General features: G+C 42.3%; 6 protein-coding genes, 2 long non-coding RNA genes and 1 pseudogene across 12 annotated transcripts in view; 3 read left to right on the top strand and 6 right to left on the bottom strand.

The window, feature by feature from the left end:
- The window catches only part of gnas.S (GNAS complex locus S homeolog), an 81,455-nt gene extending 74,179 nt beyond the window's left edge, over window positions 1-7,276 (top strand). For 4 of the 5 annotated variants that reach the window (XM_018237290.2, XM_018237291.2, XM_018237292.2 and 1 more), the window contains 7 exons: window positions 573-627; window positions 1,050-1,123; window positions 2,246-2,304; window positions 3,804-3,924; window positions 4,344-4,474; window positions 4,808-4,875; window positions 5,675-7,276. In XM_018237290.2, coding sequence (XP_018092779.1) covers window positions 573-627; window positions 1,050-1,123; window positions 2,246-2,304; window positions 3,804-3,924; window positions 4,344-4,474; window positions 4,808-4,875; window positions 5,675-5,821 — 655 coding nt within the window. In that variant the 3' untranslated portion in view covers window positions 5,822-7,276. 5 annotated transcript variants of the gene reach the window in all.
- Window positions 7,277-9,887: 2,611 nt separating this feature from the next.
- On the bottom strand, window positions 9,888-12,428 carry LOC108702190 (annotated as a pseudogene).
- A 2,172-nt stretch (window positions 12,429-14,600) lies between these two features.
- On the bottom strand, window positions 14,601-18,340 carry LOC108702642 (E3 ubiquitin/ISG15 ligase TRIM25). Its single transcript, XM_041578900.1, has 3 exons — window positions 17,916-18,340; window positions 17,321-17,821; window positions 14,601-17,005 (listed from the first exon to the last, which is right to left on the bottom strand). Exons 2-3 carry the CDS (start codon window positions 17,817-17,819, stop codon window positions 15,906-15,908), a joined length of 1,599 nt encoding a protein of 532 aa, XP_041434834.1. The 5' UTR covers window positions 17,820-17,821; window positions 17,916-18,340; the 3' UTR covers window positions 14,601-15,905.
- Window positions 18,341-20,875: 2,535 nt separating this feature from the next.
- Window positions 20,876-29,505, bottom strand: ctsz.S (cathepsin Z S homeolog). Its single transcript, NM_001094632.2, is given in 6 exon segments — window positions 20,876-21,948; window positions 23,349-23,514; window positions 23,684-23,834; window positions 24,060-24,239; window positions 25,028-25,191; window positions 29,366-29,505. Coding segments are annotated over 6 exon segments (891 nt in total). The 5' UTR covers window positions 29,482-29,505; the 3' UTR covers window positions 20,876-21,834.
- Window positions 29,506-30,760: 1,255 nt separating this feature from the next.
- On the top strand, window positions 30,761-36,881 carry LOC108702641 (tubulin beta-6 chain). Its single transcript, XM_018238247.2, has 4 exons — window positions 30,761-30,879; window positions 33,170-33,278; window positions 33,552-33,662; window positions 34,734-36,881. The coding sequence occupies exons 1-4, from the start codon at window positions 30,823-30,825 to the stop codon at window positions 35,828-35,830; spliced, it is 1,374 nt and encodes a 457-aa protein (XP_018093736.1). The 5' UTR covers window positions 30,761-30,822; the 3' UTR covers window positions 35,831-36,881.
- A 2,786-nt stretch (window positions 36,882-39,667) lies between these two features.
- On the bottom strand, window positions 39,668-42,800 carry LOC398702 (H+ transporting F1 ATP synthase epsilon subunit). The gene is given in 3 exon segments (NM_001089280.2): window positions 39,668-39,809; window positions 40,504-40,663; window positions 42,699-42,800. Coding segments are annotated over 2 exon segments (156 nt in total). The 5' UTR covers window positions 42,731-42,800; the 3' UTR covers window positions 39,668-39,809; window positions 40,504-40,539.
- Window positions 42,801-43,008: 208 nt separating this feature from the next.
- On the top strand, window positions 43,009-66,619 carry LOC108702640. The gene is made up of 6 exons (XR_005964600.1): window positions 43,009-43,244; window positions 44,087-44,329; window positions 47,458-47,567; window positions 49,465-49,542; window positions 64,858-64,926; window positions 66,556-66,619. It is a non-coding gene; the product is annotated as an uncharacterized LOC108702640 (long non-coding RNA).
- On the bottom strand, window positions 56,782-59,282 carry LOC121398892 (serine/threonine-protein kinase 4-like). Its single transcript, XM_041578450.1, has 5 exons — window positions 59,132-59,282; window positions 58,582-58,636; window positions 58,325-58,397; window positions 57,253-57,428; window positions 56,782-56,990 (listed from the first exon to the last, which is right to left on the bottom strand). The coding sequence occupies exons 1-5, from the start codon at window positions 59,183-59,185 to the stop codon at window positions 56,875-56,877; spliced, it is 474 nt and encodes a 157-aa protein (XP_041434384.1). The 5' UTR covers window positions 59,186-59,282; the 3' UTR covers window positions 56,782-56,874.
- Window positions 59,563-61,030, bottom strand: LOC121398904. Its single transcript, XR_005964607.1, has 2 exons — window positions 60,039-61,030; window positions 59,563-59,945 (listed from the first exon to the last, which is right to left on the bottom strand). It is a non-coding gene; the product is annotated as an uncharacterized LOC121398904 (long non-coding RNA).
- Window positions 66,620-70,815: the final 4,196 nt, after the last annotated feature.

Raw genomic sequence — 70,815 nt, 5'->3', positions numbered from 1 at the left:
GGCCTTTAAAGAACAAGTATTCCTCATTGGTGGCGGTAAATAGTCGGCATAAACAGACTCTTATTATTAGGAACTAGTATTTATAAGGCACCAACATATTCCGCAGTGCTGTACAATACAAGATATATTTCTCCTCCTGTATCCTCCGTGTATCTGAGATCTCACCTGCTTATTGTAGTACATGTTCTTTCCTCCTTTCTTTATGTCTGAGAGCAAAGGCAACTTATCAGGAAGGTGCTCCCTGTATATTTTATTCCCCCTGGTTATATTAAAAAAAAAAGTGCATGGGCATCAAATTCAGGTTTCTTTCTGAGTATTAACTCTGTAAACCTAGTTAGTTCCTATTAAAGGGAATATAAACCCCAAATTAAAATGTTGCCTAATGAAAGAAAAATGTGGGAGCTTCCGAATACCCATTCATCCCTCATTCTCACTGTGTAATTGTCATTGAGAGCAGTGTCTGTCCCTTTCAATTTCCTTGGATTAGACCCCTGGACAGACTGAAGCACTGACTTGCAATGATAAAGCTCTGGCTGCTGGAAAATCTGAAATTAATGTTTTGCTTTTTTCAGTTTTCTAGACAAAATTGACATTGTGAAACAGAACGACTACACGCCTAGTGATCAGGTCAGTTCAATCGGGGAATAGCACCAGCTAGTGGTCCGGTCTCAACTGCCAGCTTCACGTGCTTAGAACCACATGATTGGATAATACTGGGGTCTGTGTGAGCATAGGGTGCGTCTGGGGTGGTGGGGCTGGGGGTGTCCATGTCAAGAATTTAGGCTTGTATATTAATCTGCTGGTCACCATAATATGATTGGTTATGATTAGCGACACAAGGACATTCATTATAGCTATTTCATCCATAGGGTTGGTAAGTCATGTAAGGAAGCAGTAACAGGTAGTGGGTGCAGGCAACTCCCTCCCAGCAGAAGCAGTTAGGACTGGAGCAAGAGTGAAGTGAATGCCTGGGGCTGCCTGTAGAAGCAGTTGGGTGTGTGACCCCAGGGAACGCTATAAAGGCCTAACTCTGTGCTCTCTCTTCCCAGGACTTGCTGCGATGCAGAGTTCTCACGTCGGGAATATTCGAAACCAAGTTTCAGGTGGACAAAGTCAATTTCCAGTAAGCGCTCCTATTCCTTGCTGTTCATTCCCATTCAGGTGACACTTTGGGGCCCCTGTGATGTATTTGGGGGACTTGTGACTATTATCTTTTCATTGTAAGTCTGTGTTATTGGCAAATAACTTAACATGTGCACATTTTTCAGCTTTAATAATACAGGCGCTTCCTCTCACATGAAATGTTCATACTCCATCTATTTATGTATGTTAAATCCCTTAAAATCGCTACGTTTTTATTAAGAAATAACTTGGCAAAACTCCGCTTGCGCTCCACTTCACAAAAGGCGATCCATCGTGCGGCGCTCCATTTCTCCTTATAGGAAATCGCCAGGGAGGAGAAATAGAGCGCCGCACGATGGATCGACGCCCTGTCAACGTTTCTGAAGAGGAGCGCAAGCGGCGTTTCACCAAGTTATTTCTTAATAAAGACTTAGCAATTTTAAAGTTTAATATGTGTTGGCGTCTTTTTTTCATAGCTTACTTAATAATTATTTTAGAAAATGTTTGCTGTTACTGGTCCTTTAATTAAAAAAACCCTAACCCCCCCTACCCTACATAACCCCCCGCCTAGCTTTTACCCCTAGTAAATTCCCCTAACTCTTTTCTTGCAGATTCAGGGCATCGGAGTTCACGGGCACCATCTTCTTCTCTTCTGTAATCTTCGGGAAGTAAGTGCCGTATTGGCGCATGCACAGTTGGAGCAGTCTTCGGGTTTTTGACAACCGCACAACCGAAGAGAAAAAAAATGTCGCCCGTGAACTATGATGCCCTGAATCTGCACAGAGGGGTAAGTAAAGAGTTAGGGGCATTTACCAGGGGTAACAGCTAGGCTGGGGGGGGAAGCAGGGAGGGTGGTCTATGTAGGGTAGGGGATAAGGTTTTTTTTAATTAAGGGTTTAATTCTCCTTTAAGTCTAATTGATGTGGTGTGAGACACTAGCTCTGATCCCTGGCTCTGGCCCAGTGTCAAAACTTGTAATTGTTTAGCTGTCTGCATCTCTACATTCCACAGACACCTGGCACTCTAACCAGCCTTTGGGGGTTCCTAGTATGTGCTGTGTATTGCCCTAGGTGCACCTCTATGAATGAGTTCCAGTTTACAGCATCTCCATTTTCCTTTACAGCATGTTCGATGTTGGAGGCCAGCGAGATGAGCGCAGGAAGTGGATCCAGTGCTTTAACGGTAAAAAAAAAAGGAGCCTCTCTCTCTGTCTTTTAGTGCAAATCTTTTCAGATTGTTCACTAGAAAAAGACTTATCAATTGCTTTCCATTTTGTTCTGTTTTTCCAAGAGCAAATATTAATAATGTTCCTGTCTCTGCTGTGTCATAACTAGATATTAATGGGCCCAACAGCAAATTACTTTTCATGCCCCCAAAATGTCTAAAGGTTTTACTAATATTTATTGAAACTCTATATGAATAATGGCCTTATGGGGCCCCTATACCTTCTGCCCCCCCCCCTGCAGACGCAGGGTCTGCTTCCTCTGTAGTCGCACCCATGTGTCTCTGGTATTTCAGCCTGGCAAGTCTGTAATTCACACTCTGGCTCTGAACTTTACAATTTGCTCCATAAGTTGATACATTTCTCAGCAGCATCTGTGGGATATTAGCAACTATTGTATCAATTCTAACAGCTGCCTCTAAGGATTCTCCCCTCGATCTGCTTCAGAAGGTGAAGAATGAAACTTAAATTTGTGACTGACGGACAGTCACAAATAGAAAGTATTTGAAGAGTCTCTTTTGGTGAACTATCTAAAAAAACAACTGAACTGAAAAAAAGTGTTGGAAGGTGAACAACCCCTTTAAGTTGGCACATCCTTAGACTCACTCTCCAATTTGCTTCTGGAACTCCTAGTGGGATTGTTCACCTTTTAGTTAACTGTTAGTATGATGCAGAGCAGTGATCCCCAACCAGTAGCTCGTGAGCAACATGTTGCTCTCCAATCCCTTGGATGTTGCTCCCAGTCTCCTCAAAGCAGGTGATTATCTTTGAATTCCAGGCTTGGAGGCAAGTTTTGGTTGTATAAAAACCAGGTGTACTGCCAAACAGAGCCTCAATGTAGGTTGATAATCCACATAGGGGCTACCAAATGGCCAATCACAGCCCTTATTTGGCAGCCGAAGAACATGTTTCATGCATGTGGTGTTCCCCAACTCCTTTTGCTTCTGAATGTTGCTCAAGGGTTCCAAAGGTTGGGGATCCCTGATTGTGATATTCTGAGATAATTTGCATTTGATTTTCATTCTTTATTATTTGAGCTTTTTGAGTTTTTTGGCTTTTTATTCAGCAGCTCTCCACTTCACAATTTCAGCACCAAATTCCCCTAGCAACCATGCATTGATTTGAATAAGAGACTGGAATATGAATAGGAGAGGGTCTGCAAAGAAAAAGGAGCAATAATAAGTAGCAATAACAAAAAAAATGTATAGCCGTTCTAAATGGGGTCAGGACCCCTATTTGAAAGCTGGAAAGAGTCAGAAGAACAAGGGAAATAATTAAATAAATAATGAATAATGAACAATTAAATAGTTGCAATTGGCCACTCTAATATGGTAAAAGCTAACTTAGGGTGCTGGGATGTGCCATACCCCACAATATCTCCTGTAGGTTATACCAAAGGTAAAAAGTCCTGCCCTCCATGTTTAAAGCTGTTTAATGGTTTCATTTTCCCCTCTCCTAGATGTCACAGCTATAATCTTCGTTGTAGCCAGCAGCAGCTACAACATGGTGATCCGGGAGGACAATCACACCAACAGACTCCAGGAAGCATTAAACCTCTTCAAGAGTATCTGGAACAATAGGTACAAATAACTTTCCTTTTTCCCCCCAAACGGTACCTCTACTGTTCTTTCGGGCAGCCTTATAGGCGAATCAGTTCTGTGGCCCTTCCTGGGATGCAGCAGTTAATTGCTCTGTGGCTCTGCATATAGAGCTTTGGTCTTTAATGAATTGTCTTGTGTGCTCACACACAGGCTGCCTATAAACAATCAGACAACATCTGGCTAATTCAGACAGGAGTTGGGCTTGTGAATGCAGCTGGAAACAGAATGGGAATATCCAGTTAATCTAGTACCATTGTGGCCAAGGGGGGGAACTGCAGTTACTCGGCGGCTGTGATGCAGTTTAGCTATGGAGAATGGAGCAGCTCTGGTGCCTGGGCTTTCCCTTCTCTATCCTTGTGTAACACAATATACTGCCCCCCTCTCTATCTCTCATACAGGTGGCTACGGACCATTTCAGTCATTCTCTTCCTCAATAAACAAGATCTGCTCGCTGAAAAGGTTAATGCTGGGAAATCTAAAATAGAGGACTACTTCCCTGAGTTTGCCCGATACACCACCCCAGATGATGGTAAGTTCTGACCAACTATGGTGCTTTAACAGACCAGTCCTGTCTCTTGGTTGGATGCATTGTTCTCTTCCAGTAGAATCCCCCCAAAGTAATATATTCGTTAATGGGTTGCTGGTTCCATTCTCATTAAGGAACTGAGCTCAACTTCAAATACTTGAGAAAGGGGAAAACCCCCGAAACATGTCTTGTATGATGGCACAATAAACCTGAGCAGCAGAGAAGATTTGGTTTTTTTTATTCATTTTCTTCATACTGGGCTCTAGATATACAATAGTGTTAAGGGGGCCCTCTCCTATCATGGCCTGAGAATATCATCATTTCTGTTCCCTACAGCAACTCCAGAAGTCGGCGAGGATCCTCGAGTCACAAGGGCCAAGTATTTTATTAGAGATGAGTTTCTTGTAAGTATCAATGTGTAATTTGTGCAATATTATCACTCGTGTATTATAAGGGATAATGTGCCCCCTACTGTAAATGATAAGGATATTAGAAGTCACTGAGGGGTTTTTCTGTGACCATATAAAGGCACAAGGCTGCAGGCTGAGTTATACAGGGAACTCTGAGTATCACTCATGTATTATAAGGGATAATGTACCCCCTACTGTAAATGATAAGGATATTAGAAGTCACTGAGGGGTTGTTCTGTGACCATATAAAGGCACAAGGCTGCAGGCTGAGTTATACAGGGAACTCTGAGTATCACTCATGTATTATAAGGGATAATGTACGCCTTACTGTAAATGATAAGGATATTAGAAGTCACTGAGGGGTTGTTCTGTGACCATATAAAGGCACAAGGCTGCAGGCTCTGTTATACAGGGAACTTTGAGCATCACTCATGCATTATAAGATATAATGTACCCCCACTGTAAATGATAAGGATATTAGAAGTCACTGAGGGGTTGTTCTGTGACCATATAAAGGCACAAGGCTGCAGGCTGAGTTATACAGGGAACTCTGAGTATCACTTGTATATTATAAGGGATAATATAGTAATTACAGTTACCTATAACGATAAATGAGGAATTGATAGATATTGGGCCGTTGATTGGAATTACGTTTTTATCACATCTCCATGGGTTTTGGGTGGAGCCTTTTTGAAAGTTAATTGTATTTAGACCTTTCCCTTCAATGATAAAGTCTGAAAATGGAATGAAAAGTGTTGCCGTTGCTGATAGCTTATGACTTTCCCTTTTGCAGAGAATCAGCACAGCGAGTGGGGACGGCCGCCATTATTGCTACCCTCATTTCACATGTGCAGTGGATACAGAAAACATCCGAAGGGTTTTTAATGATTGTCGGGACATTATCCAAAGGATGCACCTGCGCCAATATGAGCTGTTGTGATGGAGAGCACTTTTTGTTTTTGGTTCCCCCCCCCCTCCTTGTGTTCCGGACTACAAATTCCTCATTTAAAGAAAAAAACCTAAATAAAAAGAAAAAAAATTAACAAAACAAGAAAAAAATCCAACAAAAAAGTATCTAAAAAATGGAAAATATATATTATATATATTCGGGAGAAACAGTCACCCAACTTTGGGGTTTGGGGGGGGGATACTGGGTGCAGCCTCACACGCTCTCTCTCTCTCCAGTTAGCGGCCCTTTTGCTTCTCTCTCTCTCTCCTTGCTGCCGGACAATTGCCAAACTGTCAGCTTGCTTCCCCTCACCCACCACCCTTCGAATAAATCAAAAATGCGTGGGCTAGCACCAAATCCAGCCATGAGTTTCCCTTTAAAACGCCAGCCAGAAGATAAGTGTGATGTGAAGGATTGTTGGTGCCCTGCTGTGCCAGGAAGAGGGTGTTGTGAGCATTAGGGGGTAGGAGGCAAGTCTCATTTCTTACTATTATTCTTCCGTCCCGTTATTGGTAACAGCATGGGCAGAAATCAAGCCCTTCCCCATTTTATCCATTTCATATCCAATCACCAAAGGTATCGGATCCATCGTTGAGCGAGCGGCTAAGAAGCTCCGACACAAAACTGTCAGACTGTAGGGCGTCTTATGGTATTTACAGAACGATGGGAGGAGCCAACGGCAGTATGGAGGCACACGGGTGCCATTTTTTTTTAAACAATAAATACTTGGATATGAATTCCAGCATATCAACGTATTTATTTCTATAGGTCTCGGACGTTTGCCTATAATCTGAGTTCTCCACAGTTTTTTTTTTTTTTTTTTTTAATTCCTATTGGTCCTTAGACGCCGACCTTGTGTGATTTATTTCAATCATGTGCATAATAATGTTATTATACCTCTCGCCTCACAGATCTGATCACTCCTCTTTCTTATAACAACCTTCACTTTTTTGGCTTTTGGTTTTTTTTTTGTTCCCCCCCCTCCCCATTTTGTTTTTATTTTACTGCTGGGTTATTATTCTTGTACAGACTGTAAAATGTATTATTTTGTACAACTTTATTGAAAAAAACTTGTAGAAGATCTTTGTGCCTTGATTTCAGCTTTGCCCTGTACAATGAGCTAAGATGTAAGTATGTCTAATTTCTCTGTACAGCATTGTCATTCTGCCTCCTGCGTTCGCTCACCACGGGGGCAAATTTATCTGTAGTTAATAGGGATTTTTTTTTTCTTCTGGTTTACAAAAGGAAAAGGCTGTTTAGTTAAAAAAGAAAAAAAATCAAAAATGTACAAATGTTGCAACCTTAACCACTTTTAAAGTGAGGTATTCATGAAGTGACCCAATGTGGCTTCATCGTGCTTTTTAATTTTTAGCTTTAACTCATTTAAATATCTATCCAAATGCAAAAACATGGCTTGTTTCTACATAAACCAAATTTTGCTACAAATAAGTGCTAGTCTTCTTATCCTTTTCCTGGCATCTTATTGACCGTACGCCAAAGGGATGTTGGAGGAGCTCTGTTAGATCTATAGTCGGCCAAACTAATCCAAAAAGTTGTCAAATAAGCGTTCAGATTCTTTTCAAGAGTTGGCCATTTTTGTTTTCCTGGTGGATTTGGCCCAATAATATTACTGTGGTTATTCGTTTCAACAGGCCTGTCACGTGCAGATACCCCTTGCGAGTAGGTGAGTGCCTATTGGCCAAGAAGCCACAGTAGCCATCTGTTTAGTTTGGGTGCCATGAAGGTTGTCCAGGGTATGGCCACTTTAATCATTCCTGTAGGGCAGAGTTTTTAAAGCATTTTAGGGTCAAGCCCTTACCTCACTTTCTGAAATTTTCTTTGCCTCCCCTTTGTTTTTAGAAAGATTCAGGTCTTACCAGAACAGCCAATCATCTTGTACCCCTAGAGAAGGGGCAGAGCCACCATTTAGGAACCCCTTCTGGGAATAGTAGTTGGTAACAGCTGAAATGTAAATCAATGTGGGGTGCTGGTATGTTAGCCCTCTTTCCCTGTCCATTTTCCTGTTTAAAGGAAAGTTAAACTAAAAATTTAGGTAGAAATGTTGTACATTATGTTTTAGGGCTTCTGTACCAGCCCAAGGCAACCACAGCCCTTTAGCAGTAAAGATCTGTGTCTTCAAAGATGCCCCAGTAGCTCCCCATCTTCTTTTCTGCCAATTCACTGCACATGATCTGTGCTGCTGTCACTTACTGAGCTTAGGGACCCACTCACAATATACAGTACACATAGAATAGAAATGTCACAATATAAGGCTGATTAGTAATTAATACAGATAATTACTACATGGCAGCACAGATAAGATAAGGCAAGATCCATTATCCAGAAAACACCAGGCCCCGAGCATTCTGGATAACAGGTCCCATACCTGTACCATTTTTCCTTTCCTCGTCACTCATGGTAGTTCCCATTGGTGAATGCTTTGGGGGATGAGGAAATTGTTTTTACTTCTGTTTTATTCTGTTTCCTGGTCACCTTGCATTGTAGCATTCACCAGGGAATTACAGACTCCCAAGGGGACGAGCTTTCAAAGAAGACACAGTAGGGGGAGGGTCTTTCCATTGACCTGGAGGGAGGGTGTAGCCCATTTGGTGAATGCTACCATGGAAGGTGACCAGGAAACAGAAATTACGGTAAGTAAAAACTATTTTCCTGGGTTGTTTTTTTCTGGTCCCCTGAAAAATCCAAACTGGTATATGTTATTTTTAGCTCTAATTAAGAATTACAAGCATAAAGTTCCTTTTAGTTTGAGAGAAATGCATTAATCTGCCTTAAATCAGACTGGCGGTGTGTGGAGCAGAAATAGCTTTTTGATTGGTCGGCAGCTCGCCTTGGCTGCAGGAATTTCTTGCACTGGGAATGGAATTTCTTTTTAATGACCTCTCCGTAGACTATAGAGGATCCTTCCCAGCAGCTTTTTGATTGTTCTTCGTGTTTTAATTTAAATTATCTTCCTATTCTTTTTTCAGCTTACAGTTTAAAGTGCTTTCTGGTTGACAGAAAAAAAAGTGTTCGTTTTCTGGGGACCTACTTCTGGGGAAATGCCCCTAACTTTTTAACTCACCCCTCAGTGCAGATTCAGGTATCGCAGTTCACCGCAGCCATCTTCCAGGTCTTCGGTAATCTTCGGCACATGCGCAGTTGGAGCAATTTACCGGTTTGCAACAAATGCGCATGCGCCAAAATGGACAGAAATTGCCAAAGCGCCGGAAGAAGACCCGAAATATGGCTGCTGTGAACAGTCTACACTGAGGAGTAAGTAAAAAGGTAGGCCATTTCGCTTTTGTAGAGGGGTAGGGGTTTTTTTGGGGTTTTTTGGTAAAGGGTTTGTTTCTCCTTTAAGGAGAGATGTTGGCTGGATGACAGGTGTCCCAGTCCATCGAGAGTTGCTGTAGCCAATGTATGACATACTATTTAAGAAATATCCCAAAGGTAGAAGTGAGCTGATTTATTTTGGTTGAGTAGGGGGAGCGTCAGAAGAAAATAAAATATAACCATAAGAGACAGGTCCATTTCTGAAGGAAGGAACAGTAACATCAACAATTTTTACAAAAAAATTCGTTAGAATACAACGAAATAAAAACACCAAGACAAATTAAAATTTAGAATAGCAAAGCCTTTATTAAGAAATAACTTACAGGAACTCCACTTCCTGTCCTCTTCAGAAATGGCGACCATCGATCCTGTGGCGCTCGATTTCTCCTTCCTGGCTATTCACTGACAGCGTGTAGATCTCCTTCTCCAGCTCTTCTTCATCCTCCTCCCAGGATCAGCAGTAGGAAGGCGATGTTCGGCGGGCTCCCCCTCCCTCAGTGCAGGGAAGAAGGTCTCAGCAACTTCTGTGTTGTATTCGTTTTCCTCTCTGTGTAAAATGTCGCTGCAACTGCGTGACACTGATTTTTGATGCAATAAGTGATATTATTTATTCAGCCCATATACATACAAGAAAAGGGCAACGTTTCGGACCCCACTGGGTCCTTTGTCAAGCCTGGCAAGAGGCTTGACAAAGGACCCAGTGGGGTCCGAAACGTTGCCCTTTTCTTGTATGTATATGGGCTGAATAAATAATATCACTTATTGCATCAAAAATCAGTGTGCTGCTGGATTACTTTCTACATTGTATGCTGGACCCTGTGGGCAGGAAAGGGTCAACCAGAGCAAGCACCTGACACCCTGCATAGGGTTATCGTGAAGGGTCGAGCACTCTGAATTTTGCAAATGCTGCAACTGCGTGAGACGCCTCCCGGCTGCTTTGTAGGACACACAGTGAAATCAGGAAGGGAGCCTGGGAAGATGCGCAATCCCACTGTATGGAGCAGTAAAGGGAGCCATGTTTCTCTGCAGAACCTGCCTACGGGGAAGTGAACCAGCTGGGCGGTGTGTTTGTGAATGGCAGGCCCTGCGGATTGCTTAAGAGAAACACGGCTATCCTGGCACCGAGCAGGGGGCGTCCCAGTCAGTGGCCCGGATAGTCATCACCTCGTAGCCCACCTTTATGTTCTCTCTGATGTTCTCCCGGTACTTAGACTGCTCGAACACCGGCAAGTAGTCATTAGTGTCACTGATTTTCATGGTCAGGTAGGTGGTGGCGGATCTGCGGGGGGAACCAAAGTTGGTGGTTATTTTGAGCACATGGGTGTCCTTGGTCTCCTGGTCCTGTGGCTGGCTGGTGCTCACGTGCCCGTCTCTGAATCGATCTCAAAGTAATCATTGGAGCGGCTATCGAACAGCGCCTCCATGAAGTACTCCAGCCGGGCCCACCTCCCCCGTGTCCGGATCCACTGCCCGCAGAGAAGTCACCCGGGTCCCCGCCGGCTCGATCTCCAGCACCGATGCCTGGTTGTTATGAAGTTGGAACTGGGGGCTGCTATTAGTGCTCCTCTTTATTCTCCTGCCCCGAAGCTTCCTCCTCACCAGCACCTGCTCCGGGGAGCTCCTTCACATCATGGGCAAAGCTGCCCCCAAGTTCCCCCACACAGTCCGCCGGACAACGGAGGCATTAGACAGTCTACACCCGCCCCCCCCCCAGTAGAGTGGCCAGAAGTGCCTGAGTCCTATGCAGCAGTTCTGGGGGGACGTGTACTCCGCTCTGTACTCAATGTCCACATCGGGGAGACTCTTGTAGGGCCCCGCACTCTCCCCCCGGCTTTCGGTGAGGCTTTGCTATTTTAAATTTTAATTTGTCTTGGTGTTTTTATTTAATTGTATTCTAACAAATTTTTTTTGTAAAAATTTTTTGATGTTACTGTTCCTTTAAATTGTATATTTATAGGCAAGGTAACTAGAAGTCAGTAATATTTCCTTGTTTAAAATGGCACACAGTGTTTGTGTCATGTTAAGTATAGGTTCATAACGGCTATCCCACGGATAGTCCACGTGTAGCCAAGCCACAGACTGGCATAATGCAGTCCTTAATCTTGATTTTCCTTTAAATTGCACAAATCCAGTGGGGGTGATGGTATGATAAGGGCATTCATCAGAAGATGTTGGTCTCTGGGGTTCCCTGCAGTAGGGAGATGGTTCCATGATTGGTTTGTAAAGCTGGCCAAACACTATAAGATCCGCTTGTTTGAAATGAGCGGATATTTCCCCGATGTGCCCACCAACAGCAGGGCTATATTGGGTTATAATCCGAACTTTCCGCCCCTAGGGACGAACGATCGGATTACAACGAGGAGCAATGGGCTCCGACGTGTCAATAGCTGGAAAAATTAAACCTTTCAGATCGGTAAGACCCGTTGGCCCCTATACACAGGCAGAAAAGCTGCCGCTTTGGTCTAAAGCAGCGATCCCCAACCAGTAGCTTGTGTGCAACATGTTGCTCACCAACCCCTTGGATGTTGCTCCCAGTGGCCTCAAAGCAGTTGCTTATTTTTGAATTCCAGGCTTGGAGGCAAGTTTTGGTTGCATAAAAACCAGGTGCACTGCTAAACAGAGCCTCAATGTAGGTTGACAATGCACATAGGGGCTACTAAATGGCCAATCACAGCCCTTATTTGGCACCTTAGGAACATTTTCATGCTAGTCTTGCTCCCCAACTCATTTTACTTCTGAATGTTGCTCACGGATTCACAAGGTTGGGGATCCCTGGTCTAAAGGATCAATATCGTCTTTAATCTGCATGTGTATGGCCACCTTAAGACTCATTGTTCCAGTAGATCCCTAGGCCCTGTCTTCTAAGTTACTTATATTCACACCGCTCTTAGAACATACTCTCTAATTTATCCACTGTATTTTCACATTGCCCCTCTCCAAGGGAGCTGACAAGAAGGCTTTAAGATTAGGAGAGAAAAGAGATGTTGGCGTATCAGTAGCATTGTTGTGGTATTGGAATTGGGTTGGTAAACTGGCCAAGGCAGAAAGTTTACGGACAAAATAGTGTCTTAGCACAGCGTCTCGATAAACCCCTAACAGAAGGGGCAGGGGGCATGAGTTAATCTCCGTTTTAGGATACATAAAAATAACTATTTCAAAGCTAAGATGAATGCCAGGATAAGGTTGTGTAATGAAGACCAGGAGCTACATTACCAAAAGCACTGGACTATGCAGAACCTAATTTCCAAACCAGATGTTGGATCATTGTTGCGAGGAGTTGCTTCCATTCAGCTACAAGAGCATTGGTGAGGTTGGGCACTGATGTTGGGGATCAGACTAATAGTCAGGGTTTCAGTTCATCCCACAGGGTTGGGTTGAGGTCAAGGTTCTGTGCAGTCGGCTTCTTTCCATTTCAGCAAATGTGTTCTGCACAGACCTGGCTTTGTGCGTGTGGACAATATTGTGCTGAACCAGGATCAGTTCCACACAGAAGAAAGAATGGAATTGTCAAGAATGTCATTGTATCTAGTAGATATAAGACTTTACTGGATCCCAAACCATGGAAACCTCTCCAGCCCACTATTCCTCCTCCAGCAAAGTTACTGTTCGCATTGTGCATAAAAGCAGAAAGTGTTCTCGCATCTGCCCAGCAGTTTCTATCAGACTATCTGAGAGTAATCAAAAGCTTTCCAAAGTAATATGGCAGCTTTATACTACAAACAAAACACTGCTACTTTTACTGTATGTCCCTGGGGATAATTATATATCCTGAATAAATAAGCTTAAAAAATTAACAGAGATCCAAACTTTTAGACAGCCTGTTTCAAACATCTTTCTACACAAAATTTGTCATACACAAATAGCTCCAGAAGCTTAGAGAAAAGCAAAGACATGGAAAGGGATGTGGCACAATAGTTTTGCAGTTTACTGGGTTATAAATGGGGCATGCCCAATTTGCGTTAGATCTGATACTATTTGTGTTGCAACTGAATGGAGCCTCATCAGTAGAAGCAATGCAATTCCAACATCATCCAATCATAAACAGCTTAAACCAGCAAAGAAATATCTTGCAGTCAAGGCTGTGGCCTTGTCTTAAGGCCCCCCCAATCACGGCCTGATAAAAGCTGGTGACAGACCAAGTCGGCAGCTTATTGGCCTGTGTGTGGGGCCATCCGACAGGCTTTCCCGATCGATATATCTCTTGTTCGGGTAGGTTAAAAAATCCTGCCCATATCAGATGCATTATGATTCGATCATTGGGCACACGATCGGATCAGCCCAATATCACCCACCTCTATGTGGACACATCGGGGAGAGATCCGCTCGTCTATGGTCACCTTTAGTCTGAAATGGCCGGAGACTACACCTTCATTGCTTTAAAAGGTTTTCATTTTATTCCTGAAGGATTTACTGCCAAATAAAATGAAAAACTTTTAAAGCAATGAAGGTGTGTTCTCCGGCTATTCTCTTCTTTACTTGGAACTTTTGCATTCTGGCACGGGGTCTGCGGCTCGTTGAGAAGCACTGAATACACAGACGACTATTTTAAGGACAACTTCATATCCAATTTAGTCTGAAATGAACGAGGCATAAAATCGGTAATTCTATACACTGCATAATGGGTCTGTTTAAAGGGGTGGTTCACCTTTATGTTAACTCTTATTAATTTATAGAATGGTTAATTCTAAGCAACTTTTGAATTGGTCCTCGTTATTTATTTTTATATTATTTGCCTTCTGGCTCTCTCTAGCTTTTAAATGGGGGTCACTGACCCCATCTTAAAACAAATGTTCTGTAAGGCTAAACATTTGTTATTGCTACATTTTATTATTCATCTTTCTGTGCAGGGTCTTTCTTAGTCATATTCCAGTCTCTTATTAGGTATAATTTGGACCCTAACAACCAGATTGCTGACATTGCAAACTGGAGAGCTGCTGAAGAAAAAGCGAGATAACTCAAAAACCACAAAGAATGAAAACCATTTGCAAACTGGCTCCAAATTTCACTCTGCGTTATACTAAAACTCCAAGGTGAGTTTTTGTTTTTTTCCCTCCGCACTGCTGTGCATCCCACTAACTGGTTAAAGGAATGTGTGTATAAACGTTAGTGGAGAGAACTGAGGGATAAACATTATTATGGGGCAGATTTATTAAGGGTCGAATTTCGAAGTAGAAAAAACGTAGAAATTCGACCATCGAATAGAATCCTCCGACATTCGAAGTCGGAGGATTTTATACATCGTACGATCATATTACGATCGTAGTACAATCGTACTTCAAATTGAACGATTTTATCCTACAATCGTACCATTTTCCCAAAAAATCCTTCGACTTGAAAAAACTTAGCAAAGCACACAGGAGGTCCCACATAGGCTAAACAGCAATTCGGCAGGTTTAAGTGACTTCGATTTGAAGTAAAAATCTTCAACTTCAATACTTCGCCAAAAGTAAATTCGAAGTCATAGTATCCTATTCGATGGTCGAAGTATCCAAAAAAAAATTTTTACTCAGAAAACTCCCTCGAATTCACGACCCTTGATAAAACTGCCCCTATGTGTAAGAAGCAGAATTAAAACATCTTTTGAGTTGGATGCTTAAAAAAAGGGAACCGTTTAGAATTACCTATCGTTTATTCATAAACTGTATGCTACATAAGCACTAGGGGGAGCCATACTTCTCTATATACTTCTCTTTTCTGTCCTTCGGATAATAGCAGAGACTTTAACACTGGTGCATTGTAAAATCATTGAGCTGAGCTCCATGTGAGATTTTGCAAAGTGAAAGTAAAAAAAGCAGAGTTGTAAATATAAGGATATGAAATCTGGATTTTTGTCTTCTAAGCAATCTCAGTCCTTGGGATATCATTAAACAAGTGATAGTATCTCTGTGACTGTTGCATAGTTCTATGGGAAGGCACGACTGCCTTCTGGGCCGAAATAGGCCTGTGTGGCACTTTGTTGGGCCCATAATCTAAATTCACAGAGCTGAAGACTGTAGGGTGTTCCTTATTTTTGTGTTTCTAATAACAGGGCTACTCCAAGCCTTTTAGCGGTTGAGAGATGGATGTGATTGGAAATCTCTGCATTGTAATTTGGATATAAAAAAAGGCATCATAAAAATCACGACACAATCCCTTTAATCTTCACCATAAACATTATTATTGTCAATAATCATATTTAGTACAATTATTTGTGTTTACAAGTCGGGACTTATCTCCATAGAAAATCAAAAGGTCCTAAAGCTACATGATCATTTCAGGGCTTTAGCAGCAATTACTGCCCTGCACTTCAGGACATCCTCAAATATAAAATATAATATGAATTATTAACATTAACCCGTCTGCTGCTGGGTGCGCTGGCTGCAAAAAAAAAGAAGGTAATTGAAAATCACGGATAATTATTTGTTTTGAAGATGCACTAAAAGCCAAGTGATCAGAATGGAAATACAGAGATTATACTGGGAATATCCCAGAGCTGAAATATTAAACCTGGTTTACAGGCGCTACTAATTCCTTGAGATGAATCCATCAATTTATGTTATTACGTTAGGTACACAATGTGCCCAACCTGTGACTCTCATTTTCTCTAAAAAATGATTTATATGAGTATTTAAGGAATTATTCCAGGGGCAAAGAGTTAATTAATTAAAATTGAAGCCATGTCTTTGCCCAACATAAATAAGGCCCCATCACTTCCTGGCATCAAAGGGCAGATTTTGGAACAGGTTTGGCAGTGGGCCGTGCCCTAACTAATGATTCTCACCCATGAACTAATCCCCCACAAAAAGAATGCAGCATGAAGGGGCTCCGTGAAGGAGGCAGTGAAGGTGTGTAAGTGTCTGACTGGTTCACTCAGCTCATAAAAGGACAGACGTCCGGCCTCATAGTCCAGTGAGATTCTGATTCTTCTGCAGGAAGGGGAATGGGGTAAATTTGTTGTTTTACCTTCATGTTTCACTGTATAGTTATAATTACTAAAGCCACACAAACACCAGGACTTCTTATTATTTCCAATGCATGATTGATCCCCTCCCTTATCTGTACTGGGATAAGCCACCCCTACCCTCCACTGACCCAATTCACTGACCTCCACTTCCCAGTAATGTCGCCCTGAGCGAAAACTCCTGGTGCTTAAAACCTGAGGATACTGAAACCTCTCTGAGGATTGTGGGTGACACTGGCCTGTATGTGAGCAAGATGCAGATTTCCTGTCCCCTGATATAGATACATGATTCCCCGCAGTGTTTGTATCCAATAATAGGTCTGTAGCCTCCTGTCCAGGGATCAGTTTTGCCTTTACCCCAGTCACTATCCCAGATAAGCCTGTGAGTAATGTCTCTGAGATCAGATCCACATCCAGATCCCCTACAACAGGGTCGTTTATATCATCTCTCTCTCTGTCCTCGTTATCTGCCCCCTCAGCCCCACAAAAGGCAGTTCCATCTGATTCCCTTTCCTGTAGGACCGTGAGTGGATCTGCCATGTTGCACAACTCCTCAATGTGACGGATCTTCCTGGACAGCTCATTCTTCTTTATTTCCAGCTGCTGGATTAGTTCCCAAAGTTGGAGGGAAAGCTCCTCGTTCTGCCTGGAGATGTCACTCAGGAGTCGCTTCTCTAGGGCTTCCAGCTGTTCCCTAATGTCTCTAAATAGGGCACTGATTCTCTCTGTCTCATCTACTGCCTTTTCTGACACTTCTCTCCTGTGTTCCTGCAGCCTCTGAGCTCTTCTCTCAGTCTCCTTTCTCTCTGGGCCCAGTTTCTCCAAAACATTCCTCAGTTTCTCTTTCTTCTTCTCAGAGGCCTCATTCAGCAGCTCCACCCTGTGGCCCCTGTGTTCTCCAGAAAAAGAAAGCAATGGCACTCACAGCATATTCAAGCAGGATAAACCTTGCGTATGTTTATTTGCACACGATGCAACGTTTCGGGGTGGTCCCCTTTGTCAAGCAATGATGCTTGACAAAGGGGACCACCCCGAAATGTTGCATCGTGTGCAAATAAACATACGCAAGGTTTATCCTGCTTGAATATGCTGTGAGTGCCATTGCTTTCTTTTTCTATTGATTGAGGAGGGTGCCGATCCTTCCAAGCAACTGAGCACCTGGCGGAGCTTTTAAGGCCTGGGTGTGCGAGTTTTGCCATTATCCCTGTGTTCTCCAGCCAGGCAGCAGGACACACAGATACAGGCACCATCTTCACAGCAGTAATACTTTAGGAGCTCATTGTGTGCAGAGCATTTTCTGTTCCCCAGAGATGCAGTTGGTTCAGTTAAGACGTGTTCTGCTGACTTGCTATGCACTCTCACATGGGCATCACACATGGAGACCTCACACTGCAGACAGGATTTAGCAGCAGGTACAGGGGAATGGACACAGTAAGTGCAGAAGATCCCAGTTCCATCCTGCTCTGGGTGAGTAGAAAGGAATTGCTCCACTATGCCGCGCAGCTTCCAGTCTGTTGTCAGTCCAGATCTCCCTTTAAATCTCCTTCTACATTCAGGACAAGAAGGTGTTTCAAGAAAAGTATCCTCCTGGATGTCCCATGTTCTCCCAATGCAGTTCCGGCAGAAGTTATGGCCACACGGCAGGGATACAGGATCAGTATAAATGCTCAGGCAGATGGAGCAGTTCAGTTCATCTCTTAGATTAGCAGCCGCCATTGCTGAACGAATGAACAGGGAAAGAAAAGTTAATGTTTTCAGTTGAGCTTAATCTACTGCCCGTTTCACAGGGGAGTATCACAATGAATCTCTCACCTTACTGTAATCACACTGCAGCAGGGTTATACAAGGAATAAAGAGGTTCTTCTCTGCAAATTCAGAATAACAGGAGATAGAGGCAGGTTTCCTTGATAGGAAAGGACAACGTTGATTCCTTGACTTTGTACCTAAAAGACTTTGCACTTGATACTTTGCTTTATCTCTTTCCACCTGTCACTTTTCTTAGTTTACTTCAGTTCTGTCACCAGATTAACCCCATGCTTTCCTGATATGTCCAACCTTCTGCCCTGAGGCAGTGAATTTACTGACCCCCCTGGGCTTAATGCAGTGTTTTGAATCCATTTTCTACGCCGATCTTACTGGCACATCTAGGGGCAGATTTATCAAGGGTTGAATTTCAAAGTTAAAAATACTTCGAAATTTGACCATCGAAATAAAATACTTCGAATATCGAAGTCGAAGTTTTTTTCATTAAATTTGGGTATCTTGCGGTAGAAGTAAAATTGTTCGAAGGATTTCAGTGATTGATCGAACGATTTTACTTCGACTTCCAAAAACGTAGAAAAATGCTCTAGGAGGTCCCCATTGGCTAACATAGCACTTTGGCAGGTTTAATTTGGCGAAGTATTGAAGTCGAAGTTTTTTTAAAGAGACAGTACTTCAGAAATTCAGCTTTTTTAGCGCAGACAGCGCAATTTCGCTCTATGCTCCAGCAATTCAGCCTCAGATGGCTTTAATGCCTGAAACGCCCCTGTTGCTGCCCTTCAGAAAGGTCACTGTTAGCAACTAAAACGTGGGCTTCTAATAAAGTATTTTGATTTATTTTTGAAGTCTTTACTCTTCGACTTTTAATAAAATCCTTTTAGTGTATGTTTAAGTACTTTTGGGTTTATTAGAAATATTTTTATAATGCACAAGAGCCATGAAAGTTCTGTAAATACTGTCTTTATGAATGGTTCTTAGTGATGTCATTTCTGTCACACCACTCACAAACTTGTGTATTTGAATAAATAAATATGAGGATATTAGAAGCCACCTTATCTACAAAACTGGCCCCAAACCAAGCTGAGGTTAACAACCAAGGCCAAACAACACACAGGAAATGACAAAACAGGAAGTGAGAATCAGGGCTGAGTCAAAATAGGCCCTGGTATTCCAAGTACACAGTAAGTGCAAGAGTACTAAGGGGCTCAACAACTTGCTTCTTTTGCGTCCGGGACCAGGCACCACTCTGAACCTGTGCCCAGTACCTTCATCTTCAAAAGGGCTCCACACACCCCATATCAGGGGGCAGAGGGCAAATTGCAATGCTACACCACTTTGGCCCTAACTGGCACTCACCGGGGCACTAACCTGAGTCAATCCTTTCTCACTGGTCTCCTTTTGTTGTATTCTGAGCTATAACATCAGTTTCATTCTGGATAACTAGTGTACTTGTTGACTGAGACAAGAGCCTGAGGCTCCTCAACTTGGTTTCCAGCTGTTTTCTAGGGATGCACCGAATTCGGGATTCGCCAGGATTTGGCCTTCTTCAGCAGGATTCGCCGAATCCTTCTGTCCAGCCGAACCGAATCCTAATTTGGATATGCAAATTAGGGGCAGAGATGGAAATCATGTGACTTTTTGTCACAAAACAAGGAAGTAAAAATGTTTTCTCCTTCCCACCCCTAATTTGCATATGCAAATTAGGGTTTGGATCCGGTTCGGTATTCGGCCGAATCCTTCATGATGGATTCGGGGGTTAGGCCGAATCCAAAATAGTGGATTTGGTGCATCCGTACTGTTTTCCCTTCTGACCTGCTTTGTACCCCTTGGCCGTTCTCCCCTTTAATTTTATACTTACTTTAGTTCTTTAGAACTTTCCAGGGATTCCTTTAGTGTTTAGTGTAATAACATCTACATTTTTCAGTAATCTACTACCCCATCTAGCGATCAAACATCACTTAGTCACTTAGTAATGCACTTAGTCACACGTTCCCCCTGCTGATACATAGTCCATAATCGTGGTACAGGAGGCATTTGCCATTGACAAACTAACTTCACAAATAATTCATATAATGTAATATTCAAAACTTTGAATGTTACATTATATGAATTATTTGTAGATGTTATTACACTGTGGTTGTGGAGAACTATTGCAACCAAACAGGGATTCTTTATTAAGTGTGCACTACATGTTTTGGATCAAAAAGATCCTTCCTCAGGTGCTTGTGTTAAATAAGCACCTGAGGAAGGATCTTTTTGATCCGAAACATGTAATGCACATTTAATAAAGGATCACTGTTTGGTTGCAAAGGTTCTCCAGAGCAGGGTCGGGCTGGGCCTGGGGCCCCTGAGGTCCACCGGGGCTGCAGTTTCAGGGGCCCCCAGGCCGGCACACTTGGATGGAAGCCTGTGTGGGGTTGGACAGAAGTGCTGGTGCATTCAAGTGGAAGTGCGTCTGCACGCCACCAGAAGTGCACCCATGCAGGAAAAAGTAAAGCAGCGTAAGGTGCGGATCTGGCCCGTTTTTTTCCCACTGTCCCGACCCTGCTCCAGAGTAATATTTAGCAATTTGTAAAGTCAAGGATGTGTGGCGAAACCTGGCTCTGTGTTGATGAACCGGATACTTTGAGAACAACAAGTGAAGTCTTTACCTATATTTGATTTATAACATTCAATGTGTCCCTGGGGTGCTCCAGGCAGGTTCATTAGTGAAATAGTGTGTGAAATAAAGTATAATAGTATAGTATAATATATAAAATAATATATAAAATTATAATAGTATAAAAAAAATAGCATCTGTCTGTCCCTTGCTGTTGCTTTCACTGCTTGTCCTGACTGCATAAACCACTGAAAGTATATAATAGTCAGCTCTCACATAGTCAGGACTCAGTGTAAATCAGTAAATAAAACACCTTTGAAAGAAAATGTATATAACATAATATTAAAAAAAGGAAATGAACAACCCCCAGATTTTTGTTTTTGTTGGTATCCACAAATAGAACTGATAAGGATTCTTTAGCAGTAGCATTTTATTTAGGAAAACACAAAATCACTTGCGGTGCATTTAAGTTTCCCTTTCATCCCTGAACAAATGCTAAATCTATAGGATTATTCATTGGCAGCAGTTAAATCCTTGCTCAGCGAGCCGCTCATCCAACATTAACCCTTCTATTGCTGGCTATGCTGGTCGCAATTGATAATTAAGAAAATAAACTTCCCAGCAGTCTCAACTGTGGTCTCAGTTGTACTTTCAGTTTTAGAAAAGTGGAATCGTTCAGCAGATGTGGCACTTTCCATTCTTCTGAGGTCGCTGAGTTTAAGGGCTGTGGCAGACGGGGAGGTTTGTCACCCGCTGTTAAATCTGCGCCTACCGTGGGGGACAAACCTCCTAAAAAACGCTTTCCATTCAGGGATTTTCTTTGTATGCAAAGCATATGGGTCGCTTGGTTGCAAATAGAGGCAACATGAAAGGGAGCATGCAAATGCAAAAATATGGCGGGTTGTTGCATAGTAACTGAGGCAAATGGAGTTTGCATTATTCTGTGGCCCCCAATGCCCCTAATCCAAGCAGCGTCAGGAAATAAAATCAACTATAATCACAATAAAAAAAAGATTCAGTAAATCAGTGCAATTAAGTGATCAGAAACATGTGAATTTGCCCTGTCCCATGCAGCCAGTGCTAATAATCAAGTCAGACTCTAGTCTGGGCCAAGAAAAAGTGTCTGTTTAGCCAATAAACACTGGTCCTGCACCCACAGTTATCCCCATGTACCTGGAGATGCCCTCAGGCCCCTATAACCCCTGAGTCAGTAACATTTTACTCTGCTAAAAAATTCTGCAGTAAAACCCAGACACTGCATTTGTCCTAAAGCGAAGCCCTCGATAAGAGGACATAACTCATAAAGAATCCAAGGCATAGGTGGCTGCGGGGAGTTGTTCTGACAGTGGCTGGAAGCTTCTTGCTCCTTCATTATGGGAGAATGGGGTCACCGTATGCACAGTCCTCTTCAATAGCCAGGTTGTAGTCGGCCCCCTTGCCTCCCTTGTACGCACTGGTGACTATGCGCAGCCAGCCCCTCTCTCCCTGCAGAGGGAAACACACATGTTAGGAAATGTATATATAACTTAAACAAACATGAAACAAGGATGCCGGGAGTTGCATTCCATGACAGCTCCAGTGCTGCACATATGGAGCCCCTAATTTAAAGGGGTTGTTCCCCTTTCAAACATCTTTTCAGTGGAGTTGTTTTCAGATTCTTCTCTAGAAATTAGGGATGCACCGAATACAGGATTCGGTTCAGGATTCGGGCTTTTTCAACAGGATTCGGCCTGGCCGAACCGAATCCTAATTTGCATATGTAAATTAGGGGCAGTAGGGAAATCCCGTGACTTTCCGTCACTAAAGACATTTTTTCCCACTTTTCCTTTCCTGACCCTAATTTGCATATGCAAATTAGGATTCGGTTCGGTATTCGGCCAAATCTTTCACCAAGGATTCCCCATATAGTGGATTGTGCATTCCTACTAGAAATAAAGGCTTTTTTTCAATTGAAATATATATATATATATATATTTTTTTTTTTTACTGTTTTTCCAAAATCTAAGTTAAGTTTAATGTCCCTTTGTCTGGTGTTTTTTTTTTTTTATAACTGTAACATTTCTTAGCAACATCTCATAAAACTCAGGGATTCTGCTCAGCAGGGATAAGGATAAGAAATGTATCACTAAATGTATCAATTTAGAACAGTTTACAGGGTCGGCGACCCCCCCTCCCTCCCAGAGCCCAAGAAGGTGAAAAATTACACTTTACACTTCAATATTAGGGAAACAGGCCTACTTAGAAAATAGAAAGTAATTGGAAAAAGTCTTTATTTCTGGTGAACTATCTGAAACTAACTGAACTGAAAAAAGTGTTGGAAGGTGAGCAACCCCTTTAAAGGGCTGTATTGGATTTAGTCCCTTAAAGACTGTAATTCTGGGTGTATTTTACACAGAACAGAAGAACTACAAGTCTTAGCATTCCTTGTGATTATTTTTGGGGTGTACTAGCGGCCATTTAAAAAAAAACATTAAGAGACCTTTAAACTACAACTCCCTGCACAGTGGCAGGCTGCCAAGAGGATTCTGAGAGTTGTAGTTACTAGGGATGCACCGAATGCACTTTTTTGGATTTAACCGAACCCCTGAATCCATCGCAAAAGATTTGGCCGAATACTGAACGGAATCCTAATTTGCATATGCAAATTAGGGGTATGAAGGGGAAAACATTTTTTTACAAAAAGTCACGTGATTTCCCACTCATCCCTAATTTGCATATGTTCGGCCGGGCAGAAGGATTCGGCCGAATCCTGCTGAAAAAGGCTGGATCCTGGCCGAATCCCGAACCCAATCCTGGATTCGATGCATCCCTAGTAGTTACAACAAGATCTTGAGGGATATAAGTGGTTTATGCCTAATAAGAGACAGCATAAGAATGTTTCTCACCCAGGGCTCCCCCCACGAATTTCGCACAATCCAGTATTCCACTCCGTTCTCATCCAATCCCCATCCAGCCACGGAGACAATGTGATTGATCATTGCTCTAGGCTGAAACTCCGCATAGAGACCCCCTGTGTAGGCATCTAGTTTCTCTGTGGCCATTATCCCACAGCTGCAAAAAAGCACAAGGGGAAAGGGTTACAGTTGTTTTTTATGTCTCTCAGGGGAAGCACCAGCCATTCCTTAGAGCTGCAATTCCGCATGTCCTCCAGCAGGTGGAAAACATTCTCTGACCCAGGGAAGGAACCAGATAACTTTAATAACAGGGGCAAGCTCTCTACCTGATTGGTCCATTTTTGTAGATTTCCGCCATCATCTTTTCTCTCCCGCTGACTGACCCAAAGTCTCCCACCTTCCACAGAGTGTAATTGGAGATGTTGAAGCACTTCCCGAAGGTCACACACGTGCCGCACTGGTTAAACGTGTCGCATTCTGGCAGGAATTGAGAGAAAAAAAACATCTCATTACTTTATCTGTATATTTGCATTTATATCTGAGGGAGGAAAGAAGCTACATGGCAGCTCCCAAATTTGTATAGATACAGAATGGACACTCAGTTACTGTGGAAGGGAAAAAAAGAAAAATATTATATTATTAGCACCACCCAAGCTGAGATCTGAATGGGTTTTAATTCCCAGAAACAACACCAAGTCTCACTTTGGTCTTTGGCTTGGTAGTTGTTGCAGGTCTCGTCAGGAATCCCGTGACTGTTTGCATACTCCCAGACACCTCCGTGGTCTCCTCCCTCGCAGGACCCTGCATTGGCACAATCAATGACGTGCTGAACAGATAGGTAAGCCGAGGGCCACACCCCATTGCGCTTGATATTAATCCTGTCTGCAAACAGAAAACACAAGGTCCCAATCTGTACCATCTCTTCCCAACACAGGGGCAACAATAAACCCTATTCATGAATAGTTTATTTACCCTTTAGATAGAGAATAAAGGAACAACTTAATTTCCTTTATTCAGATCAGGTGCTGCCATATTGCTTACCAAGCCTAATGAAACAGTACAATCCAGAATGCTCAGGACCTGGGGTCCCCGGATAACAGATCTTTCCATTATTTGGATCTTCATACTTTAAGGGCTCTTACAGACGAGCGTTTTTAGCTGCGCTCCCCTGCGTTCCGGTTTCATGCGTTCAGCCGCAGGGGAGCGCAGGAGTAGACGCGCTGAGTTATTTTCAATGTGGCTGTACTCACACAGACGCATGTAAGCAGATGCAGGGGAGCGCAGCTAAAAACGCTCGTCTGTAAGAGCCCTTAGTCTACTAGAAAATCATGTAAACATTAAATAAACCCAATAGGCTGGTTTTGCTTCCAATAAGGATTAATTATATCTTAGTTGGGATCAAGTACAAGGTTCTGTTTTATTAAAGGGAATCATTTTTTAAAATCTGAATTATGTGTTCATAATGGCATCTAAGGGAGATGACCTTTCCGTAATTCAGAGCTTTTTGAATAACGGGTTTCTGGATAACGGATCCTGTACCTGTAGTAAAAACAGGTAACACATATGTGGTATGGCAGCACCCACAAATCAATATGGGAAGGCACTGTGTATGAAATAAGATATGTTCTTATAGATATATTGGCATATACAGGGAATATTTAGGTAGGTACCTGCCATGGCACTAGTGCTCCCATGAGCCCAGCAGGAGCCACAATACTGGGGGATGTGCTGGTTGCGGGTGGTGCTGACATAGTTTGTTCCATTCACATTGCGCCAGTCCCAGGCTTTTGGCAGGTCCGACACCGAGATGTATTCGTGCGGCCGCTGGTAGTTCCTACGGATTGGCAGAAAGTTCTGGTTAAAGAAACAGTGAGTGACCCATTAAGATCCAGATTAAAGCAATACATTGAGTGATGTTCCTTGAACCTCTAAAAGCTCCTTATATGGATATTTGTGCCAATGGGTGTTAGTACATTTGAGTTGGCACAGATGCCCTTAAAGGGACAGTTCACCTTCTAACAAAGGCAAACCCATACAGGAGCCTTCAGTCCTCAAGAAGGGGGTTGGGTTTGTGGTGGGTGGGTCTTTGCTAATTATGGTTGGGGTTTGGCATATTTAGGATGTGGCTGCATAGATTAGGGTTGTCACCATTCGTATAATGGTGACAACCATTTTTTATTTTTATTAAGGCCCCATTCTATTTGGTGACAGGGTCCATTGCTCAGGGGGCCCAGGTGACCATTGGGTTAATAAATGGGGCCTATTGGGTTAAGGGGTCACCACTTTATTCCATATCAAAAGATTAAAACAGCCTGGGGGGTTCTGCTTACTTAGTACTGACCAGTAAAAGTGATACTTGAGGTCAATATTATGGGATGAAAGATAAAAATAGGCAGGTATGTTTTTCTAGAAAAGGTGGCACCCCTCTTTGTAATGAGAGGGTCACTCCTTGTAACCCCTCCCTTTCCCACCAAACCACTGTAGTTTCCCCCTTACAATTTCTTTTATGGGTCTAAAGGTGGCCATACATGGATAGATCCGCTCGTTTGGCGATGTCGCCAAACGAGCGGATTTCCCTCCGATATACCCACCTTGAGGTGGGCAATATCGGGCTGATCCGATCGTGGGCCCTAGGGCTCCATGATCGGATCCTAGCGTTCGCAAACGGGCGGTCGGATCGCGGGACCGCATCAACGAACAGATGCGGCCGCGATCCGAAGGGATTTTTAACCCCATCTGATCGAGATCTGGCCGACTTTCGGCCAGATCTCGATCGGGGAAGCCCGTCGGGGGCCCCCATACACGGGCCAATAAGCTGCCGACTCGGTCTGTCTGTAGCTTTTATCGGCCCGTGTATGGCCACCTTAAGGCTCAACAAAATGATATAGTCAATAAAGTACTCCCTCTTGTCAATTATAAGGATATTATAAGTTACCGAGGAGTTTCATGACCATATAAAAACATGAGGCTGAAGTCCGAGTGTTTATATACACGTCATGGAACTCCGAGGTAACTTCTAATATCCTCATATTTTGCAACAGGGGGTACTTTATTTATTATAATACACAAGAGTCCTATGACAGAAATAACATCACTACTCACTGTTTATAACTGATGACATCTCTACTAAGGATATCATTTACAAGATATTCATGGCTTTTGTGTATTATATAAACCATACTTTACAGGATAAATAAACCTTTAAAATAAGTGAATGTAAAATTGATGAAGGGGCTATTCTAAGAAATTTTGCAATGTACATTCGTTATTTATGTTTTTTTAACTCCAAGATATTAAGGGATATGTGTACTGTTAACATGAATGAGTTTTGTTACAACAGTGCCACTTGCTGGTAATTTTTTGAGAAATTATATTTTTTTTCCTAAGCAGAAGAACATCAGAGCAGCCTCTTTCTTTCTCCTGACAACTCCCTTGACTACTTGGTGGTCAGACTGGTGGTAAAATGACCAGCAGGTGGTGCTGTTGTAACAAAACTCATTCAAATCAACAGCACATGTATCCTTTAATATCTTGGAATTTAAGAAAAATAAACAATGAATGTACATTGCAAAAGTCCCTATAATAGCTAGCACCCTCATCAATTTTACATTCACTTATTTTAAAAGTTTTCTTACCCTTTAAAGGGCATGTAAAAGCAAAATAATAAAATCCCATTTTTACTTTCTGTAATGAAATATACTTCAATTAAAAACTGTATACCATTTTTATAAGAAACCTGACAGTATGCAGTGAAATTCTCCCTTCATTTACTGCTGTGGATAGGAATTGTCAGACTGTCCCCAACTGCTCTGCAGGGAAACAATCATACTTATGAACAGCAGGGGGAGCCCCCGCCTTACTTCCCAGCCATGCAGAACTCAAGCAGCTTTGTTTGTTTCCCAATAGAGCAGTCGGCGACTGTGTAGAGATTTGAATTGGATTTTATTTTTGCCTTTACATCCCCTTTACTGTTTCCAACTCCAGCTGCAGGGACAAAGATCACGGAACCAGATTTAAACAGATAAACTGGGATTCTATTTGGAGGATTATTTTGCTGCAGCCACTGGTTCTGCAGAGTTGGAGAAAGTTTGTATTAAACAATACAAAAACTATAAAATTCACATTAGATTACATGACAACACAGGACCCAGTGCAGTCTATATATTCTGATTATTAATCAGTCTTGCTGTATCGGCTTCTGGCAGATATTATTTGACTTGTGCTGTTTTGAGCACTGAGCATGTGCACAGTCTTGGTCTTGCTAAGATGTTTAACAAAGTAACAAGATGGTGACCCCCTGTGGCCAACTTTGAAAGCATAAATTATTTGTTTGATTCGGCTTGTGGTGCAGTAAGTTCAAGTTAATGTTTAGTGTACAAAATACAGCATTTCTAGCCTTATTCTATTTTAGACTTTACCTCCCATTTAACCTTGTTTCCCTACTGTCTCCACTTTGTTTTACTGTCTCCATCCTGCCCTACTGTCTCACATACTGCCTTTCTGAAGTCACAGCCCAACATGGGTTGATTTGCAGGTCAATTTAGAGACAGAGCTGTTGCATCATGTCAGTGACTGGTGCATGTGGTAATAACCAAACAAAAATCACAAGACTGAACATGATGATGTATCACTTCCTCCTAGTAAACCCCCCTCCCCCATACACCAGATCACACGATAGTAGGGCCACACGATGTATCATCATATACATTTATTGAGAGACACTGGGGGTTGTACGCTGGGTATAGCAAAACAAATACATCTGTGCTGTTGGTCAGTTTGTAATCCCTGTACCGGTCATGGACAGAGTTTCAATATCATTGGCAAGGAAGTGGGGGAGGGGAGTCTGCTACGGTAAAGTACTAATAAGAGATTAACAGATACGGCACCACGTGATTCTGCTTTACTGAAACCAAAATAACAGCAACTTCCCTATTCCTCGGGTAATCCTGTGATTTAGACCCTCCATCTCATGTGAAACTAATAGTGTGACCATGTGGGGGTTCCCGTTGCTTTGGGAATGCCCCATAAAATCTTCAACAGTAATTAAAGGGGAAGATAACCATAATATTTTCCACTTTTGTTTTGTAGTCGCAAATTCCTTTTCCCTGCACTCAGCATACAGAGAGGGTTAAAGCAAGAAGTGGAGAGAGTTGTAGTTTAACGACAGCTGTACCCCCCAGGAATAGGTCTCATAGAGGAAAGTTCATGGAGGAGGTCGCTATCCTCAATTGATGTATTGGCAATGCCGAGGAATGTACAGCCTCTCCAGTTCGGTTATTATTATTTGCAGAATCTCTTTCCCTATCCCCAAGCACTTACAATACTTTAGATAAATTACATAGCATTAAAATAAGGCAGGGTTAGTGACAATCTCAGTAGGTTTCCATGATTCCTCAGGGTGGGTAGTGAATAGGGATTCTCTATTGAGGCTGGCACAGATTGGAAATAACAACCGGGGTAAGAAATGGATGTTACCCAGGAAGTAATGTTTCCTGCAAGTGCAACAAAGAATCACGGACAGGAATGAAATAAACAGTCATGTGACCATCTCTCTCCCTCTTCTTTCTTTCTTTCCTCCTCTGTCTGTCTTGCTCCAATTCCTTTAACTCTCTCTCTCTCGCTGCTCTGTCTCTCCTGATCTTTGTCTGTCTGGTCTGTCTCTTTTTCTCTGTCTCTCGTGATTTCCCTCTGTTTCCACCTGAAATCTCGCTCTTTTGGATCATTCTGCAGTTAGCAGCCCCTCTTCCATGGCAGAGCATCTTCAGCCCCTGATATGAGTGCAGCAGAGAAGTCACAGAAGAGACCCCCCCACACACACACTGGGTTTTCTGTACCAATCACTGCTATAGACACACACACAAAGACACACACATACATATACAAAGACACACAAACAAAGACACACACATACATATACAAAGACACACAAACAAAGACACACACATACATATACAAAGACACACAAACAAAGACACACACAGAGGCAGTTTTGGGGAGAGGGTACTTACCTGATTCCTGGGTGCCTTTTGAGTGGGGGCTTGTAACAGTGCTGCCCCTGCTGGAAGTAGAGCCCCCCACTGACCCAGGAGATAAGGGAAAAGAGCAGCAATAACAGCCTGGCCATGATGGGACAGAGATTCATGTGACTGACAAGGAGGGGACAGGGTTGCAGAGAAGGAACTGAACTTCCCATTGTGCTGACTCACTGGGTTGTACTCCCTCCTCTTAAAGGGACAGTGCACCATTTGCATATTTGTTTGTGCAGTCCTGGCCCTGATGCTAATGCCTGATAGATAGATAGATAGATAGATAGATAGATAGATAGATAGATAGATAGATAGATAGATAGATAGATAGATAGATAGATAGACGATATACCATGCACTGTAACCTAATGTTACTTATTGTAATATAGATAGATAGATGATAGATATATGATAGATGATAGATAGATGATAGATAGATAGATAGATAGACAGATTGATAGATAGACAGACGATACCATGCACTGGAACCTAATGTTACTTATTGTAATATAGATAGATGATAGATAGATAGATAGATAGATAGATAGATAGATAGATAGATAGATAGATAGATAGATAGATAGATAGATAGATAGATAGATTAGATAGATGATACCATGCACTGGAACCTATTACTTACTGTAATATAGATAGATAGACAGATAGATATTTATATACAGATAGATAGATAGATAGATAGATAGATAGATAATACCATGCACTGAGTATTAATACCATGAATATTAGAGAGCTCCTCTTCACTACCCAGGGTAGTCATAGCAGAACTTCACCCATCCCCTTCTTTCGATTCCTATGTAAGTTTCTTTCAGCTACATCAGCAATAGTGAGTAGGATGATCAGTAGTCCCAGACCCACCACTGTGGCAAGGATGATGATGATTGTCCCTTGGCTTGGGAGCTTACTTCCTGTCACTACAGATATAACTAGAAATGCAAAGAGAAAAATGGATTCCCCTAATCTTCGAAAAAAGTTGGAATTCCTCACCACATCTGAATCATTCTCCCAGCTAACTAGGGTGCATAAATAAAATTTTGTGAATCTAGGACACTCCATTTTCACATTGAGCACATGTAGGGGCAGGAATTCACACACAAACTTCTTCCCTCACCTAGCCTGTAGTCTCCTAGCCCTTACTACAGTTCTATATAATCCTTTGTATATAATAGCTATTGTATCCTCCATCACTGCCAGTTTAGAAACATTTTGGAACAAACAACCCCAAGTTCCCACCACATGTGTCAGTTGACAGAACAAGCCCCACATCCCCCTGGTTTCCCTCAATGCCTCCGGGCGGCCCAGCTGTACAGAGATAACACTCACTCTCTGACGTCAGCTCTGCTATAAGAATCCTGGGGACTTACTGGCTCCCTTAGAGTCACTGCAGCTTTACAGAGAGGGCTCAACTACCCAACGCCAGCATGCGTGAAATTGTCCATCTGCAAATAGGCCAATGTGGCAACCAGATCGGATCAAAGGTAGGTGCCCTTCCTTCTACCCCCATCCTCAGTCTATATTTCTTTATAGCATTGTTCTGCTAGCCAATATGACTCTTAGTGCACCAGTTATGTAGCTGTGCAAGTCAATGTTTCTTGGCTGGGGCATGGGAGTCTCATTTAGGAAGTCTCCAGACAGAAGAGGCAACATTATAATAAGACCAGAGCCTCAATCATGTACAAAACGATTTAGGCATATTAAAGGGGTCATAGTGATCCCACAAAACAACATGCAAATTTTACTGCTGTGATGTTGGAAAGCTAGAGGCATTTAAGCTCATACACAGCCCCACTACATATCTGTTCTGCTACCCAGACATCTAACCTTTGCTGCTTTTATGCCTCTCACTGGGTGCTGGGGTTCCAAAGCAAGAAATGTAACCACTACACCAGTGATTCCCAACCAATAGCTTGTGAGCAACATGTGCTCTCCAACCCCTTGGATGTTGCTCTTGGTGTCCTCAAATCAAGTTTTAATTGCATAAAAACGAAGTATAGTGCCAAGCAGAGTCTCCTATAGGCTGCTATTCCACACAGGGACTACCAAATATCCAATCACAGCCCTTATTTGGCACCCCAAGGGACTTTCTTCATGCGTGTGTTGCTCCCCAACTCTTTTTACATTTCAATGTGGCTCATGGGTAAAAAAAGGTTGGGGACCTCTGCACTACACTCTTAGAAATGCCACGTATTAAGCTATACTGACACAGCTGGGATTATATTACACTGGAAAGCGCTTGAACGCATGGCTAGCAATCTATGAATAAAAACAAACAAGGCCGGGTTAAGGTTATGCCAAATGTGCAGATCTGGCTAACGATTAAATGCAGGCTGGGAGTAGTGATGCTGGCATGTTAAATCTATGCTTGCTATAGATAATGTGACGTTAATGTAGTTACATGCTGCAGGCTTCAACGGTTTCTGCACTGCTATGCAGAATTAATCTAGATTAATTGTTAATGACCTGATATTGAAAGAAAGAGGTGGAAGGGCAACATATTTGGAGGATTGTGGAGCAGGTATGACATGAAAGAAGATTCACAAACTGTGTTTTATCTAATGGTATGTAACAAGCAATTGAATGAACTCTCTTGGTCGGTGGAGAAACATCTGTCTTGGGGGACCCCCAAGATTAGGGCATAAGGGGTATTAGAGCAAGTTGGAGACAGTAGGGCAAAATGGAGACAGTGGGACAAGATGGAGACAGTAGAACAACATGGGGACAACCCTACCCACCTGATGGACATAGTAGAGCAAAATGGAGGCAGGAGGGCACAATGGAGACAGTAGGACAAGATGGAGGCAGTGGGGCAAGATAGAGACAGTAGGACAAGATGGAGACAGTAGAACAACATGGGGACAACCCATCCACCTGCAGTGCTTTAACCTAGGAGCTGTCAGGTGGTTCTGGGAGTTGTAGTTAAACAATGGCTTGCCACTGGCATTAGCTGATAAGGGAAACTTGGGCTGGACTGCTGAATGGAAGGGGAGATAAAATTCCCAAAATACAATGTAGTTGTGTTAAACAATGGCTACTTTTTTTTTATAGTGTGTCCTTTATTGCTGAGTTATCACTCCCATTTCTGAGATATTTTGCTTTCAATATATTGCTTGGTAAACAGGGCACATGTTCTGCAGTATTTATAGATGAATTGGCCACAAGAGGGGGACATTGAATCCCCAGGGTAAAGATATAGCATTAGCCTTGTAATATTGCAGCTCCCGCCATTATAATTTGTACAAATAAGGAGATAAATAAACTATAATTGCAGAATACAATGATAAACTAATTTAGTTGGAAAAAAGTGAAGTATATATATATATATATAAAAATCTTATAGCCTTGTGCGCCTTTATGCCCCACCCCCTCATAGTGTTACAGTTTTAACCAGAACGTATTTGGCGTTGTCGCTAGAGAACTGACACCCAGAGATGTGTAAGTGGAACATCAGGGTGTGTCTGTGGGGACTTAGAGGCACTGGCCTGAGCTGATAAGGGAAACTTGGGCTGGTCTGATGAATGGAAGGGGAGATAGAATTCCCAAAATACAATGTAGTTGTGCTGTGGCTCATTGATGCTTCCTTTCATTAGGGCTCATTATCAGTGTATAACCCAGTGCCAGAGAGCAGGGATTCCACCAGGGCCTTTCAACATAGGATTGCTGGAACTGCATTAGGAGTACAGTAGGATTCTGGGGTGCAGGGGTTTAGGGTGTGACTGCAGAGAGGGAAGGGATAATTTGGTTACATTTCTCTTTTGTCTTCCTGCACAGTTCTGGGAAGTGATCAGTGATGAACATGGGATCAATAACCATGGCAGTTATCAGGGCGACTCAGACCTACAGCTGGAGAGGATTAACGTGTACTTCAATGAGGCCCATTGTAAGTTCCATTGGGATCCACGTGCCATCCAAAGGGGTCAACATTTAGAAAATGTTGTAGGTACAGTAAGTGGAAAGTGAGTGGGTACAGTAGGGATGTCCAACCAGAAGTGGGGCAGAATGCACATTATCTATCACACAGGGAATCATGGTTACCCAATATTGTGACACTCAGCAGAAACTCAGCTTTTCAGGAGCCAGAGATGGGAATAAAGTCCAAAACGCCACATAACACAAACTCATTCATTGTGAAGCATTTCCTCCTCTCTTCCAGCCCACAAATACGTTCCAAGAGCCGTGTTGGTAGATCTGGAACCCGGGACCATGGATAGCCTCCGTTCCAGTAGTATTGGACCTCTGTTCCGGCCCGACAGTTTTATCCATGGTGTGTTCTTTAATATGTTCCAAATAACTTTACATCATTGTTCCTTATAGTTTCTCTGGGGAATTGAACTAGGGCTTATTGCAACCCGAACCAAAATTCTGAAATCTGTCATAGTGTCGACATAGCTGGCTGCACAAGAATTGCTACCCTTGACCCATAGATAGAAAGCTCAACAGAAAGGAGACAGTGTTACTAACTGATGTGGTAAAGATGGACAATCTCTGCCCCTGTTATTAGATTTAAAGGACATGTAAAGGCAAACAAATAAAATATATTTTTAATTTTTTTTAATGAAAAAGAAACCTATCTCCAATATACTTTAATTAAAAAATGTGTACAGTTTTTATAAGAAACCTGACCGTATGCAGTGAAATTCTCCCTTCATTTACTGCTGTGGATAGGAATTGTCAGACGGTCCCTAACTGCACTGTAGAGAAACAATCATACTTATGAACAGCGTGGGGAGCCCCTGCCTTACTTCCCAGCCATACAGAACTCAAGCAGCTTGGTTTGTTTCCCTGTAGAGCAGTCAGCGACTGTGTAGAGATTTGAATTGGATTTTATTTTAGCCTTTACGTCCCCATTATTGTTACCAACGCCAGCTGCATGGAGCCAGATTTAAACAGATAAACTGGGATTCTATTTGGAGGATTATTTTGCTGCAGCCAATGGTTCTGCAGAGTTGAAGTAAGTTTGTATTAAACAACACAAAAACTATAAAATCCACATTAGATTACATGACAACACAGGACCCAGTGCAGTCTGTATATTCTGATTATTAATCAGTCTTGCTGTAACGGCTTCTGGCAGATATTATTTGACTTGTGCTGTTTTGATAATTTATGACGATCCCTAAGCAGCCCAGACCACACTGAACATGTTCACAGTCTTGGTTTTGCAAAGATATGACCCCTGTGGCCAACTTTGAAAGCATAAATCATTTGTTTGTGGTTCTATTTTAGACTTTGCCTCCCCTTTAATCTTCTATGAGGTCATTGCTAAAAAAGTACAAATGGAAGATAATGATTTGGAATTGAAAGTCTAACTATCTTTTTTGTCTGAATATTTCAGGAAATTCTGGCGCTGGCAATAACTGGGCTAAGGGCCACTACACAGAAGGGGCAGAGCTGATCGAATCAGTCATGGATGTGGTGAGAACCGAAAGTGAAAGCTGTGACTGTCTACAAGGGTTCCAGCTGGTCCATTCCCTTGGGGGAGGCACAGGTTCTGGAATGGGCACTTTGCTCATTAATAAGATCCGTGAGGAGTACCCAGACAGGATCATGAACACATTCAGCATCATGCCCTCGCCCAAAGTCTCTGACACAGTGGTGGAGCCTTACAACGCCATCCTGTCCATCCACCAGTTGCTAGAAAACTCAGACGAGACCTTCTGCATTGATAATGAAGCCCTGTATGACATCTGCTTCCGCACCTTGAAGTTGACCAACCCAACCTACGGAGATCTCAACCATTTGGTTTCCATGACTATGAGTGGAGTGACAACATCTCTGCGCTTTCCAGGGCAGCTCAATGCTGATCTCAAAAAATTAGCGGTCAACATGGTGCCCTTTCCGCGTCTCCATTTCTTTATGACGGGCTGTGCTCCTCTAACCTCACGGAGAAGCCAGCAGTACAAATCACTGACAGTGCCCGAGCTGACCCAGCAGATGTTTGATGCCAGAACAATGATGACTGCTTGTGACCCACATCATGGCCGCTACTTGACAGTGGCTGGTATCTTCCGTGGTCTGATGTCCACCAAAGAAGTGGATGAGCAAGTGCTATCAGTGCAGTCCAAGAACAGCGCCTATTTTGTAGAGTGGATCCCAAACAACGTCAAGGTGGCCGTCTGTGACATACCACCACGTGGCCTCAAGTTGGCATCCACTTTCATTGGCAACAACACGGCCATTCAAGAGATCTTCAGGCGGATTGCCGAGCAGTTCTCTGCCATGTATCGCAGGAAAGCTTTCTTGCACTGGTACACTGGAGAGGGCATGGACGAAATGGAGTTTACCGAAGCCGAGTGCAACACCCATGATCTTATTGCTGAATACCAACAATACCAGGAGGCCACAGCTGAAGTGGAAGGATATTTTGAAGAGGAGGAAGAAGTGACTGAAGAAATAAGGATCACAGAAACAATAGAGAAAGTGATCAACTAGGAGCCCGTCCAAAACAGCAGAGTATGCATTTATCCAAATTTGACTCAATCACCAGAAACAAATTCAATTCCAATAAAAAAAAAAACGATAGAACTGTGAAACTTCAGGATGAGACAAAGACTATGTTGTCCATGTCCCTTCACTTGTTCTAGGACTTTTTGGAGCTGGTACTTTTTATTAATTGTAGTTACAAATAGAAACATAGATAATGGCTTTAAAGCACGGGTTCTCAAACTTTTCTTCCCACGTGTCCTTTTTTTATTAAAAGAGTCGCCTGTTTGTCACTACTGCAGAGATTACAGTTAATTACAGTCATTAATGAAAGAAACAAGGTGAACTGCTGCCAGAGAAGTGAAAACCAAAGGAAATGATATGAAGAATGCAGGTCAAGAGGCAAAAACTGCTGCCGTATAAAGGGGGACACAGGAGGTCTTTACGGGTCACAAGTTTGAGAAACAATGTCAGACTAAATAGGTGTGAATTGTACTTGAAAACAAAATTTTATGTTTTGTTTTTTTTTGGGGTAAGAAGTACTTCATGGTACTCTTGGAGCCATTTATGCTTTATGGTTAAAATAAAAAACAATAAAAATACACTTGGTTGTGTCCCAATTATGGTAAGCACATTATGTGCAGACATGGGGGTGATTTCTCCCACATTAAATTCCAGGGCATAGAACATGTCAAATTGGGACCACGTGGAGACGATATTAAGAGAATAATTGACCAAAGGGAAACGTTTTGGATATTCACCTTGAGGACTAGGCATCCACATGGTCTCAATAATGACTGGGAGGTAACATGCTTTTTTCAGCCATAATGTATATATATGTATATTGGATGATGTACAAGTGAAAGGCCTTATCGTTAAAAAAGTGTGAATATCAATGCATCTTTTTTGTAACATTGTATAAAGAGAATATCAGCTGTGACCAATATGACTTGTAACAAACAAGATATATGTTGTTTGTTTATTTTACATTTGAGATTTTTTTAATGAACACAGGTATATAAGGCACAGGATATCCTGTGACCTCACCTCTGATGAAGTGCCAGAAGGAGGCATGAAACGCGTCAGGTGACCTAACATGTCATAGGGTAGGAGTACATCTGTAATAGATGCCTGTTTGTTGTTTTATTATTCCAATAAAGCTGGACAGTGAATTTTATCTCATGTGTGAAGAATGGTTTTCTCACCTACCAAACCCCCTACATGTGATGTCTACTGGACTGGAGACCAGTATGAGGGAACCAACACACCACTGAGATTGGACACAATGGAAGAGTGGCCACAGTATGGGCATGTGAGTTTTTTCCTTCCTACAAACCCTTGCTGTCTCCCAATTATACATGGTTTTGTATACACTAGGTCATAGAAAAAGTGAGTCCTGTGTAGCAGAGCTCAGTCTGGATGCCCCCCAAACAGCCATTTAAACATGGGTCGGACGTCTTTAACCTAGAGCAGCAGTGGTTGTCTGTTCAAGTTCCCCTTGGAGGTCCAACCTTTGTTCAGGGCTCCCTTTAGTTCATGTATAGGAACAGGTTACATGTATAGGAATATATTGACTTATCAGCCAGTTGGCCTTTCATGTATATCTAGAAGAACATATAGGCATTCTCCCCAAATATCACCATAACTGTTATTTGTGCGGAGTCTCCATGTCACTGCTCCAGGGCTGACCTGGGAGAAATGAACACCGAATGATTCGCTTGACCCTGTCCAATGAACAGAAGGTGCATGCGCTGTGTAGCCTCTATACATCTATAATCAGGCTGCAACCTTTTGCTTCCATGTGTACATTAGATAGCTTTAAGGAGGAGTTTGATGGCTTTTTAGCAAGTGAGGGAATACAGGGTTATGGGAGATAGATCATAGTACAAGTTGATCCAGGGACTAGTCCCATTGCCATTTTGGAGCCAGGAAGGATTTTTCCACGTCTGAGGCAAATTGGAGAGGCTTCAATTGTTTTTTTTTGCCGTCCTCTGGATCAACTGGCAGTTAGGCAGGTTAAAATAGAGTTAAAAGGTTGAAATTAATGGACACGTCTTATTTTCAACCTAGGACTTTGGGAACACCAGTAAGGCTATGGCCATAGAGCTGTTGGCTCTTGCTAGCCTGTGTATTTTTGCAGGCTGAAAGAAGTAGATCTGCTCAGTGCACCTGCTCCATTGATTTGAATCCGAACAGCCTGTGTGTGGTCACACACAGCTGAGCCGAGGTCAGTATTTGGGCTGAGCTCAGCCGGTGTGTGGCTGTTCGGATTCAAATCAATGGAGCAGGGGCACTGAGCAGACCTGCTTCTCGTAGCCTGCAAAAGTACACAGTCTTGCAACAGCAAAGAGCCTGTGAGCCCATAGCCTAAAGACTGATTAGAGAACAGCATAACTAACTCCCCAGAACATAAATGTGTACAACACAATCAGTCACTTTTCTTGGCTCAAGAAGCCATTGAAAACAATCTATGCTTACGGTTTTAAGGAGAGGAGGGGTATAGTGTTATTCACTTGAAGTACTAATTCCTGTAAGTGCCAAAACAAATTCTTATATAAAGAGAAACCACTGCCTCTGCTCCTGGGTGTGATCAGATCTTATAGAATGGTGCTGTAATTAACTAAATATAGAGAATGTTCAGTGTCAAATGCACTTTGTAATAAAAGGTTGGGGTTAACTAACCCAAAGAGACGGGGGGGGGGGCCAGGTGCTCAAGCACCAGACCTTCCGCTCAGGGAGGCAATATAGCAAATAGTAAATGATGAAAGGCTGGCACTTATCAGACCACACTCCAAAAGTAGTACTTTTTTACTACATCTAACTTTTGGAGTGTGGTCCGGTATGTGCCAGCCTTTCATCATTTACTACAGTGCTGTAATTACCCACACAATTTGCAGGAGTAATTTTAACCTCGTACAGGACCTGACATGCTGGGAAACATAGAGAAGAAAGCTGCAGGGCAGTGAATATTTGTGAGCTTAGGCAAGTCATGGGTACACACTAGACATAGGAGTGTGTTTAAAAGGAAACTGAATATAATTCTCTTATCAGCAATGGCTAAAGTGTACAGACATTTAATGAATAAAAGCCCAGGGAATAACTTCAGAATTAGACACACTGGGCAGTTCTAGGGTTAAATGGTTGCTCCTGAGACTAACTACTGGCCCAAGCAGAAGTGGACACTAGAATAATTCCTTTAGTGTGTTATACAATGGTCATCTCTAAGCAACTTTTCAATTGCTCTTTATTATAAATTTTTATAGCTTTTTTAGTTATTTGCCTTCTTCTGACTCTTTCCAGTTTTCAAATGGGGGGGGGGGTCACCATTCCCATCTAAAAACAAATACTCTGTAAGGCTACACACAAGTTATTGGTACTTTTTATTACTTATCTTTCTAGTCAGTACCTCTCCTATTCATATTCCAGTCTCTTATTCAAATAAGTGCATGGTTGCTAGAGTAATTTGGACCCTAGCAACCAGATGGCTGAAGTTGCAAACTGGAGAGCTGCTGAATGGTTAGTATAGATATGGGTATATAGAATTTATGTGAAAGTAGGGAGGAGTACGTGTATGGATGCTGGGTTTTCATTTGGAGGGGTTGAAGTTGATGGACTATCTTTTTTCAACCCATTTTAACTATGTAACTATACTAAAAGTTAATTTAAAGGTGAACAACCCCTTTAACAGAATATTCTGGACCCCCACTCATACTTACAAATACAAACATGCAATGTATATTTTTAAAAGGATGCATTTGTGTATGTCAGTCGGTTCTTTTTGTGCAGACTTCTATAAAGAAAGGCCATTTCACCAAACTATAAACACATCTGATCCCAGTTTATTTACACATGGAGTTTAATGTAGAAACAGAGAACATTTGCCTTGTTAACTTAATAATTCAACATCACAAGAGGTTTTCGTTGTCCTGCAGGCGTAGACTTTCTCATGACCAGGAATAGGAACAAGCTGCTGAGGATTACTCAAGACCTGGAGAAGAATAAAAAAAAAAAAGGAATTTAGAATATTTCATTTTAAAGGAGAACTAAACCTTAAAACTGAATATGGATAAGAATGGCATATTTTATATACTGAACTTATTGCACCAGCCTAAAGTTTCAGTTTGTCAATAGCAGCAATGGTCCAGGACTTGAACTTGTCACAGGGGGTCACCATCTTGGAAAGTGTCTGTGACACTCACATGCTCAGTGGGCTCTGAGCAGCTGTTGAGAAGCTAAGCTTAGGGCTCGTCACTAATTATCCAGCAGAAAATGAGGTTGGTCTGTAATATAAGCTGATGCTACAGGGCTGATTATTAAAGTCTGATGCTAATTGCACTGGTTTCTGTGCTGCCATATAGTAATTATCTGTATTAATTACTAATCAGCCTTATATTGTGACATTTCTATTCTATGTGTACTGTATATTGTGAGTGGGTCCCTAAGCTCAGTAAGTGACAGCAGCACAGAGCATGTGCAGTGAATCAGCAGAAAAGAAGATGGGGAGCTACTGGGGCATCTTTGGAGACACAGATTTGTCTATACAGTGGAACCCCTTGTACCTGCCTCGTCTAACAAAGCCTCAATGCACAAACTGTGATAACGAAGACACAACTCCATAGAAATTAATGGAGTCGGTTCCTTAAAAATGGACTTCCAATACAAAATATAGACACAGACATTACCATTGTATCAGCTGCTTCCAGTGCAACTGCCAGCATCTAGTCCTTCTTCGGTTTTGTGATCCTTACACTAGCTGCCGCTGCTTTTTCTGCCTCTACTTTAAACTGAGGCTTGAGGGCCGCCCTGACTGCCTTGGCACATATCTGTGAGTACCTGATGTAACTGGAGAAAGAAAGAAACATCATATATCAGCAAGAAACTTTTATTTATGGCAAATCACATTCTAAAAGTAATCCAGCAGCAAGTTACAGTTCCGCCCTATTCAATTAAAAAGAAGACAGGGCCTAACTGTGGGCACAGATAACAAGGAAAGATAGATAAGAAGCGGATTAATTAAAGGGGTTGTTCACCTTTAAATTAACTTTTAGTATGACGTTAGGGAGTGATATTCTCAAACAATTTGCAATTGGTTTTCACTTTTTTATTATTTGTAGTCTGAGTTATTTAGCTTTTTATTCAGCAGCTCTCCAGTTTGCAATGTCCGCAATCTAGTTGCTGGGGTTCAAATCCCCTAGTAACCATGCACGGATTTGAATAAATGTCTGGAATATGATTTGGAGAGGACCTGAATACAAAGATGAGTAATAAAAAGTAGCAATAACAATACATTTGTAGCCTTACAGAGCATTTGTATTTTAGAAGGGGTCAGTGACCTCCCATTTGAAAGCTGGAAAGAGTCAGACGAGCAAGGCAAATAATTAAAAAAACTATAAAAAATAATGAAGACCAACTGAAAAGCTGCTTTGAAACTGGCCGGCCATTCTATTATATACTAAAAGTTAACTTAAAGGAGACATACAGGATAAATGGAAAAAAAACCTAATCTTGTAGGCAATTATAAGTAATATATGGTTTTGCTTTTACATGCTGCTTAAAATTAATATTATCTTTAAAGCTCCCTATAGATGTTCTCTGGTCCCTGTCTGTGTTTCAAATGAAGGGTGGGCGTGTCCTAACGGTCCCTGCCAGAAGCACAGTAGGAGGGGGACAGCCAATCACAGCCCTGCAGTCACACAAGCACAGAAAGGCTTCAGTTCCCTATCAGGTCCTGCTAGCTGCTGATTGGGTCCAGCACAGCCTGAGAATTCAGGGAGCAAAAGTGGAAGAGGAGGGAGGGATCATTAGGGTTTTTGCAGAAATATTTAATAAATCAGCCGGAAACACTACTATTTAAAGCACAATTCTTCTATATCTAAATGAGTATAATGCACTGGTACGTTCTTATTTTTTAAACAAAATGTCTCCTTTAAAGGTGACGCACCCCTTTAATGACAAGTGAACGCTGGCACAAGACTCTTAGTGGGCAAGCCACCAGTCTCATCTATAGGCTCTATATAAGGAACAAGGGATTTAAAGGGGATGTTCGCCTTTAAATGGACTTTTCCATGATGTAACGAGCAACATGCTGCGTCAATTTGCAGTTATTTATTCTTTTATCAGTTGTGGTTTCTTGAGTTTAGCTTTTAACCAGCGGCTCTCCATTTGGCGACATCTAGTTGCTATCTAGATTCTGATCCAAGATTCGGTTCGGCCTTTTTCAGCAGGATTTGGTGGACCGAATCCTAATTAGCATATGCAAATTAGGGGCAGGGAGGGAAATCACGGGACTTTTGGTCACAAAACAAAATGTTTTCCCTTTCCTGTATGCAAATAAGGATTTGACTTTGGTTCGTTATTCGGCGGAATATTTCGCTAAATGATTCGGGGGTTCGGCCAAATCCAAAATAGTGGATTCAGTGCATCCCTAGTTGCTAGGGTCCAAATGACCCTAGCAACCACATATTGATTTGATATAAGAGACTGGAATTAGGTGAGGGCCTGAAGGGGAGTATATATTTGTAGCCTTACAGAGCATTTGGTTCTTAGATAGGGTCAGCGATCCCCTTAGAAAGAGTCCACTAATTATTTAAAAAAGGGAAAACATGAAGACCAATTGAAAAGTTGCTTAGAATTAGCCATTATAAACAAATACTAAAATTAATGTAAAGGCGAATCACTCCTCAGTACAAAGAGCTCCCTGTGTCACTGGGGATATTTCGCAGGGGGTAATAACCATTCCAGGGACACATAAAGTTAATGGGAGAAATGTCCCATCATTAAGGATAATGGCAAGTCACTAGGAGTGTGGGATAAAGCCGCTGGGCATTATCTTATAAAGAGACCCATTGCCCTACGTAATAGCGCTTCCATCACCTACCTGAGCCCAGCTTGTCGCCAATAAGCCACCATCTTTCCGCAAGCACTGAATGTCTCTAACCCAACCGGTGACCGAAGAGCGACTGACAGAAGGTCAGAAAGCGACGACAGGAAAGGGAGGACCTTGTTGTGCCGGTGGCCAATGACCTACAAGCGCTGTATTATATCATCCAATCACACGCAGCCCCGGAGGGTGAAGGGCATCTTCCAGCACCCAATAACAAGCGAGGACACGAGGTGGCGTTCTATCCTCATCTAATCTTGTTGATTTCGTTTTGGGTTTTTTTGTAACAACTTTATTGCAGTAGAGACAGAAAATGCATATAATAACAAGATGGCGCCCGGGACATTTTGTACCTGAAGGAGAAAGGGAAGGGAACAAATGGTGGCTTGAGCTTTCAGTATATAATCACTTTGCCTGAAAGACAGTAACTTTATGTCATTTAAAACACCTATGTGTTTAATAAGACGTCAGGAGCGATGTGGCTGCACAGCTCTCAATGTTCAGCTAGGGTTGCCACCTGGGTATAGGCCTTGCTAGTGTAAGGTAGGTGTCACTCTTGACTATGACTGTGCCATAACATTGCCCCTACCTGATTTTGTGATCAAGAGGGTAGATGCGGGGCTATGCCTATAAAGGTGTTTTTCTGTCATTGGTTCCTAGAAATAATTATCAGTGTCCCTATAGGTGCCAATAGATCTACTGCAAAAAGAAATCTCACTGCATTTGGGGGGTGGGGGTCATGGTGACCCACCCTAAACCCAGTTTTGGTTCAGCACCTACAGATTCAAATGCCCTGCTTTAAATGAAGAGATTTAGAAATGCTACCTGTGCTCTTTGGTTTGGCCTAGAAACATGTTGCATATCTGGTGGATAAGGCAAGGCTGATATGTTGGCTTTTATACATGAATTTTTGGTTCCTTCTGCTCCTCTTGCCCCCCCCCTACCCCCCTGGATCACATTTCTCTGAGCTCTGAGAGTCCCAGATCTATGGGGCAGGTGCCATAGTGACAGTGCCAATCACAAATTGAATTCACAAGCTCTAAACTTTGTGCCAAGGTGGAATCCACTGAACATGGACAATGTCTGGTAAACATGAGAGGGAGGGTTGGGATTATATAAACTACATAGCCAGGGCAGGTGCAACTTGTGAGAATCCAATGCATTGTCTCTCCTCAGGGCAACCAGTTAATACTATTCCCTTGATTACTAGACACAGTTCTACTAGATACAGGTAGTTATGCCCCCCTACTGTACTAGGTCCAGGAAGTCACTAGTTATGTATAGGAGGCTATCCACTCCAAATTGAATACAAATAATGGGTATCTAAAAGTAACTGTGTTTAACATGGCAACAGTTGGGTTCAAATACACTTTGTTTCCTTCCAGCCAGTCCAGTCAAACAGAGGAGGAAGGCTTTACAGGACAAACAGCACTCAAGACCATGAAGCCGAAAAATTGGGGGTACTAACACTGAGGACTGAACCGTCCCTCTACTTTGACCCCTCTACTGCGTTGTAAGGACACGGTGGAAGAGCAGATCCAGAGAACACAACTAACAGCCTCTCCCAGTCCTAGTGGGGGCAGGAAAACACAGGACACTCCAGGGATGGATATAAAATACACAAAGAGGTAACTTTATCACAGTATGCAAAAAGGGTGATAAACCATTAAAGCTTTTTTTTTTCTCTCCGCTGTCCTACTAGTAGTAGAAATACAGGAGTGAAAAGTACATTTTGGCAAGTATACATTTCTTCCTGTCCCTGCTCCATTGAAGTTTACAATTTGAAATCACTGTCACATTTCCATCAATCCCTGCCCCCGTGGAGTTTACAGTCTAACTCCCTGTCACATTCCCACTAGTCCTTGTCCAGTGTATCTTACAATCTATAGTCTGTATACCATTCACATCAGTCCTTATCCCAATAAGCTTACAATTGAAGGCCCCTATCACATTCCCACTAGTCCCTGCCCAGTGGAGCTTACAATCTATAAGTTCCCATCACATTCCCACTTAGCTCTGCCCATTGGCACTTATAATTGAAGGACCCTATCACATTTCCATAAGCCTCTGCCCCGGAGTGCCCATACTTGCGAGGTCAACTTTTAGTGAACTTGTCCTATTGTGATCTACATCCATAAAAGCATTGTTAGCATTCTGTCCATGGAAAATACATAAATACTGATTTATGGGAAAATGTATATTGCTTTATTTAACAAACAATATTTCTTAGGTAACCTTAAAGGGGAAAGAAAGGCAAAATGTATTACCTATCTCCCTCTGAAGTACTCTTAAAGTTGTCCTTAATTGCTATATTTTTAGCTTACCTATGCGAATTCAAAATCAAAAAATCAGGTTTCATGTTCATGCTTTAAAACGCGGCTGCCATCTTGCTAAAGGAGTAAACGCTTCTTTTCCCTGTACATTCGTATTGCGCATGCGCGGAAAAAAACTTCCCCAGGAGCGAGAAAGGATGCGCCTCTAAAGCATGCGCAATACGATATAATTGGGCCCAACGCGCCTCAAGGCTGCCTCGGGTAGAACTGAGTAAGCTCCTGGAAAATCAGTGACGTCACCGGAGTCCAACACTACATTCTGAGCAGAGCGCTGTTCCTACTACTAAACACAAGGGAGACAGCATTAACTACATTCTGTAAGTTATGAGTCTACTAGACTTTTAATAGAACTTTATTGATGTTTTGGTTTTCGTTGTCCTTTAAAGGAGATGGATAGCTACGGAGGCATTTTATTGCCAATAGATTAGCTGCAATAGTGCAAGCTAGAATACTATATTTATATTTAAGTAGAAGCTCTCTGTTTGTTTAGGATAGCAGCTGCAGTATTAGCTTGGTGTGACATCACTTCCTGCCTGAGTCTCTCCCTGCTCACTTATAGCTCTGGGCTCAGATTACAGCAGAGAAGGGAGGGCTGGGGGGGGGGAAGAGGAGCAAACTGAGCATGCTCTTGCCCGGGGCAAGGAGGTTTAAGCTGAAGGCACGAAGTCTGATACAGAAGCCCATGTGTACACAATAGAAGGAAAGAAATGCTATGTTTCTTTTGACAGCAGCATTACTTTGAGGGTTTACTGGTACATTTATGTGGCCCTTTCTGATAAGGCTTACTTAGTTTTTACCTTTCCTTCTCCTTTAACATAATAAATATCTGAATGAAAAGCATGAAATATAGGAAGTTGATTTAGTCAAGCTGTTGGTTGACAGTGTCTTGAGATCACCTGATCACCAGCTATTATTACAGAGAAAAAGGAAATTATTAAAAAACTGAATTATTTGAAATTATTAAAATTGAGTCTATGGGAGATGGCCATTCTGTAATATGGAGCTTTCTGGATAACGGGTTTCCGGATAACGGATCTCATACCTGTATCTCATTTCTGTTGAAGGGTTGAGGCAGACTGGGAGATTAGTCGCCCAGTGACAAATCTTCTCTTAAATGGATGACTAATCTCCCGTGAAATGCCTTCCCGCTGGCAAGAATACGAATTACCAGCGGGATGGCATACAAATCGCTTTGGATTTCCGAAGTTTCCTCAAGAGACAACTTTGGGCAACTTTGTAAATATGAAGGCATTTGGGGAGATTAGTAGCCAGCAATAGAGAAGATTTGACGCTGGGTTATTAATCTGCCCATCTGCCACCACCATAAAAAAGATATTTTATTGTTGATTTTGTCTATTAAAATATGATTACCGACAGTGGTGGAGACTCTCCTGATATTGGAATCCAAACCTAACAAGACGGTTTGTTCCCATAGCCTGATTTCTCGCTTTATCAGCCATCCCTCAAACTCCTTCTCCTTAATCAAAGGTGGAGCGTATCCTTCGAAAAATCTGAGGGAATGGCTATATATGTTTCCTAGCAATTTTGGATGGTGATTGCTAGATTTATATAAATATGCATAAACGGTGTATAGCTATAATTTGTGAAGTTATTACCCTCAGGTTCCATAGACAGTTGCTATTTAGTGGGACTGTGGGGGGTTGTTTGGGATTCTCTGCCAGAGCCTCTTTTGAATCCCAGTTATTCCTGCCCTCAAGGACGAGATCAAGAAAACAGGATCTGTTACAGATGTTAATATGATTCCACTATTATACAAATTGAATCCTGAAATAAATATATTTAAGTACAGTATATCCCTAGACCCTTTCCATATAATTGGAATATTATCAATGTTGTTCTTATGTAGTACCAGGTTTGCTCAACCCTCATGTGCCAGAATCCTAATCCTGAGGAATGCAGGGACATAAGGACTGAAAGCCTTTACATGCAGGACATGATATATTGGTGGATAGTGATTGGGCATCAACTGTGTGCCACAAATAGTCTGCACCTCATTATGAACGTAAATGCAAAATGTGTTGAGAATCTTTCAATAAGAATTTTAATCAGCTACATAGTTTTGAAGGTGTAAATGTGCAAAGTGAGGAAAATTGGCTGTCCGTCCATCGGCATTTTTGTGAATGACAATATCCAGGGAAAAGTCATGCATTTCATGGGAATCTGTTCTCCATAAAAGTACTTATTTCTCCTCCAAAACATCAGGGGAAGTGTAAGAATTGGATAAAAGGATCAGATGTACATATGGGGTTCAGAGCTACTTACTGGGGTGTGACTGTGGGATGCAGTCTATAAGTCAGACTTATAGAGAAGAAGCCAAAAAGTGAGAATCAGAGAATCTAGGCCTACAAAAGTGTAAGGATTCTCTTTTCAGTATCTTACCATGTCTCTTTATTTGGGTTTAGGAGATGGCTTTAAATGAAATCCAAGTGATGAACCAGTTGGATCACCCTTATATCATCCAGATGTTTGATGAGGTGGAGATGCCCAATGAGATCTTTTTCATTCTAGAATAGTAAGTGGAGATCATTGTTTCACCACTAGTTATACAATGGTTGTTTATATACTTGTGCTTTCCCTGCCCCTGCTGATGATGTCAGAGAAGTGGCTGCCCAGGTATATAAATCCATATTGTGGCCTGAGAAAGGCACAGGTTGGGTTAGGTCAAAGGATGATAAACATTCAACAGCGCATTGCTAGTCCCTACCCGTTTTGTTCCCTTTCACTTTCTCTTCTTGACCATTGTGCACCCACCATATTATAGCTCTATACCTTCTCTGCTAAATACTCCAGGAATAAATCCATATCCTTAAATCTTCCATCCAGTCCCAATAACTATCCATTCAGGCTTTAGCTCCATCTCTCATTGTGTGTCCCCCCCCCCCCAGGGTGTTTGAGAGATGAGAATTACTAGTTAATGGAGGTGGATGCAATGGTGTATGTGCACCAGTACTGTGAGGGCATCTTCTACATGCATCAGATGTATGTTCTATATCTTGACCTCACGGTTAAAATATATATAACCACGTATTCAAGGAACCAGCACTCCCATATAAAACTTAAATTGTTTATTGTGTTGTACCAATTTAGATCCAGTTACAGTATGTACAGGAGAAAGGTCCTAACAAGGACCGAAACGTTGAACACAATAAACATCGAAGTTTTATATGGGAGTGCTGGTTCCTTGAATACGTGGTTTTGTATATATATATATATATATGTATGTATATATATATATATATATATATATATATATATATATATATATATATATATATATATATATATATATATATATATATATATATATATATATATATATATATATATATATATATAAAAATATGTACAGGAGAAAGGCCCTAACACCTGGAGAGACACCCGGAGCTGCTCCACAAGAATGTCTTTGCTGTGACAGCCGCCTCATGAAGATCAGCAGCTCCGGGTGTCTCTCCTTCACGGCAGAGTGATGAACATGATGTAGGATTAGTAGGTCATGAGTAAGCATGGCACAGCTACTGCCACATGGAGTGGGACACAACAGTCTATGCACACCCCATGCTGGCGCCCTTGCAAGGAAAGAGCAAATATCTCAGCTGTTTGTGCAAAGCACTTGTCTGTAATGTGCAACTTTTCAGCAGTTGGTATGGGGCATGCTAGGTGAGTGAGCTGTGCGGCAGCAGTGCAAGTATTGGAAGGGGATGGCTATTTACCTGCTGTACATACTGTAACTGGATCTAAATGCCATGCTTGTGTGCAAGCTCTAGTTAGTGGCCAGTTGGTGTTGCAGTGATCCCTCACTGTATAGCAATAAAGTCTCCATGTCATTCAAAATCAGCTTGTAAGCCTGGCCAGATGTCACTGTTACTATGGGCACCCATAATAAACTCCTGCAAGGACCCACACAATGGCACAACTGGAAACAAGATAAATGTCTCCTTTCATTCATCACAGGAAGGCTGAAGCTGGGCATCCCATAATATGTCCCTGAGCTGTGAATCAGGTTCCTCTGTTCTTGGAGGGGGGTGGGGGTGCAACATCCACTCCCCGCAGCATCACATTGCATTCTAAGTTTGTTGCCTCACCCATTTAAAAATGGCTTCATATTGAATCCACAGGCTGCAGCTCTGATTGGTAATTAGCCTCACTGCCGGCCTCTGAGACGGTTACTATTCCTGTTCATATCCCTGGGGGGCAACTGTTTAAACAGAGTAGTTGGGGGGAAGACATAAGACAGATAAAATACACCACATTTTGCACAGTCTATCTATTTACCCAGTTTTTATTTTTATACTGAACAATTCCTTTAAAGTGTATTAGAAGAGTGTTCTATTTTCAGTTATATTGTGTCTGACAAGAATGAAATTCAGAGTTCTAATATTTTGCTGCACGTTTATTCTCGTTGTTTTTAGAGGATGGTGATGCCCAGAAAATGGCACCTCCAACAGGCGGCATCCCTGAACTGCAGCCCGCAGCGGCAAAACCTACTGGTAAGCATCTTTATGGGGCATCTTGCTCTTCATTTCAGGAGATTGAAATTACGGAAAGGCTGTGTCCCATAGACTCCATTTTATCCAAATAAGCCAAAATTTCTCTGTAATAATACAACAGTAACTTGTACTTGATCCCAACTAAGATATAATTAATCCTTATTGGAAGCAAAACCAGCCTATTGGTTTTATTTAATGTTAACATGATTTTAAGGTATGAAGATCCAGATTACGGAAAGAGTTATTGGACGTTCCCATTCTCATACTGCATCTATATATTTAGCTATTTATATCTATCTGTGTTTATCTGCACTTGCACAGTGAGCAGATGCTTCACTTTCTTCATGAAGTCTCCCTTAAATATGCCTCGGGTAGGTTGTAGTTATCATTGAATCTCATGCTCGTGCCGTTGACCTAATGACCCACAACTACTGTGTGAACTCCAGTATGCGTTCCATATATACCGACACAACTACAGAAAAGTTACAAGTCCCTTCTCAATTCCCCTAACACTCTTCTGGCTAACTGAATGATAGCATTATATTCCTGACATGTCGTGATACCTTCCTGGTCAGTAGATGATGCATATGTGACAGCTGGAATATGACAGGAGTAAGACTATATAATATTATAGATCTATATATAATGCTGCCATTAGTGTATAGCGGTTTGTTTCCCATAAATTTGGGGAGGCCCATTTATCAAAGGTCGAATTTCGAACTCATGTGAGTTTTTTTTTTAACTCTTAATAAATTCAAATATACTCGAAATTTGATTGGGAGGTTATTTAAGAAAAAAAATCGAATATCTAAAACACAAACTAATATTACCGACCTGAAACCTCTAAACAAATTTGACTAACCGAGTTTTTTCTCTGAAAAAAACTTGAATGTCAGGAAGACTATTATTGCCTCCTGAACTGAACCAACTGTGCTTCTGCCACTGTGATAGGAAAATCAGTTCTACTGGAGAAGCCATGCGCTGTATAAAGGATAGCAATGATGTTTCTTTCCCTCAGGCTCCTCTCAGTTGGTCTGGTCTGGCAGACTCTGTGTAAGAAACTTACCCTGGTGGTCTAGTGGGCAGCGGGGTCCACGCCGCGTCCTTGGCGTGGACGCCTGCTGCGCCGCTCCTGTCCTTGCCGGCGCCATTTTTGGATCCCTAGGGCGCGCGGGGTGCGCATGCGCGTCTCTTAAGGGCGCTGGCGTGATTGCCCCAGCGCGAAATTGTGCACGTTTTGGCGCAAATTGGATCCCTATTTAAGGCCCATTCAGACCTGTAGCTAGTGCCCGTTATAGGATCATATCCTGAGGTTTCCTGAGCTTTTTGCTACCTGTTCCTGAATTTGCTATCCTGACTGATTATCCGTGTTTGACCCTGCCTGTTCCTGACTACTCTGCATTCTGTATTCTGACCCTTGCCTGCCTACGACAACGATTCTTGCTTAACCCTTTGATTGACAACCTGGTTTGACCCTTGCCTGCCTGACGATTCTGATATCCGCCTGCCTCGACCCAGCCTGTCTGACCATCCTTCTGCCTTATCCAGTCTGTCTGATTATCTGGTTTTGACCCCTTGCCTGCCTGACGATTCTGATATCTGCCTGTCCTGATCCGGTCTCTACCGTTTCCACCAGACGCCTTGTCCTTGACCTTCTGCCCAAAGACTCTTGCTATCCGGTCATGCCCCTTTGCCTGCCAGAACTCCTCGCCTTGTACCCCTCGTTAAGTCCAGGTGGCACCCAATTAAGCTGAGGGCTCCTCCCGAAGCCCAAAGGTGGTCACACTACTGGTGAAGCCGAGCCGAGACCAGGGTCCTTGGCATTTGTTCTGGTATTAGGTGCCGGCCGTGACATTATAACGGGCCCAGATGTATGAAGAAGGTCAAGTCGCTGCTGCCGAGGCTCCCTCCACTACAGAACTGCTTCTCTCTACTCTGTTGCAGCGTTTGGAGAGTCAGGCGCAAAAACAAGAACACCTGCTGCAAGGCTTCCGTGACCTGTCGAATAGAGTGGATGCCACTGAACAGTTGCTAGTGGGTCCTTCTGCAGTGTCGGGTAAAATCCATGAGCCTAAGATCTCCTTCCCCGACAAATTCAATGGGGATAGGACCAAATTTTATGTCTTTCAGGAGGCATGTAAATTGTATTTAAGTTTTTTCCCACACTCCTTTTCTTCTGGAGAGGATAAAGTGAGGTTTATTATGACCTTATTACAGGGCGACCCACAAATATGGGCGCTAAGGTTATCCCCCTCTGACCCTGCCCGCCTTTCCCTTGAAGCTTTCTTTAATTCTATGGCAATCCTTTACGATGACCCGGATCGTGCCTCCTCTGCCAATGCCGCAATTCGTAAACTTCGCCAGGGAAAGAGGGTAGTAGAAGAGTATCAGTTGAGACCGGTTGGAATGATGCAGCTCTTCGCAGCCAATTCCGTTTAGGGCTTTCTGTGTCTGTAAGAGACAGCTTGGTAAATTACGCCCTATCAGCTACCTTGGATGATCTAATGACTTTAGCCATCCAAGTTGATAGAAGACAAAGGGAGAATAGTGGAGAAAAGGGTACTTATTCTCTTCCCGAGGATATTAGTGTAAAAACTCCTTACCCCTCTGTGTCTCTGCCTCAGGAGGAACCCATGCAATTGGGTACTATTCATTTAACTCCTGAGGAAAAGGCTTGCAGACGGTCTCTGGATCTGTGTATCTATTGTGGGGAGATGGGTCATTTCCTTAACCTATGTCCTAAGAGGCCAGGAAGCTTCAAAAACCTAGATGAAGGTAGGGAGCTCCATTTGGGTCAAGAAGTTTCCTCTCCCCAAATTTCCTCCAGGATTGTGGTTCCTGTTAATTTAATTTGGCCTTCTGGTTCTGTAAAGGTTTCCGCTTTGGTGGATTCTGGGGCGGCGGGGAATTTCTTAAATGCTAACTTTGCAAAGAAGTTTAATATTCCCTTAACACCTCTCGTTCCTCCTGTAAGGATTCTGGCCATTGATAAAAACCCTTTGAAGTCTGGGCTGGTAACCAGGAAATCTGTGGCTTTGACTATGTGCATTGACAACTTGCACTCAGAGGAGATATCCTTCCATGCTATCGAGGGTTCTCTATCTTCTCCTCTAATTTTAGGGTTACCATGGCTGCAGGCACACAACCCCCACATTGATTGGGTAACTGGGGAGGTTATTCAGTGGGGTTCTGGGTGTAAAGATTCCTGTTTAGTTTCCACACTTGGGGTGGCAGCTGCTTCCCTCACAAAACTCCCTTCTGCTGAATTTTGCTCCAAGTCCTGTTCTAGGGTACATAGTTCCCTTTTGACTAACCCTGTCGCTCTGAAAAAGACAGCTGTTAAGTCCCATGGGGAGGTACCTAAATATCGGGTTGGGGATTTGGTTTGGGTTTCCACAGGGAATATCAAGCTTAAAATACCATCTTTTAAGCGGGGGCCCAGGTTTATTGGTCCATACCCCATAGTGGAGATTGTAGACCCAACCTCTGTCCGTCTTGAATTGCCTGATTTATTTCTGTTATCTAATTTATTTCATGTTTCTGTTTTGAAACCAGCCATACAGGTCCCTCAGCAATCCTGCCCTTCCCCAGTATTGGCTAAGACTCTGGCCAAATCTGATGACAAGGGTAACCATCTTAGGAGACAGTCTCATCCCCGATCTCCTGGTAAGGTTGAGGGTCCAGTGGCCCCTCTTAGAGGGGGGGGGGTAATGTAAGAAACTTACCCTGGTGGTCTAGTGGGCAGCGGGGTCCATGCCGCGTCCCTGGTGTGGACGCCCGCTGCGCCGCTCCTGTCCTTGCCGGCGCCATTTTTGGATCCCTAGGGCGCGCCTGCGCGTCTCTTAAAGGCGCTGGCGTGATTGCGCCAGCGCGCAACAGCACGAAATTGCGCATGTTTTGGCGCCAATTGGATCCCTATTTAAGGCCCATTCAGACCTGTAGCTAGTGCCTGTTATAGGATCATATCCTGAGGTTTCCTGAGCTTTTTGCTACCTGTTCCTGAATTTGCTATCCTGACTGATTATCCGTGTTTGACCCTGCCTGTTCCTGACTACTCTGCATTCTGTATTCTGACCCTTGCCTGCCTATGACAACGATTCTTGCTTAACCCTTTGATTGACAACCTGGTTTGACCCTTGCCTGCCTGACGATTCTGATATCCGCCTGCCTCGACCCAGCCTGTCTGACTATCCTTCTGCCTTATCCAGTCTGTCTGATTATCTGGTTTTGACCCCTTGCCTGCCTGCCTGACGATTCTGCTATCTGCCTGTCCTGATCCGGTCTGTACCGTTTCCACCAGACGCCTTGTCCCTTACCTTCTGCCCAAAGACTCTTGCTATCCGGTCGTGCCCCTTTGCCTGACAGAACTCCTCGCCTTGTACCCCTCGTTAAGTCCAGGTGGCACCCAATTAAGCTGAGGGCTCCTCCCGAAGCCCAAAGGTGGTCACACTACTGGTGAAGCCGAGCCGAGACCAGGGTCCTTGGCATTTGTTCTGGTATTGGGTGCCGGCCGTGACTCTCTGGGAGAGAATGAAAGTAACTGGCACAATCAGGCTGTTGAGATTTCTGCTCATGTTGAAGGGGTTGTTCACCTTTAAATTAACTTTTGGTATGATGTAGAGAGTGATATTCTGAGACAATTTGCAATTGGTTTTCATTTTTTATTATTTTTTATTATTTGTGGATTTTCAGTTATTTCGTTTTTTATTCAGCATCTCTCCAGTTTGCAGTTTCAGCCATCTAGCAACCATGCATTGAATTGAATAAGAGACTGGAATATGAATAAATTCCTGTCTCTTAAAGGGCAAGTAAATCCTGGACTAAACATAAACTGCATGGATTAATATCAGGGCAGGGGGGCTGCTGTACTGACTATATATCATTTGTATGGGATTGATTGACCAAACCTCTGACATCAGTGCAGATCAGTAGGACTGGGTCCAGACATGGCTTATCCCCTTCTTATATTTATCCATCCTTAGCACCTCCTTTCACCAATTTCTCCCACCCTTGCCTCTTGATTCCACCTTCACTTTTCAGTGACCCTTTTCCCTTGCACTAGAGGTCTCCCTCCTCTGTAATGTTCCCTGGCAATACTATAGAACTATAAAAAAATGCAAGAACACCAATGAAATGTGTATTAACAAATTTATTTAAAAATTGGATGTTATATTTATGCATTTTAGATTAATATATACTAATTTAAGTTGGGAAGGACTCACATCCATTAGGTTTTAGTATAAAAGGGATCTTCCTATTTAGTAGTTGATCCAGAGGAAGGCAAAAACCCCATCTGAAGCCAGAGCCAATTTGCCTCAGAGGGGGAAAAATTCCTTCCTGACTCCCAACGGGCAATCGGACAAGTCCCTGGATCAACTTGTTATATGAGATTATGTCAGTATCAGAACTAAGAGTTTATGTCAGGGTTTAGAGTAGGAGATGTGACTAGTTGTTGAGTGGAAGGCTTGAAAGGATAGAATTAAGAAAGGAAAGAATTTGAACAGAAGAAACCATTGAGGATATCTAGTATAGGTAAATCTAAAAACAACTGGACTTGCTGAGTAATCAATGAAGATGTTTCACTACTCATCCGAGCAACTTCTTCAGTTCAACCAGTCAGTTGAACTGAAGAAGCTGCTCGGATGAGTAGTGAAACGTCTTCATTGATTACTCAGCAAGTCCAGTTGTTTTTAGATTTACCTATACTAGATATACCATGACCTGGATGAATTAAAAGCTTCATAGTCAAACCACTGAGGAATTGGTGTTAGGGGATTGCAGGGGGGGAGGCAAAAGAAAAAATTGGAGAAGAGAAGCCTCTGTGTAGGGGGAATCATTTTAGTGTGTGCTGTGTAGTGGTGACTAAATGGATGTGTAGTAAGAAGGGCAAGGATTAAAAGATATTTTAAAGGGGAGAAACTCTTGATGATATGTAAATAAAAGAAGATATTGGTGGAGGTGTGTTAGCACAAGGATAGAGCTTGCGGTTAGAGGTAAAATATGGGATAAGGGCTCGTGATGGAGCTAAAGTTAAATGAAAAGTCCTTGGGTAGATTGGTAATTGGATACTAATGAAAACTAAGGTCCTAATAGTGGAGCTATGGTGTTTGAAAATGTGAATGCTGCTAGTGGAGCTGTAGAGGTAGATATGAATGTTGGAGCTATGGTTCTGTGAAATGTAGATGCTTAAGGCAAGATGTTGGCGTTGTAGTAGTCTGCAAAAAAAGGAAGATGGATGGAACTATGGCACCTCAAAGTGAGGTGGAGATGTGAGTGAGGTAAAATGAAGCAAAGACACCACTGGTGGAGATGTGCTAGTCTGAAAAGAATATGATCATGGAGCTACAGGAGGAGATAAAGTCCCTGCTGGTGTAGTTGCAGGAATCTTTAAGTTACCACTTTTTGAACTGCATCAGCTTGAAAGGAGATGTTGCTGGTGGAGCTGCAAATGCCACTGGGTCTGTATGAGAAAAAAATATCAGTCAGTAATAGATCATCATTAATTCTCATTCAGAGGCATGGCATTTATGGACAAGCCTTATTCATTAGGGGTTCCCTCATGTTAAGGTGGCCATACACGGGCCGATAAAAGCTGCCGACAGACCAAGTCGGCATCTTATTGCTCCTTGTATGGGGCCCCCCGACGGGCTTCACCGATCGAGATCTGGCCGAAAGTCGGCCAGATCTTGATCGGATGGGACAAAAAATCCCGTCGGATCGCGGCCGCATCTATTCGTTGATGCGGTCCCGTGATACAACCGCCCGTTTAGGCATCATTAGGATCCAATCGTTGGGCCCTAGGGCTCACAATCGGATCAGCCCGATATTGCCCACCTCAAGGTGGGCATATCGGAGGGAGATCCGTTAGTTTGGCGACATTGCCAAACGAGCGGATCTCTCAGTGTATGGGCGACTTTAGGGAGTTTTTCTCCCAGACTGATGCTCCTTTTAGAAATAAATGCACTGGCTATGGGAATAAGAAATAATGCCTGAGCCTTCTCAATCACATTCTACCCTGTTGTGTTATTGTGTGGCTGCTGCAGTGAGGCTAATGTCCATCAGTGCAGAAAACCTTGATTTTGGGAAGGATTGTGACCAAGAAATGTAAACTTGAGCATCTTCTAGCCGAAACCCACCTCTTGTGCACAGTGAGGATTCGGGTCCTACCAATGTAGACACCCACCAGGTAGCAGGGGATCAAATTGTTATTTGTCTACCAGCTGAGAACCATTGTACTGAATGGAGATGGGACCTTACCCTGTGGATGTTTCTTTTTCCTTGGCTGTGATTTAGGAAACTGATTCTGGGCTGTTGATGTTATTGGCCACAATATCAATAACAGGAGAAGCCTTCCAGGGCCATTTGCAGAGCTGCTTCTTGTTCTGCCGATGTCTGTGTGCAGAAGTCACAAGCACGCCGCAGCTTTGAGAGAGCAACTCCCTTCAGTCCTGTAGAGGGAAAAATCATATTTGTGATTCATGAATACTAATTAGAGCTTGTATATGATTCATAAACAAAAAAATAAAGACTGAAGACCAAATGCAAATTGTCTTACAACGCCATTGTCACCATTATCCTAAAATGTAATATTAAGTACCCCTTAAAACATGTTTATTATTCCCAGTGCGATTATAATAAAAGCAACTCTTGCAGCTGTTGAGTTACACTGTGAGATGGTGCAGTCGTATCAAATATAATGGATTCCCTCACCTTTCTTGGCCGGCAAGTTCTGCAGAGTCCGGAGATGTTCTTCTATCTCAGCCCTGACGATCTTCTTAGGTGGTAGTTGGGTGACAAATGGGTGCTGCAGGAGTTCTTGAGCACTCGCTCTCTCCGAAGGATCCTTTTTCAGACAGGACTCCAAGAAGGACACAAAATGCTGTGACCTGGAAAAACCAGAGATTTTAGCTTTAGCTAGCAAAAAAAAAATCCCCAGATTTACAGATTCCAGAAGCTTTTACCCAGTAACCATTAGCTATACCCCAGAATATACATATATTTTGCAGTATATCTGTCTATCTGTCTATCATATATCATCTATTTATCATCTATCTATCCCTCTATCTATCTATCTATCTATCTATCTATCTATCTATCTATCTATCTATCTATCTATCTATCTATCTTATATCTATTTATCATCTATCTATCCCTCTATCTATTTATATATCTATCCCTCTATCTATCTATCTATCTATCTATCTATCTATCTATCTATCTATCTATCTATCGTATATTTATCCTCTCTCATCTATCTTATATCTATTTATCATCTATCTATCCCTCTATCTATTTATCTATCTATCTATCTATCTATCTATCTATCTATCTATCTATCTATCTATCTATCTATCTATCTATCTATCTATCTATCTATCTATCTATCTATCTATCTATCTATCTATCCCTCTCTCTCTATCCCTCTCTCACTATCCCTCTATCTATCTTTATATCTGTCCCTCTATCTATCTATTGTCTCTCCTTTTGCTTTCATCTCTCTCTCTCTCTCTCTCTCTCTCTCTCTCTCTCTCTCTCTCTATCATATATCATCTATTTATCATCTATCTATTCCTCTATCTATTTATCTCTCTCTCTCTCTCTCTCTCTCTCTCTCTCTCTCTCTCTCTCTCTCTCTCTCTCTCTCTCTCTCTCTCTCTCTATCATATATCATCTATTTATCATCTATCTGTCCCTCTATCTATCTATTGTCTATCTCCTTTTGCTTTCATCTCTCTCTCTCTCTCTCTCTCTCTCTCTTCCCCCCCCCCCGGGACAGACTCACCAGGTGTTTGATTGAAGCTTCGGTGGTTGGGCTTCAATTATCAGGTCCTCAACTGGATATTGCCCTGTGTATGCTGAAAGTGAAAAACATATACATCAGGTCCATCAAACATGTCTAGAAGTTATTTATTTAATCTATAGAAAAACTTATTTTTTGCCGGAAATAGCAAATCATCCCAAATTCCTCCCATTCTGATATAGAACCTTTGCTGCTCAATGTATAAAATAACGTAGCCACAATTGTTGTGATTCACTTACGTGGTTTTCCTTCAGCCATTTCGATGGCGGTTATCCCCAGCGACCAGATGTCACACTGCAAAAGACACACCAAAGAGCATTAGAAGGAGAGAATTGGGTTATGGGTGTTTAATAAAATCTAAGTAAAAAGGCTGCACTTATAGAATTCTCTTTTAGAAACATATACATATATTATCATCTGTACAAAAGTACACACCATTCTCCTTAGCTCAATTATGGCCAAAACAGAACAGAAAACAACTTCTAAAATAGCCCAATGCACCCCCTAGTAAATGAACACACCATGGTATATGTAAAAGTTAAAAAAAATGCTTTATTATATATAAAAGTGTATACAGCAATATACAAACAATAGCAGTTACAGTACATAACACCAGTTTCAATGCAAATGAGCAAATATATTAAAGCAGACACATTGTGCACAAAGTTAAGAGACCCAACGTTTCTGAAAAACTCTTTTCTCTCCATGAGAAAATAACTGCTTCTATGTCCCATTAACACTGATAAGTAACTGCTCCGTGTTGTTACAAGTATTATAAGTACAACATACTTTGGTGTCGTACGCCAGGCGCTGGCCCTTCTGCCTTATGGCCTCGGGTGCCATCCAATGTGGTGTCCCTTCCGCTTCGTGGCACAACCCAGTTTGCGGGTCCAGGTCCCAGCTGTGTCCAAAGTCGACTGAAATGACAGATAGAATCCATTAATGGAAAATAACTTGTTTACCCCCAATAAGATAGAAACCTGAATTATGAAACCCCCTGACTCCATATTCACAGAAGCTCCCCACCATCCATTACTCTTATAACTGTAAGTTTTACTCACTGATCTTCACTTTGGCCGTCTCTGTGAGCATGATGTTCGGGCTCTTGATGTCTTTATGAACGGCCCCATTCTTGTGGATGTGGTGCAGCCCCTGGGGAGATTGAGATGTAGGTTATAAGATTATAAACATTCCCAACAAAGAGATTGTATATATAATTGATGCAATTAAAGAAGAGTCCTTAAGGGGTAAATCTGGCCTTACCTTTAAAACCTCCTTGCAGACATAGCCAATCCAGGTCTCCTTCAGGGATTGGCCATTGGTCTTACTGATGAGGTTGTACAGAGAGCCTCCACCACAGTATTCAAGAACAATCTGCAATATACAGAAATTATTTCAGGTCATGTATTCTGTCACTTCCAGTGGAGATTGTTTTGGCACAAGAGGAATGAACACGATACAGTAAATCATTTCTTACTTCCAAGAGCTCCGATGAGCACTCCGTGAGTGGAGCCCTGTAGTAGGCTCCATAGTAAGAGGCGATGTTCTTGTGGCCTCCGAACTGCTGGAGAAACTTCAGCTCCCTGCAGACTGACTCTTCATCCTGGAGTGGAATAATAGAAATCCCTTTAGTTCACATAGGCAACTACACAAATAGGATTGATATATAGTGATTGGAATGATAAAGATACAGTACTCGGCTGATGTTGGCGATCTTCACCGCTACCACGCCTCTACGATGGTGTCGTCCCTGTAATACAGACAGAAAGGTTGACTTATATACAAGTAGGAAAGAGAGGGTCTAATGCAGCCCCCAAACCAGAAGCTTGATATGTCTGCCTAAATCATTGTGTGATTGTGTGTAGTGATCACAATCTTGTTCAGTTCCCCTACTCTCTAGGAATTGGTTGGTAACTTACCTTGTAGACGTCTCCAGTGCCGCCCACTCCAACAAGCACATCCTTGGTCAGCCGACCATCAGGAGGCTGGAAAATAAAATAGAAAAAAGAAGGATTTTATTGATAACATAATATTCCCCAGGGTACAAAACATGTCTCACTTCCGGCAGTAGCGGCGAGTGTTTTACCCTCCTTTCTACTCACCTCATAAGTCTCGGAGAGGGTTCTGGATTCCGCCTGTGGCTGAAGGAGAAGAGAAAGAGTCTATTACATTCTATACTTTATCTGTACCTGTTCTCTATTCAGCAAAACCCTAAATTCAGCTAAAACAGTAGCAGTTGACTTACCTTCCTCCAGGGGGCGCAGAATAGCATTGCGCCTAAGTTTTTTAGCTCTTAAAAGAGCTGTTGGGTTATAAAGAGATATCAGCTGACGTCAAAGGAAGATGTTATATCCAAACGCCAAAAATCAGATGGAATATCACTGAATATCTCTAAAACAATCGCTGTGAAATCACTCGGAAAATCACTCTGAAAATCGCTTCGAAAACGCTGTGAAAACGCTTCGTCGCTCGCAAAATTCACTGTGTGGGGAAACAGAAAGAAAGAAGAGATTGTAAGCTCACATGCACCAGTCCTCTCTGCTATACATATCAGGATTCACTGCCTTATATAAGTATTCACACCCTCAACCAATTCTCCCATTGTACAAAAACAAACCCTAAACTTATATATATTGTTTATCTGTTTTATCTGTTATTTTTATTCTGACCATTAATTCTAAAATCTGATTTCCACTGGCAAAAAACAAAATTTACCATCAGTTTTTTCTTTTGCTTCAACAGCATTAAAGCAAAGTTCCCCTTTAAATGAAATGAAATTAAATTTGTAGAAGACCACAAGCTGCAGGTCTGACAAGGGATGCTGGGATTTGTAGTTCAGTAACAGAAGACCACAAGCTACAGGTCTGACAAATGATGCTGGGAGTTGTACTATATGCTACAGGTCTGACAAGGGATGCTGGGATTTGTAGTTCAGTTCAGTAGCAATAAGAAGACCACATGCTGCAACTCTGACAACAGATGCTGGGATTTTTAAGTCAGTAACATTTAGAAGATTATAGGCTACAGGTCTGACAAGGGATGCTGGGATTTGTACTACAGGCTGCAGGTCTTACAAGGGATGCTGGGATTTGTAGTTCAGTAACAGAAGACCACAAGTTGCAGGTCTGACAAGGGATGCTGGGGTTTGTGCTATAGGCTACAGGTCTGACAAGGGATGCTGAGATTTGTACTACAGGCTGCAGGTCTGACAAGGGATGCTGGGATTTGTACTACAGGCTACAGGTCTGACAAGGGATGCTGGGATTTGTAGGTCAGTAACAGTTAGAAGATTGTAGGCTGCAGGTCTGACAAGGGATGCTGGGATTTGTGCTACAGGCTGCAGGTCTGACAAGGGATGCTGGGAGTTGTTACTATAGGCTACACGTCTGACAAGGGATGCTGGGATGTGTAGGTCAGTAACAGTTAGAAGACCAAAAGCTGCAGGTCTGACAAGGGATGCTGGGATTTGTAGTTCAGTAACAGTTAGAAGACCAAAAGCTGCAGGTCTGACAAGGGATGCTGGGAATTTGAAGGTCAGTAACTGTACTGTTAGAAGATTATAGGATACAGGTCTGACAAGGGATTCTGGGATTTGTACTATAGGCTACAGGTCTGACAAGGGATGCTGGGATGTGTAGGTCAGTAACAGTTAGATGGTTATAGGCTTCAGGTGTGACAAGGGATGCTGGGATTTGTAGTTCAGTAACAGTTAGAAGACCACAAGCTGCAGGTCTGACAAAGGATGCTGGGATTTGTACTACAGACTGCAGGTCTGACAAGGGATGCTGGGATTTGTAGTTCAGTAACAGTTAGAAGACCAAAAAGCTGCAGGTCTGACAAGGGATGCTGGGATTTGTAGTTCAGTAACAGAAGACCACAAGCTGCAGGTCTGACAAGGGATGCTGGGATTTGTAGTTCAGTAACAGAAGACCACAAGCTGCAGGTCTGACAAGGGATGCTGGGATTGGTACTATAGGCTACAGGTCTGACAAGGGATGCTGGGATGTGTAGGTCAGTAACAGTTAGATGGTTATAGGCTTCAGGTCTGACAAGGGATGCTGGGATTTGTAGTTCAGTAACAGTTAGAAGACCACAAGCTGCAGGTCTGACAAGGGATGCTGGGATTTGTACTACAGGCTACAGGTTTGACAAGGGATGCTGGGATTTGTACTACAGGCTGCGGGCCTGACAAGGGATGCTGGGAATTGTACTTTAGGCTACAGGTCTGACAAGGGATGCTGGGATATGTGGTTAAGTAACAGTTAGAAGACCACAGGCTGCAGGTGTGACAAGGGATGCTGGGATTTGTACTTTAGGCGACAGGTCTGACACGGGATGCTGGGATTTGTAGTTCAGTAACAGTTAGAAGACCACAATCGGCAGGTCTGACAAGGGATGCTGGGATTTGTACTATATGCTACAGGTCTGACAAGGGATGCTGGGATTTGTAGTTCAGTTCAGTAACAATAAGAAGACCACAGGCTGCAAGTCTGACAAGGGATGCTGGGACTTTTAGGTCAGTAACATTTAGAAGTTTATAGGCTACAGGTCTGACAAGGGATACTGGGATTTGTACTATAGGCTACAGGTCTGACAAGGGATGCTGGGATTTGTACTACAGGCTACAGGTCTGACAAGAGATGCTGGGATTTGTACTATAGGCTACAGGTCTGACAAGGGATGCTGGGATTTGTAGTTCCGTAACAGTTAGAAGACCCCAAGATGCAGGGCTGACAAGGAATTCTGGGATTTGAAGGTCAGTAACAGTAACAAGATTATAGGCCAGCAGGTCTGACAAGGGATTTTGGGATTTTTAGGTCAGTAACAGCTAGAAAACTACAGGCTGTATGTGTGACAAGGGATGCTGGGAGTTGTACTATAGGCTACAGGTCTTGACAAGGGATGCTGGGATTTTGTACTATAGTCTAAAGGTCTGACAAGGGATGCTGGGATTTGTAGTTCATTAATAGCTAGAAGACTACAGGCTGCAGGTGTGACAAGGGATGCTGGGACATTCAGGACATGAGTAACAGTGACTGGGAAGTTGCAGCTCCAAAACTTTTTCCTTTAAAGCTTTTTAAGAGTCAGTTCTATATACAAAGTGAGGTCTAAAGAGAAATATGGATATTAATAGTATTGGAGGGAAAACAGCAAGTGGCCCAACTGTTGCTCCAAACACTGGGTGACCCCTGTTATATGGGAACATGGGGATTTCAGACTTTTGCCCTTAATAATTGCTTAACTTTTACTGAAAAGCTTTTTAATAAGTAAATGTTATATACAAAGTGAGATATAGAGAGAAATATGAATATTAATAACATTAGAGGAGAAACCCTGAACAGCAAGTGGCCAACTGTCAACTGTCACTCCAAACACTGTCAGTGACCCCTGTTATATGGGAACATGGGAGATTTCAGACTTCTCCCCTTAAGAATTTCTTAACTTTCCCTTAACAGCTTTATTAAGAAGTAAATGTTACTTACAAAGTGAGATACAGAGAGAAATATAAATATTAATAGCATTAGAGGAGAAACCTGAACAGCAAATGTCACCCAGATGTTGCTATAGTGACCCCGTTATATGTTTAACATAGGAGATTTCAGACTTTTTATTATTTCTTAACTTGCACTTATTTTAAATATAAAGCAATTGGAATCCCAAATATTATTTTATACTTATTTTAAAATATAAAGCAATTGGAAATCCCAAATGTTATTTTATACTTTCTGTATTTAGCCTGACAGGTGTGTAGTCTCCCTGCATCCCTGTTCCTTCCCCCAACCCCAACTCTCCTATAATCTATTAAAATGACAAAAACCAAGGCTAATATCCCAGGTGCCACCTAGTGACTCAATTTAGTAGTGATTTTCTTCATTTTATATCATTATTTTCCATAAATTTGTCTCCCAGTGTGTGCTGTGCATCCACTTACCTCTGATCCCAGAAATGAAAGTGAGAAATCCGTTATTTAACTGTCAGTTGTCTGTGCGGCCAAATGCCAGGATGTACTTCTGTGTATTTATCCTGAGTTGTCTGTAGTCTGCCTGTTTCCCCATTCCTCCCATAATGATATTTTCTATAGAATATACACAAAACCAAGGCTAATATCCCAGCACTAGCCAGTGTCACACTCAAATAGCGATTTCCTTAATTTCTGCCATTATTTCCCTTAATGCCCCCGTGTATCAATGCTCCGCTCACCTCTGATCCCAGAATAAAGAAAGTGAGTTTACAGCCAATCACATTTTATGTTTATTTCCTGATAGTGATTGCTGCAAGTTCAGCACATGTTTACATGCTGTTTAGATAAGTGGGACCCCAGTAAGGAGATGTGGGGGTTCAGCTCATGTATCTTTGATAAGGAATATTAATTCTAATGGACAATGTTAGGCTGGGAGAAACAGTCCTGCTCTCTTGCACACCTCAATAAAACCACACTGACAAAAACATGGGACAGATTTATATATTTGAGTTGTCTGCCACATGTTCATCTGTCTCCATTTCCTGTTCTTTAGACCAAGTGACCAACGCAGAAAATATTCCCCCGGACCAGAAACCGCTTTCAGAGACTTGTGTAAATGCTGGTAAGTGACAAATACTCAGGCTTTTCTGCTGGGAGTGTAAGGGACCTCCGTGCTGAGTGCAGTGCTAATATATTTGCATGTTCTAAAGAAGTATGGGGCGTTTGACTTGCTTTGGTTAGACTTGCTTTTGGGGTGTTGGCTGGACAAAGAGATGGGATGGTGCGCTGAGCTTGACTCTGCAAAGAATTAGGCCAGGGCCATACCCTTTAAGTTGCCACCGAACATGCCTTCAGAAATGTTTTGAACTAACATAGCTGCTATTGATCCTCATTCTAATTCTCCCCTCATTCTCCTACTTTGACCACACTCTACTTGTGCCTCCTTTGTAATTCCAGGTTGTATTTCCCTGAATGCATTAAAAACACATTTTAGGGTGTGACCTGATAGGGAACTGAAGCCTGTATTTGCTTGTGTGAAAGCAGGGATGTAAATGGGCTATCCTCCTCCTCCTCCTCCTACTGTGCTTCTGGCAGGCACCTCACTGCTCATTTGAAAACACAGGCAGGAACTGTAGCATCTATAGGATATGAATTTCTTTTAACCAGAGTGAAACCATATCTGTCAGTGCCAGCAAGTTTGAGGGGTATTTTTATTTATGCTTTATCTCATTTAAGATCCCCATGTTTATTGGAAGGGGACCACTGGCTCTATATTTGGTACAGGACCCAGTGATGCTGACAGTATTGTTAGATATGCAGTGAAGCAAAGAATTACAAATTGATGGACAATAAGAATTACTCTCCCATTTTGGCATGTTTGACCATTGGGAGGTTTAGACAGTGTCGGACTGGGACACCAGGGGCCCACCCAAAAACCTTTGACAAGGGCCCACCAATTAATCTTAGACCAGGGGCCCATTATTTTTCTTCCCTCTCCTCACTCAACTTCTATTCTCCTAGTCTCTTTTCTTTACATACTATACTCTTATTTTTCTATATTTAGCCTATTTGTTCTGATAAACAATAGGGAATGGCCATGGAAAAGGCCAAATGTTTAAGCAGCATGAGGGCCCACTGACACCTGAGCACCCACCGGGAGTTTTCCCGGTATCCCTGTGGGCCAGTCCGACACTGGTTTAGATAATTCTGAGCCATTAGTGGATTGAGTTGAATGCATTTCTGGTTGCGTTGTGCTAAAAGAAGCAATGCCACAGCTATTTTCAGCTTTGTCTAATTTATTCAGTTAGTTGGGTTGACTTTATGGAGAAATAGTTTGATACCATTTGCATGCACGCTTAATTCTCCGAGTGCCATACTTTATATGGAATTGTGATGCTTCAATTGGTCTGTAATGTGTGTAATATTACCGTCGGCATTGAGCCCCCATTTTATGATGGCCTTAGTGATTCCCGAGAACTGCGTTATTTTTTTTCAGGTGGCTTTGACTAACAGGAAAAAATGTGGGAGTACAAAGGGCTCCATCGTCCAATCAATGGATAGAATGCTTCTGCATATTTAGATGAAGCATTTTCACATAAGGGCTATTTTATCTTTCGAGACCTATAATGTTTAGGGGTGTTGTTTCCCTTTTAAGACAGTGAAATCCTATTGACTGGAATGTTTCTGCCATGTCATAACTTATCTGGCTCTTCTCATTTATCTCTGCTATCACCGTCTCTCCCTACAACAGGTCTGCCAGGCGGATGTCTAAGAAACATCGGCAGAAGATCCTCATAATGCATCTGGAAAAAGAGCCGCGCAAATCTAATACTCCACCATGCAAAAAACGAAAAGGGTACGTATGCCTATAGGCTAATGAAACTGCATCATCCCCAGTGACCACATTTTCAATTCTTTAGGAATGATTTGTTTCCATTCTTTGCAGGAGCCCAGTAACCCTGGCTGCTTACTTGCAGGAAACTGGAAATTTCTTGTGCAGCGGAGTTTTTAAATTAAATCCATGTCCATCATGGTACTTTGCTGTTAACTTGCAATTGATTACCTCACATAGTCATCAATGTACTTCGCTCATATTACATACGCAGACAAATTATACTCTCATCGTGGTCTCTGGTCCCCCTGCTTACATCCATCCAGCACTGGCTTAGAATCTACTGTGTTGTGTGTTTCTGCCAGTTGCAAGTTTGACTTCTGATTCTTCTTGAGAGACGGCACTAAAAAGATGTGACTGTTGGCGTAAGGGGTGCACTGATTTTCTACTACTTTCTTTTGCAGATCCAGTACTAAAGACAGACACGCTACCAGTAATCAGGGGCCAACCCACAAGCAGCCATCATGGCACCACCTCTCCAAAACCGAAAGCCCAACTGACCATGCCCTCAACTCCAACTGTACTGAAGTATGTCTGCGCTTGTGCCAGCCACTGAGTGTTTAATCTCAGCAGTTAGATAACTGATAGCAATAGTGTGACACAGCAATAGGGACCTTTTATGATAGGTTGGGACTCTTGACACAACAGGATGTGCCCCTGATTGGCTAATGTTTCTTTTCTTTTATAGCTAATAAACTGTAGGTAACCTAAGGAGGTAAACCTATTTTCCCATGAAGCAAGTTGTAGGGATACTGTAGCACTAGCTCAGCACTGCCCTGCCTTCATGATTGGCACTGTAAACTTACCATAGTGTTGTTCAAACTTAGAGTGGACAAGGGTCCGTGACCTATTTCCATAAGTCAATTAGCAGACTAGTAGTCATCACGACTTTTCACTTTCTTCCTTAGTTGGGTGCACGTCCCCAATGGCCACTTTCCACTGGCAAATACTGACAAAGAAGTGAGTCCAGCACCCGCAGTTGATAAAGACCCGCTTGATAAAAGACTCGCATGGTCTGAAACGTTGCTGTAATCCAACAAAAAGACCAGATTGTATCGGCCCATATTTTTCTTTGATATGATGTCACTCACATCCCTTGTCAATCGGCTGATTTTCCTTAAAACTATTAGGAAAAGTCAGTTATTTATGGGTCAGCTGTTAATTTCAATGTCATGGCAAATCCAAATTGATCTCATGATTGCCTTAATTTGCCAGGCGAGACGTAATGCCTTTTAAATTTGGAATATATCGTCTTTCCTCCAATTCATAGGTACCATAGCTAGTATGAAATAAATCTGAGAAAATCAGAAATGGACCCTAGCCGAGACTGAACTAACGCTCTCTCTGCTACCATAGGATGTATTCATCTGGCCCAGGAGCCTTCATCCACATTTACTTTTGCTTAAACTATCCTCGGGCACTAGAATAACCTGTGTTTGCTCTAAAACTATGCATATCTTTACAGAGTGGGGTCTGTACCTGCGGGGCAATCCCTACCATATATGATATTCACCTCTCCACCAGAATTATTCCCCTAATTCTCATCTAAATTATTTCCCCTGAAGTACTCTCTGCTCCTATCCCCATTTCCAAGATTAACATCTCCTCATCCTTTTTAGCAATCCTCTTCTCAAGCAGCGTACCATCATTCATTGAGGTGTCCCCATCCCTGGCAAAGACCTATAGCAATGGAAAAATCAGCCCAGTTTCTCCAAAAAAACCCAAATCCCTTCTCTTTTACAATCTCTTAGCCACACTTAACATACGTCATTCATGAAAAAGTTTGGGAACCCCTCCCTCAGCCTGCTAATTAATTTATTCCACTTTACAAATAAGCTCGTTAGCCTTGATCATAGGCAGGTGTGTCCAATCATTTAGAAAAGTACAGTACAGTATGTAGGAGTCCAGTTGCATTTTTGTTTGCTGCCCTTTTGAACAGTACAGTATGGGATCTCAAAGCAACTCTCAAAAGATCTTGAAACAAAGATTTTGAGTATCATGTTTAGAGAAAGCTACAAAGCATCTCGAGATTTAACTGTCAGTTTCAACTGTAAAAGAATGTAATCAGGAAAATGGAAGGCATAGGCACAGTTGCTTGTAAACCCAGGTCTTTGCAGGCCAAGAACATACAGGACGGCAATGCGGAGGATTGTTGAGAATGGTTACAGAACCTTCAAGATCCCTGCTGCGAGATGGTGATCTGTACATCATTCTACAATTCGACACATTTGCACAGGGAACATCTGTGATGAGAAAGAAAGCCCTTTCTTGTGCTCCGCAAACACAAAAGAGTCACTTTATTGTATGCAAAGCTCAATTTAGACAAGCCGCAGTCATTTTGGAACAAAGTGTTTTGGACTGATGAGACAAATTTAGTTATTTGGTCATAACAAAAACACTTTGCATGGCGGAGAAGCACAACTGCATTCCAAGAAAAATGACATGGCAATCTTCTATTGGCTAATCGCCATGTCATTGTTTTCAATGTCCTGATCAGATTTCCTAGTTGGGTCTGTCCTGGTGAAATTTGGACAGATGACGCCCTATATTAAGTGCTGATTGGACTTGACTTTTAAAATTCATCTGTTGGTTTTAAACCTGAAAAGTGAAAGAAGGATTTAAAAGGCAGTGCAGTTACTGTTGGCCCTAATCACACAGAATTTATCTATTCCACTTGGATTTATGAAACCTCCTACATAGTGAGATCAGGAGACTTTTCACAGGGGATAGTAAATTTACCAATGTGCTGAAAGTCAAAAGGAAGAATATGGCAGTTCAACCTCAGTCATTGTATGGTCAAATTCTTTGTGATGTTACCCCCGCCCTGCCCCAGGGTCCCCAGATGATTAACCTTGAGTTCAAGATGGTAGGACTACATCTGATGCAGTGTAGAGATGCCCTCACAGTACTGGTGCACATACACCGATTGCATCCACCCTCCATTAATAGTAATTCTCATCTCTCAAACACCCTGGGGGGGGACACATAAGAGATGGAGCTAAAGCCTGGATGGGTAGTTATTGGGACTGGATGGCAGATTTAGGATATGGATTTATTCCTGGGTATTTAGCAGGAAAAGCGTTTAGAGCTATAATATAGGTGGGTGCGACAATGGTCAGAGAGGAAAGTGCAAAAGGGAACAAAAACGGGTCTGGACAGCAATGCGCTGTTGATGTATCATCCTTGACCTAACCAACCTGTGCACTTACTCAGGCACAATATGGATTTTGTACCTTGGGCAGCCACTTCTTCGAATCCATTCAGCGGGGCAGGAAGCACAGTATATAAACAACCTTGTATAACTAGTGGTGAACAATAATCTCCCTTACTATTTAGAATGAAAAAGATCTCATTAGGCTCTCCACCTCATCAAAACATCTGGATGATTAAGGGTGATCCAACTGGTTCATCACTTGGTTCAATTTAAAGGCATCTTCTAAACCCAATAAGAGACATTGGTAAGATACTGTAAAAGCCTAGAGAATCCTTACACTTTTGTAGGCCTAGGTTCCCTGATTTTCACTTTTTGGTTTTTCTAAGTCTGATCTTATAGACTGCATCCCACAGTCACACCCCAGTAAGTAGCTTGAACTCCAGATGTACATCTGATCCTTGCTTCCAATTCTTTACACTTGTTTTGAGAGAAGAAAGTTACTTTAATGGAGAACAGATTTCCACGAAATACATCTCTTTTCCCTGGATATTTGTCTTTCACAAAAAATGCCATTAACTTCCTGCGTTTCCCTATCATAGCAGGGATGGATGACAGACAATTTTTCTCACTTGCTCCATTTACACCTTCAAAACTATGTAACTGATAAAAATTTTATTGAAAGATTCTCAACACATTTTGCTTTAACATGATGTGACAACTATTTGTGGCACACAGTGATGCCGAATCACTATCACAATATATTCATGCTCCTGCATTATAAAGAGCCTTCAGTCCTTATGCCTGCATTTCTCGGGATGAGGGTTGAGAGCAAACCTGGCTCCTACCATAAGAACACATTGATAATATTCCATTTATGGAAAGGTGCTAGGGATATACTGTACTTAAATATATTATTTCAGCTTCAGTTTGTATAATAAGTGGAATCATATCAAGATCTTAAACAG

The sequence above is a fragment of the Xenopus laevis genome, chromosome 9_10S (genome assembly GCF_017654675.1).
Source record: "Xenopus laevis strain J_2021 chromosome 9_10S, Xenopus_laevis_v10.1, whole genome shotgun sequence".
Lineage (NCBI taxonomy): Eukaryota > Metazoa > Chordata > Amphibia > Anura > Pipidae > Xenopus > Xenopus laevis.
Note: the sequence above shows the minus strand (reverse complement) of the source record. Positions and strands in the feature narration are given on the sequence as shown.

Bases quoted from the DNA above. Each gene is read 5' to 3' on its own strand.
- LOC121398892 (XM_041578450.1), bottom strand. From the start codon at position 59,185: ATGGCACCCGAGGCCATAAGGCAGAAGGGCCAGCGCCTGGCGTACGAC. The intron at 58,637-59,131 runs GTATGTTGTACT...TGTCTTTTGCAG, and splicing joins GCCTGGCGTACGACACCAAA to TGTGACATCTGGTCGCTGGG. The intron at 58,398-58,581 runs GTAAGTGAATCA...TTTCACTTTCAG, and splicing joins AATGGCTGAAGGAAAACCAC to CATACACAGGGCAATATCCA.
- LOC108702641 (XM_018238247.2), top strand. From the start codon at position 30,823: ATGCGTGAAATTGTCCATCTGCAAATAGGCCAATGTGGCAACCAGATC. The intron at 30,880-33,169 runs GTAGGTGCCCTT...CTTCCTGCACAG, and splicing joins GCAACCAGATCGGATCAAAG to TTCTGGGAAGTGATCAGTGA. The intron at 33,663-34,733 runs GTGTGTTCTTTA...TGAATATTTCAG, and splicing joins GCCCGACAGTTTTATCCATG to GAAATTCTGGCGCTGGCAAT.
- LOC108702642 (XM_041578900.1), bottom strand. From the start codon at position 17,819: ATGGCGGCTGCTAATCTAAGAGATGAACTGAACTGCTCCATCTGCCTG. The intron at 17,006-17,320 runs CTGGAGAACACA...TGCTTTCTTTTT, and splicing joins CTGTGTGTCCTGCTGCCTGG to CTGGAGAACACAGGGGCCAC.